The 72,089-nt window shown below is 39.8% G+C and overlaps 1 long non-coding RNA gene across 1 annotated transcript; it reads right to left on the minus strand.

The window, feature by feature from the left end:
- Positions 1-23,660: 23,660 nt before the first annotated feature.
- LOC129374874 (uncharacterized) lies at positions 23,661-41,945 on the minus strand. Its single transcript, XR_008607561.1, has 4 exons — positions 41,843-41,945; positions 41,617-41,737; positions 28,081-28,271; positions 23,661-23,856 (listed from the first exon to the last, which is right to left on the minus strand). It is a non-coding gene; the product is annotated as an uncharacterized LOC129374874 (long non-coding RNA).
- Positions 41,946-72,089: the final 30,144 nt, after the last annotated feature.

A 72,089-nucleotide genomic window follows, 5' to 3' on the forward strand; every position in this document is an offset into this window, starting at 1 on the left:
GTCATCATCAAAAGCCTCATTTCTCTCCGTCTGTTATGCGCTGCCATGTGTTTATGCAGCTCTCTTTAGTTCTGCTAAGAAATGAGTCGGGTTTCTGGAAAGCAAGATGTGGATTTATGGATCATAACCTTTGAAATGAGACTCTTCATATGTGGCTGAGTTCTCCTGACAGAAGGTCTCAGATGTTTACATACACTCATCATCACCAAGGATCCATTTTATTCGTCTGTTTTTCAAGGTGAAAATATGAAACAACAAACCACTTCAGTGATCAAATGTCCAGTCAGAATCAGAAACTGTTGATTTCTGCAAAATTATGTAGTATCTCTGCAACCTTCTGACAGACGTTTACATTTGATTCTGAATGTGTGATTTTAATGCAAACTGTCAACCAAAATTGTATGTTTAGGGTCAATAAAATCAAAGTCGATGTCCTGGCAGTTTTATGGCAGGTGCTACATTTTACCCATTTCACATGATCATATTTTATTAATGATCAAATTACCAGATTGCTTTTTATTTTTTATTTCACCCCTCCGCCCGCCCCAGAGTCACCTCTAGAGAATCTCTCCAGTCCTGTAAAATCCAAGGCTGAAGTTTTTATACTGGGACTTTTATGCTGGTAATTAACATCACCGTGTTTTGTCCTCAGCAGAGATGAACCCCAAACTGGAATATTCCTGCCTCTGCTTTTCACTTGTCTGCATTAAAGCTGCAGTATGTAGCTTTTCTAAAATGTGTTATTTATTTTTACATTGTTGCAACTGTCATTATTTGGGGACAGTTTGGTCTGAGTCAGATATTGGTGCTCCTCTGCCTGCTCCCAGTGCTCCCAGTGCTCCCAGTGCTAAATAGAAACAGAGCCAAGAGCCAAAAAAATCAGTGAATGCTAGGCTAGTTAGCTAGTTCCTGTACATGTAAGTTGTTTCACCTTCATCAGCATGTTGAGCAGTGAGTACATGAGGATGATTGACAGCACTAAGTGCATTAGATTATGTGTGTCATACAGGACTTTCACAGTTTCACCATATTTTTATAAAAGTTAAATACCACAGCTTTAAATGGTCTTTATGTTTCAGCGTCTTCCCTACATAACTGACCTAATGTGTGAAGCATCTTCAGCTCTCTTGAAGCAGCGACGCATCACATCATACCTTTCACACACGTGCTGATGATGAGAGACCGAATGACTCCACTTCCTGCTCTGGGTTGCAGCCGCAGCTCAGGCCCGGTCCTGCATAAGAGCCTCGGAGGTGAAGCATGTGTCAGAGCCGCAGAGCAGGAGATGAGTCAGAAGAACACTTGTCAGGTGATGTCATCTCCAGTGAGCACTGATGACCGGTCCCAGCTGTTTCAGAGCACTGAGGCATACTCTGCAGCACCTGTCTGAGGCAGATTTAACTCACACAACTGCAGCAGGAGACAGGGCCCACTGCTCACACGGCTTTTATTACTCCCCGATGATGAAGCCAACAGAGGTCAAATGGGGAAGACAGTACATCTCCAGCAGAGCGTGGTTCCACTGTGTCAGGTTGGCTGAGAACTTGCTATGGACGGTTTCAGAGTTTCTCAGCGGTTCAGTTTGGATTATGATGATGCAAAAAAAAAAAAAAAAAAAAAACAAGAAACCGTGTCATCGGGGTTAGCACTGAATTATACAAGTGAAAGTCATTTCTGATGACACAGCCACTCATGGCCCATCCAGATGAAGTCACGCAGAGCAACCTTCACCTCAATAAACCTGCTTCTTTCAACAGAAGAAAAACTAGTTTCTCTCTCTGACAGACAGGAAAACAGAACTTCTGGTGGGAGATTTAATTACATGGACACAGTGTAGGAAAATACAGTTTCACAACTTCTATTTTTCAGTCGCTTGAATGAAGAATGATCTGGGCCAGTTGTGATGTCACTTTGGGACATAAACACAAACACATATTTTTATTTCACAGCTTTCATTTGCTCAAAAGCGTCTTTGACAATGTTCTAATCTCCATATTCGTAGAAGTCTGGGTATATTTTTACTAAATATGAACTAAACAATTCATATACACATATATGAATTTTACCTGTAAACAAGTTCAGCAAAAATCTTTTGAGTTCCCTCCTTTGATCCTGTTTTTATCATTTGAGAAATTTGGCCAGTTTTAGCTCCATTGTGTCTCGACCTGAAATGGAAATATTCACACATGTTTAGGTTTCGTCTCGTCTGGAATATTGTAATGCTCTTTACACATGTCTAACCAAAACTACACTAGAGACCGTCTGTACAAAATCTGACTTGATTGTCCAAACCTTCTCATGTGACTCTGGTGCTGCTGTAACTTTATCGGCTCCTAATGTTTTCCAAGGTCCTGGTTTTGACTCTCCACATGGACAGACATCAGTTTACATTGGACTGTTATCCTTCCAGCTCATCAGGTCCATTTCTGCTGCTCATCACACAAACCTGACAGCTAAAGGAGAAATAAAAATTTCTTCTGAGGATCCAACACTAAGTAACAAGACTGAAATAAAATATTGGGAATATTAAATGAATAAAACTGCATCCTTCCACCAAGAAGCTTACAGGGAGCCATTTTGAAATGCTATGCAGTCAAAAATTAAAGGCTCTAATTTTGAGATAAATTGTCAAAAGAAAAGAAAAATGGAAATAAATTTTTCATATTTTCACTATGTTTGTTTATTTAGAAATGCCACAGTATTAAACTAAATTAGTATGAAACTAAATATTTAGTTAGAGATGCTAAATAACCTAAATTATTTCTGCTAATGTTTGACCTTACATGTTGCACATCCTTGTTTCTGCAATACAAAGTAGAGAAACTATGTTGTTCCCTGAAAATGTTCCTGCAGTGGAAAATGCCTCCATATGGTGCATATGTGATATTATGTCTTGTTTTAGTGACCATGACTCAGATGGCAAGTTTTTAATTTACTTCCCTGCATTGAAAATCAATGAAAACCCCCTTTAGGATTTGTTTGTTTCATGTTTTTAGCATTTCAGAAACAGGGTAGCATGTGCATTTCAACAACATGTGGAAAACACACAGTTACAGAGACACGTACTGCAATCAGCAGAGCCTCCCTCACTGCTTATCAAAACCTGTTTCAGTGCAGTGGCTGTTTTTACAAGGCGGGGCAGAGCAACAACTGCTTTAATCTGGAAAACAATCGATGGTTTTAGACTGTTACGATTGATGTGTATCAGACGTGACAATTTGGCAAATAATAAAAAAGTACCTCTAACAGGAAAGCACCAGACGCTGAGATCATTTACAAAAAGTTTAGATGTACAGACACATTTTCTTAATGAATATGTGAATTACTTCATCATTGATTTCTATTGTGTGAGAAAATTGAAAGTGTAGAAAGAAGTGTCTGCAAAGGCGCCTGCAGACACACTTCATTGACATTTTACTTGGACGCTGTGAGAAATATTGCAGATGCTGAAACCAGCAGATTGTGTGTTCAAAGCCTCTGGTGAATCAAGGTTACCACAGCGACCCTTTTAGTGGTGGCCTGTCATACATTCAGCAGCACAGGGATCATTACAAACTGTCCTCCATCACATTATGACATTTCTTAATTGACTACCAATGCAGCTTTGCTGAGTTGACGGAAAAATCGGATTTTAATCTAATCACTGCAATAAACCTGATTGGCTCACATAGCAACACTCCGGCATATTAAAAACGTGCATCACAGAGATCGGTCAGAAGAGGAATACATTTTAATACGCTGTATTAGATTCCCATAGAGATTCATCTTTTCTATAACATAGTAATATAGGCCGTCTGAGCCAAAGGTGTTGTGTTGCAATTATTTTCTACAGATTTCCTCTTTCATTCTGTTTGTGTATCTTTACAAAACATTACAACCACAAACTGCTGCATATTTTATTGGTGCTTCATGCTGAACAAATTAACACTCAAATAAGTGAAGCTTTTCTAACTGGTTTCAAAATATAAATGAGAAATATGTTTCTCTACTTTGATATTTCTGCTTTCCTGAGAAAGTCTTTTTAGACAACAAAAAGCATTTTGCATTTGCAGTTTTTCACAGGAGACAGAAAATGTTGTACAAAGGAAAACAAACACTACACATCAACCTCAACATGTAATCCCAATGGCATAGCAGTGGCTCCATCATGCTGTGGGAATACTGGTTAGAGTTGATGGAAAGATTCATGGAGGTGAATTGAGGATCATCCTGGAAAAATAAACAGAAAAAAATGTCCTTATGATTCAGTATTTATTTGGCAAAATATTTAAAATTCATGAGTCATTTTCCTTCCAATTAGGCTGCAAAGTGACAAAATATTGAAAAATCCAAAATATTTGAACATGTTTAAAGCGCTGGAATGGTTTCTTTCTGCAGATACACAATCTGCCACTTGGGTTTTTCCAGCGAACCTTCAGTCAGTCCGTGTTCTCAGGTTCAATGCTGAAGCACATCATTAAGAAGCGCCCCATGGATTCCTTCTAACCCGGCACGCTGGCTCACTGCCGCTAACTCCCTGGATGAAAAGCCCAAGGCTGCACAGGTTGACACTCTCTTGCACACACGTAAATGATGGCACAGAGGATGGTGGTCCACAATCCCCTCAGTGATTTGGTGGAGGAGACAGGGAAGGAGAGGAATGATAGATTGCCTGGAGAGAGAGGCGAGCAGCAGGAGCAGGCCTCTCGTACCTGAAGAGCACCATCTGCTGTCAGCTTGGTGACTCCTTCAGCTGCAGTGATGAGTGCATGTAAAGCAGCATGCTGAGAAGACATCAGACTGCTGTCAGGCGCGCTGATGACGGCCTGCATTAGAAAGCGGACGAGCAGCCTGCAGAGGGAGGCGGGTGGGAACCTGAAGACACCATCGCTTTTATCTTCACAGAGAAAAAATGGCTCTCACCCCGACGATCATGTGCTTTTTATATTAGGTTTCGCTCCATGCTGCTTGTTTTACCAGAATATGTTCAAAGGAAAAATGCAAATAGATGAAAGCTTTGATATAACAGTTCTGTTAAACTGCAACAATAATACCCAGCGAGAGTTTTCAGGATGAACTCCTGACATTTCCTCTTGTGCTCAATACACATTCCTCTAAAGTAGCATGTGCTGGCCTTACACTGGCAATATTTCATCTGCACAGCCCCATGTGTGCACCCAGAGTGAAATAACAGAGCAGCTAAGGGAAGAAAAGTCAGCATTGTGCCGGTTTCAAATGGCCGTCTCTGGCCCTCTTAAAACAATGAACTGTTTATGGTCAATTTTAACAAGCTGAAATACTCGCTGCGCCGTTTTCCCCGAAAACAAGAGAGCTGAGAGCATCCAAGGGAAGAGAACAAGATCATCAGTCTACGACTGGAAGCAGAAACTCTTTTCAGTGTCTTCCAGTTGTAAATGTCTTGAGTTTGTGAAATTTTAAAAGTGGTTTTCCAAGTTTTTTCAAAGAAGAATCTGAAATGTGTGGTGGGTATGGCTCTCGCAGCTTTTAGATGCTGAAGTTTTGCTGCCTTTTCTGAACTTGAGCTTGGTTGAAGAGCATCTTTTAGCAACAATTTGCAGGTTTTGATTAAAAATCAAGCAGTACTAACCAGATTTTGGAGTGGTGATCCATGTCATCGTGTTTCTGGCTGCATGTTGAGGTTGGACCTCCAATCAGCCTCACATGGTTTTAAGCTTCCAGCAGGTTTTCTTCCAGGAGGCTCCTGTGTTTTCTTCCATTCATCTTTACATCAACTGTAAGCAGCTTCTGTGCCTTTCCCACAGCATGATGCTGCCACCACCACCTTGCATGCTGGGTTTGGTGTGTTCACAGAGCTTTACATTTTGCATGCAAAAGTAACTTTTCAGTATAATTTGGGAGCTTGTTTAAGTCAAAAATTAATGAATATTGATTAAAAGAAACACTGTTTCCACTAGTTCACTTATAACATGGGAAAATATATATTGTTATATTATTTATTATCTTATTTCAAGATATTTCCACTGCAAACCAGACAAACATCCTTGGTAAGACTTATTGTTTTTGCAGTGAAGGGCAGGAGTTCAGATTTTGAATTTCTTTCCTTTTTTGTTTTTGTTTTGATTTATATGAATATAACAATGCTTAAGTATATGACTTTATGAAGTTATGAAAAAATGTTTGGCAAAGAACATGGAGTTATTGTCTAGTGGACACATTCAACTGCTGATAGATGGAACTACCTAATAATGTAAGGTAATTTTCATTTGTAAAATTATTATTATTACTGTGGTAAATCTGAGTGTCTCGCTGCGCCGCTGCCCCCACACGCTTCTCATTTTCTATAACCCTTCTATAAAAACAAAGTCCACACAGACGTTGTCCTTTTTATGTCTCAATAAAAAAATAAAAGCCCTGAAGGGGAAATAATGACATATTTCTGGGATGAGGTGTAGGGTCAGCATCAAAGGCAGGGTCTTGTCATCTCCCATTTCATTCCAGGGGTCCAGAGGAGCCGGATAGTCAATAAGCAGCAGCTGTATCGACACCTGTGACATTGAGCTGGTTCGCCTCCGACTGCCGGCCTCTGGCTCTGCAGCCACCGGAGGGAATCGCACGCACCACTGTCCACCGGCGAGGGAGCATGTCGATACTAAAAAGGTCGCAATTTATGAAAGGCCCTTGCATCACAGCGCTGATCAGCGGCTCTTTTGGGTTGAAAACTCTGCGCTCAGATTGATTCTGTAGGTGACAGTGCTGCCAGAGATCAGCAGTGTCAAAAGAAAAAGGTTTGCATGTTGAAACTGAAGGAGGTAATTCCACAGGATTTGCGTCAGTCGGACTCGGTTGCTGGACAGCGCTGACCCCACAGGGCCACACTAACCTGTCAGCAGGAGACGGCTGCAGATTGTGGAGAGAATATCATATTATGATGAGCAGCCATCATGAATGGATGGACGGATGGTGCAGGGGAGTCTTGCTGCAGGGATCAACTCACACAATCAGAACAAAACCAGAACAAGGTTGCATGAGGGCATTACTGCATAAGTCAGCAGGTAACACTCAGGTGCACACGCCTGGCGTCCAACCAGCAGCAGCGCCTGTGTGTAATCTGGATGTGCAGCAGAGTCAGTGTCACTGTCAAGAAACAGAGAAACAGAAACATTAGAATAATGTGTGGAATGGACAGGTACGCCGCGGGGCATCATGAATAAATGAGCGCTCTCCAAAAGCAGCCTCTCCTTTGTACTGCGTTGTATTTGTCAGTGCTGGCAGCAGCGCAGGGATGTGGGTGCAGGGCCCGGCTCACAAGCAAATAAATAAATAACATGTTGAAAAAGTGCAAGCTGTTGTTAAGTTTGTGAGACATTCCTACTATACAGCCACACACAAGATGTGCAGCTCCACACATTAAGCCTGTTATGCTTTATTTCCTCCATCTGTTTAGATTTAAGCTTGCATAAAGAAGAAAAGATCCTACACAGAAAATACTATGTCTGATTCTACCGACACCTGCGTAATTTTTGATGACGACGGATTGATTAGAAATAGATAAGCAAGACTGATAGTGCTGAATAAATCCAATTACGTTGCAGGAGATAATCAATACATTTACCTGGGATCCCATGCTAAAGCTCTTTTAATCGACAGTACAGTATATGCTTGTTGACTTTAATTGCAAGATTGTGGGCTGCAGAAGCCGCGGGCAAACAATTGATAGTAGCTATTAGCCAATGATTAGTCGGACAGAGATGAACTCTTTTGCATTGATTGGCCTGGCTTACATTTCCGACTTTTGCAGGGGAATAAATAAATTCACCTGTAAATCTATAATGCATGAGTTTGTATTCATTATTTCCAGCAGAGCGTCTCGGCGGCTTTCCATTGTGTTCTGCTCAGACGAGCCGGCAGCTCATTCGGGTCAGCCGGCTGCGATGTCTGTTCTGAACCAAACCGCAAACCCAGCAGGAGAAACTCTGCTGAGAACTTCACTCTGACAGTTAGGTTTTTAAGTAAAACTGCAGGTTTCCTTTCACAACATGCTTGAATCATTGCATAGCTTTGATCATATGACAGCCTTTCTTCAACATTTAATTTTTTTTTAAAAGTTTTTCCCAATAGCTGTGGATCTGCATCTAAAATGAGCTGGACCAAGAATGTGTGAGTGTATGTTTGGTGATCCAGAATGTTGTGCAACTCAAGGAAAATAACTAAATATTAACAAAATGGAAGCTAAAAGCATGAGAACACGTACTGTTCTCCAGTAAAAAGACAAGAGGCTTGAATACCCAAAACATCAAGGAAACACTGATTCAGTCTAACCTACATCCATCAAATGATCCAAAAGTTTCAGAACCGTTTCATCGCTGGTCTATTGAGAGTGAAGAGGCTGCTGGGAGAACTGGGAACTTCCTGTCATCTTAAAGAAAACCAGTTTCAGATGGTTTAAGGGTTGAACGTTGTTCTGCTGGAAGTAGCCATCAGAAAATGGGTCCACTGCGGTTATAAAGGGATTGACATGGAGATTAAACAATGTTCAGCTGGTGAGTTGTTCAAAGTGTGTGAAGAGGATGTGACACACATCAGACCTGCCTGAATATGAGGCATGTTGCTTCGCCAAACCGTGGTCTGAATGTAGGATCTGAAGTCGACGCTCAGCTGATCTGCTGTCGTCTAGTTTTAGTGATTCTCTGGGAATCAGAGCCTCAGTTTCCTGCGATCCGATGCTGCTGTCGGTTCTGTTTCTAGGTTTATATGTGATGGTTGTAGCAGTCATGTGAAATCACACCAAACATGTCTGTCTATGCTGTTACACCACCAGGACATTTTCAGTCACACAGCTAAATATTTCCTGTTTTTCAGACCATCATCTGTAAACTGAGAGACAGTTTGGTGAAAATCCCAGCAGAGCAGTCGCAGCCTGACTACCACTAACAATGACACAACCGGCAAAGTTAATGAGACTCCCTCTCTTTCCTGTTTTCATTCTCTCTTTTAACTTCAGCAAATCTTCTACGTCTTTACTACTGCTGATCCTAGAGGGTTAAATTCATCAAGTTGTTGCCAAGCAATTGAACCGGTATTCCTAATAAAGTGGCCAGAAAGTGCAGAATGAGTGACAGTAACTCACAAGAACACAAAGTTATGAAAAGCTTATCATTCCAGGCACTTGTCCCGTCTGAATCAAATGCTTTTGTTGACTTGAGGCATCTTTAATATTTAAAAGGAGATTCCTTCTTTGCACTTATGGCAGACTCCACAGGAAACATTAAAACAGAAACTGACTGCTGCTCTTTTCCTCCTTTTGAGAGAGAACACAGACCAGTCCTTGACCTCACTATCTCACTGTGGTCTGCATCCATTTCACCCAAGCGAAGCCTGATGGTTCATGCTAACGCTAACGCGGCTGCAGCTCTGAGCTCAGGAAGACTTGTGCTTGTTTGTCCGTGTTTTCACGGCGCACAAGTATCCAGTAATCAGATTCAGAGAAGCTCAGCGCTTGCTGCCCTTAAACTTAATTTGTCTGCTCACAGCCTCTGACCCCGCGACCTTTGACATTCCAACCCGAGTGGTGCGGGTACCGAATCATTTATTTTCTTTTTTGGGACAAAAGCCAGATGAGGTGATTGCAGCCGTATGGCAGGAATGTTTGGAACTCAAAACAAAAATAAAAAGACAGATTAAAATGAAAACATTTAACATTTAACTGGTGTCTGACCCCGGAGTAACGTGTCCAGACCCTTACAGTCATAATCCATATTGATTTCTCACAATTCCCTATTAAAAGATCCATTTAGCTCATTTTGCTCGGGTCTGATCAATTAGATCAATTATTCAGGCAATAATTTCAGGTGGCAGCAAATGCTTGTGGGTAAGTATTCCACAGGCTCATAAAGGCTAATACACACATCGATATGTCAGGGATTTCTTTTGCATGTTCACAATGCAGCAGTTGTGCTCAACAAATGGCATTAAATGAGGATCATTGTGGGGTCAGAGGTCAGAATGAGACAGCAGAGCCCAAACGGGAAATTTTAATGACAGAAAATCAGCAGGCTGCTCACATCCCCCCCACCTCTCTGTCTTTATAGCTTTTCTGCCTTTCATGGCTTCTAACCATGTCTCTAGAGGATTATGCAACGGTGGTTTACCACGTCTTTTTTTCCAGCGCTATACTTGTGTCGCTTCACGTTCACACCAACTCTTAAGGCACACCCAGCATTAAAACTGAGCTGTTGGAGTTAACAGCGACTCCCTACCAGCAATTCATCTTCAGCTCGTGTTCTCCTGCCGAGCCGGAGCCGCGTCTCGTCCAACCAGCCGGCCTGCAGCGTACCCACATGCGCCGCTCAAGTGTTGCTCAGCCAGGCTCGCCTCCAGCTCTCTCCTAAAATAGACACATCTCTGGGCCTCAGAATGTTTGGCTGTTTCCTTCCTCTCATCTTGTCCATGCTTGTTTGAGGGCTACAGCTGCTTTTTCTCTCTGTTTCTCTCTCTCTCTCTCTCTCTCCGACCGCAGTTTCCATTGCTCATCACTGCTTAACTCTCAGACCCCTTCTGGAGTCCATTACCAAGGGTAACTTCCACAGATTTATCACCAGCATGACCTGCAGCAGCCAAAACACCAGCAGCATGAACACGCCGAGTGCTGAATGAGCTGTTCCGACCCTGTTTAGTCCCAGTAAAAGTCCAAACCAGAGACGAAATGAGCTCTGCGTTTATTAAAGATTTTACAGTTACCCTCTGTGTAGTGTTCTGAAATGGGTGTCTGGGTTTAATGCATGTGTTCTGAGAAAGAATGAGTCTGCAACTCTGTGAAGCTGCAGAGAAGATATCTTTGATGCGGGCTTGAAAAGAGCAGATGGGATCTCTGCCACTTGTTTCTTTTAACTCCATCCACGGGTATTTCCATCTACATTTAAGAGCCATACTGTTTGAAAATTACAGCTATCTCACATGGAAAGAAAATGTGTTCCTAACATAACCCCAAACATTCCCATTTTATTTTAAACTTCACAGAGTTCATCTGTCACTGAGAGCTTATTGATTTGACAAGAATTAAAACCACACTGAAAAGAGCCTCATCAGCACTTTAGCTTAGTGCACTGGCTGAGATTTTAATCCTCTGAACACAAAACAGACTAAGCTGGATCCTGCTGGTGCATCTGCTAAAAGTGACCCATGTCACCTTCTCTGCAAAGCAAAACTTATTCTATGTCATCCAAGGTCAAAAGATTTGGAAAAAAAAGAATAGAAGCCAAATACAACTTAATTATGCATCCAGGTCCAATCCTCAGCTGCGACTGTCCTGCAACTTTAGGATGCATCCTTTGCTCCGACACACCTGACTCAGATGATTGTAAGACTTGCCTTTTGATTCAGGAATGTTGCGACAGGAACCAAAAGTTGCAGAACATTGAAGAACCAAACAAAAGTTGCGGTATGATGTTGAAACTTTGTGTCCAGTTTGTTTGCATCTGTTTATTAATTTACTGATTAATGCTGTACTGACACCAAATGTGATTTGAGCGTTAGGAGCATCAGTTTTACATTCAAAGTCTATGTGGACCCGCATGGAGGGTGTGCTGAACAACTGAGGCAAAATAAGCGTGTTTAGAACAATTTTGGCAGTGATAGTGCGTCTACACATTGTCCTTTAACTTTAATTCAATTCTTAGTATCGGCCGCTTTCTTAACTTGGTCTTCTTTTTCAAGCTGGTGATTCTCCATCAGGCTCTTCTTTCTGATTTTCTCATGGATATTTCCTGTTTCATTCTGGACTGTCATGGTTCTCATGCCCACTAGCCTTTTCCACGCTGTTTTTCTTGGCCTAATATTTCAGGTTGCTGGACATTGTGTATTGTTGGGAGCTGATTTGTCTTGACATCAGTTGGCCTCTTTCCCGTTTGTATCAGCCAGGTATGTGTTGACTGACAGAGTGTGCAACCTGAAGGAAGGAACTGTTCTTTAACTCTTCTCTCTGTTTGGAAATGGATTTGCCTTTTTTTTCTTGTCATTTGATTTTGATATGCAGGTAGAATCTCAAAGATTTTACCTGCAAGTTTCAAAGATTTTGAAAGGAAATTCAGTTTTTATTGACGATGGAAAAGCTCCGGCCCTGTTGGTGGCACTTAAGGAAGGCACAGTTATAGCCCTCGCACATCAGAGGAATTATCAGTCTAGGCTGACACCAGAGTGCTAACATTATCTGTTGCTTGTGCTGTCCCACTCCACCTCTGTGCTCCTGTATGTAATTACAGTGGTTAATCTTCTGCTTCTCCCTTGTCTCCTGCCCACTTTGTGCCTCCCTTATTAGCAACTCTTTGCCCACCTGAGATTCTTTTTGTCTTCTTCCCCTTCATTTTCCCTCCCATAGTTGCAGAGTGCAGTAGTCCAATCAGGGTTGCTATTGTTTATTGTGATAAGTTCGGATAATGAACAAATGACCTGCCACCTGGAACACTTAGAGCCTAGTGTTAAACGTGGGTTATAAAAACCTCTTCCAGCTCTATTGATTTACTGGCAGCATTTGATTGTACCCACGGGGCAGGGGGCCTGCAAGGCTGCACAGAGCTCTTACTGTTTTACAGTCCTTATTACACCAAACAAATAAATCTCCTGACCATTAATTCACTCGCTCTCCAGACTGATAGACCAAAAATCGGAGCAGATTCAGGCCACTTGGCAGACCCAGCCAAATAACTAAGTAGTTAGAGGTAATGTTTATTTTCCATGTGCCCCTTTCTATATTGGATTTGCAGACTGCAGACAACTTTGAGTGTTGTAGGAAGACTTTATAGCCACACAGGACAAATACACGAGGAAATCATTTGCTCAGGACATCTTGTCTTTGCGAACAACAGTCATTATTTCAACATCCTGTGGGGCTCTTTTAAAACGCCCCTGCAGTGACTTTTTAAGCTGCTTCTTCTCTGTAACATGGCATCCCCTAGTCCACAACAGTGTTTCTCAAATGGGGCGTCACCGTCAGAGGACAGCAGGGGGCGCTGGCAGAGATTTTTACAAAAGGGGGTCACTGGGATTCCTTTGGGGGGCGTTTGGTCGAAGGTAAACTTTACACCTTATATGCACAACTTTACTAGTTTAGACTTTGTGCAACTTGCTGAAACTGTATTGTGTAACATTAAAACATGCTTGGTTGCAACTGTATTAACACTCTTCTTCTCTTCAGTGTTTGTAGCTTATTGGTGCAGCTCTGCGGTCCTGCTAATGCTAGCTTCTCCTGCTAACCGTAGCTTCTCCTGCTAATGCTAGCTTCTCCTGCTAATTCTATAAAGATATAATCCATGTTTCTGTCCCATATTTATATGCCATTAAAATGATCTGGAACTTTCAATTTTCCGCAGTAAATGCCATATGGGTGAAATTTTATGGATGATACTCTGATGTCCCATTCTCCTGAAGGCAGCACAGAGCTGCAGCACAAGAAACTGACAGAAACAGAAGAGTTATGATTGACCTGATTCCAGTTCTAACCATGTTTTCATGTTGCAGAGCACTGTCTTTTTGCAAATACTTCAAACTGGTGTTGGTCTTTTACCTGGTCATTTTGTGCAATATTTAACAACTATATTATTATACATGGCTCAGAACAAGAATATTTTTCCACTGACTGGCTGCTGATATGCCTGCTGATTTCAGCTCCAATGTTTATTTATTGCATTTTTCTTAGATGCCTATAAAAATCATTTTTATTCGCATTTCCTTCTTGTTCTCTGGGAAATTATTGTTGATGATAAATACAGAAACGCGTATAAAAATCAACAATAGTGATAGTGATATTAACAATAAAATAATATTCAGTGCAAAGTCGCCTACAACATTTTTGATGGGGCGGTGAAGTACCTGGATGCTGGATAGGGGGCGCTGGTCCAAAAAAGGTTATGAAAGAAAAAACTGCAGGAACAGTCAGATATTTTAAAGCTGGAGGTAAACACTGAAAGATAAATATGCAATATATTGAGATGGCATCCAAATAAAAAAATGAACTTCCCAGAGCAAACTTGCCTGCCAGAAAGATTTAACCATGCATTTTGTTGGTGGTGCCCCTTTTAAAGGAAATCAAAAAGCTGTGGGCTCTGACTCTTATTTATGAGAAAAGAAGTTTGTTCATCTTTAAACCCTTTCACCCCGTTCCCCCTTCTTTCCCACATAAACACAAACTCAGGACTCGTACCTCAACAAGTCCCGGCGCTGTGCCAGGATGATGAATAAACTGCCTGCGACGCTGCAAGATGAAAGGCTCCCTGATTAGTTCTTGCCAGAGTGTTTACCGTAGTTTGAATCACTACCATAACCTCTGATTGTAGACTTATGTAACATATGTTCAAATACACTTTCCATCCTGCCCACTGGTTGCTCCGAGCAGTAATTGTCAACACATGCCGTGGGTTCAGTCACATAAAGGAGACACACACGGCACAGGCTTCAGACTGAAGGCCTGAACCTCAGAGACTGATTCAGATTAACCAGCTTGGTCAGTTCACTCAGGTTAACCTGAATAAACATTTTTACCTCATAAACAACCTCAGTCACACAAATTTGCTGCAACAGCTTGCGTTTTCAGGAAGCACAGTTTGATGCAGAACAACTCAGGACTTCAGCAGTTTTATTAATCATTTTACTTCCAGACAAAATTATAGATATGGAGAATAATATTTTCAATATTCTTACAAGTCTGGTTTATATCGCACATTTTAGCAACAAGGCAGTTCAAAGCACTTTACATCATAAAAATCTGACACAATTAATAAACAGATGAAAACTAAAAGTCCAGACTAGAATTTATCAATGTTTGAGTTATTATGAATCAAAGACAGCGCAAACCAAATGGGATTTTAGCTCTGATTTAAAGGAACTGAGTGTTTCAGCTTTTTGGCAGATTTCTGGAAACTTATTGCCTGTCTGATTTATTTCATCTGTAGAACTTAGAAGATATTTTTGCAATAATCCCTCTGATGAAAGATATGCAAATTAATGAGTTTCTGAGGGTATTGTTGGGACATTAGTCCTTTAATGCTGGAAATGTCCTTTGGGTGATAGAAGGCCGACTTTGTAGCTGCCTTTATGTGACTCTAAAGGTCCAGGCCAGAGTCTATCACTACTCCCAGACTTTGTTCTGCATCTGCTCAGTGCCTGAAGGAGTTCATAGTCATCTGCAATGTACAGCTGGGTATCATCTGCATGTGTATAATAATAATTAATCTTAATACTCATTCTTCTTATTACTGAAGAGGGAAGATATGGTAGGGAAGCCATCCATCCAGGGTGATTTAATCCTGAAATAATGATCATATTCTGCTTCGACTTATCGGGCTGCTGCATGGACCGTGTGCTGAGATGTTCTGGTTGTTGTAGTTTTTCTCATAGCTTCAATCAATCAATCAATCAAATTTTATTTGTATAGCACATTTCAGCTACAAGGCATTTCAAAGTGCTTTACATCATAAACACAAAACACAAAGGCATGCAACATAGAATAAAATACCAAGGTTTTTATTTTTTTTTCTTCCCTCTCTTTTCCTTTCTTCCCCCTTCCCTTTGACACGGAATTTAAGCGCCTGTTACCGCCGGATTCCGCCGTCCGTTTAACCACGGGTATTCGCCGGGCCCCGTTGCCCACAACAGGAAAAAAAAAATAAATAAATAAAATTACATACATATCCACAAAATCAAATCCATACATATTACATTTCAAATGCAACTCTAAACAGGTGCGTTTACTTGAGATTTGAAGGAAGTCAGGGTTTCCACTGTTTTACAGTTTTCTGGAAGTTTGTTCCAAATTTTTGGTCCATAGATGCTGAAAGCTGTTTCTCCTCTTTTGGTTCTGGTTCTGGGGATGCAGAGCAGACCAGAACCAGAAGACCTGAGAGGTCTGGAAGGTTGATACAACAACAGCAGATCTTTGATGTATTGTGGTGCTAAACCATTCAGTGATTTGTAAACTAACAACAGTAACAACAGAGACTTACAAAGTGAATAATGCATCACTTTTACCAAGTAGGCAGAAGTACCAAAAAACATTAAGTGCACTCATGTCTATGAAATTTTAGTGTGATGTCATGCTGATAATCTTGCTGTGTGAAAATGTTACAGAAGTTTCTACTGTTATGGGATAAGCCAAACGACTCACTGAACAAAAACAGGCCGGCTGCGTTCAACAGCTATTTCAATCCGACCTTTTATCTCAGCCTCCACCCCTATTGGCCTCTGCATCACTTCACCTCCCTCTGGAAACAAGGCAGTGCTTTACCTTTCTACCACACCGCGCTGCCTGTCACATCAGAAAACACACACACCTAGGAGGCATGTGACATCTGTTCTCCCGACACTGGGTTAGCCGTGTCCTCGACCTCATCCGCACCGTTCAGGAACACCAGGGAAGACTGGAGGACGACCCGGGCGGAGAAACGGAGAGGAAAGATGGATGTAGTGTGTGTGTGTGTGTGATGTGAGTGTGTTACAGAAAGACCCCAAGGCAACCGCAGGATCCGTTATGAGTCAAGGTGTGGTTCACTAACAGTGTGGTTTACCTACTAAACCTTCTGCTGCAGCCGTACCAGCTGTGTATACATGTCCCAAAGATACAGAATGTATGACACCAAAGGTTGAATAACATCCCACGCTTTGCTGTGCAGGAACAATGAGGAGGAATGCCTCAGTGGTAGGGACTGTGTAAAATGTGACAAAACAAATGGCTCTGCTCTGAGGTTACAGAGGTTGGGGTATAAAAAAATCAGGTTCTGGGGTTGGCAGTGGTGGGAAAGCAAATGCACATCCACAAGCAACTGCAGCAGGAGCAACTGTCTGAGTCATACTGCTTGGCAACATGTAGTAACAAGAAGGTAACAGCGATGCTGCTAAAGTCAGTTCAGGATAGTTTGAAGCTGCAGCTCTGCTGCTGAAAGGCAAAGGTAGGTCACAGGAAAACTGCAGACATTCAGTCCCAACACAAAGGTAGCAAACTTTCAACATCAATTCATACTGCAACATGAATGTCTCAGGTTAATAATAGTAAAATTACATAATGCGAGTGTTTCAAATATGCTAGTAGGAACATTTCACCATGTGGTGAATTCAGCTTCATAAAGTCCATTACTATTTTTACTTTTATTACTCTATCACTGGAACAGACCCCTGTGGTCTGTTCTTATAAACCCGACTTGCCAACATTCCCAAATTCATTCAGCAGGGTCTAAATCTGGAGACGGATTTTAAAGAGAAAAAAGATTCTCCAAGAGTTTCTCCAACACGTATTTTTGTCGACAGCTCATCAGATCCTCCAGTTCAATACAAGAGACATTTTGTGACCTTTTAGTCCCATAAACTTCAGGATTTTAAAGGAAATTTAAAACGTCCGTCTTACTGCGTCGATCGTCTCCAGTGACGGAGGCTACTAGAAACCTTGCTTGAGTAGCTCAACGAGAAAATGACAAAACATCCAGATTCGTGAACCGATTTGTTCTCTTTAGAGTTATTAATCTTATTTTTAATTTTTCACTTTGAGTTTAAATGCAGTTCTCCATAATTTCCCCACTCCATCAGATTTGTATTGGGATGTTACTGGTTCTGTTTACAGCCTGATCCACCATCTAAAGTAAATTCTCCTAATGCCTTCCTGGCTCTTGAGATTTTGATCAGGAGTCATTAGTTATATTAATCATTTCCACACTCGGTGTTTTGATCTTGGTTTATTATTCATCTAATTTAGAATAACATTTGCAATGTCATATTTATTCACATCTGAGTGTTTCTCTGTTGTCTAGATTTACTTTTCTCTGTGGAAAAAGGCACTTAAGCCCTGCAACCACCAGCGGGTTCAGATCATGGATGGATTCCTTGGCAGCAGCTGTGATTGTGCTTCTTCCAGCATAGAAACATGTGTTAAATTTATACAAAAAAACTCCTTCAAAAATTAAACCAGGTGTTCTTTTAAAAAGACAAAAAGCCAAACCTATTAGTCAGACATTTCCTTTCTTCCAAATCCAAGGATAGACATCAATATTAATGTATTGTAACCATTTAGCTCATTTCTGTCCTCATTAGGGAAACATTGGCTGTCCTTTTGTTAGGAAATACCCTGCAGCTGCAAACAAGAGCCGCTGTAAACTTTAAAACAATACATTTTTCTCCAATATTTTCTTATTTTCAAACAATTATCATTTGATGAATTGAAAATGAATGCATTCACACTAACAAATTTGGTCAAGCAAATGAGGTTTGCCTCCCTTAATCAGGTTGCCTCATTAAGTTAGAAATCAGGAGTGTTGACCAAATGTTCCTTTTTGGTTTTCGATAATTAATTCAACACCTAAGAATGTGTGTTTTCATAGAGCCTGAGCCAAGCAATTGAGACAATGATCTTCAAAGCAGTTGCAGCCTCTTGCTGGCAGCAGAGACAGCGAGTGCAAGTGAGGAAATAACAACACTCATCTTGACTTGATAATGCTCCTTGTTGTAGAGGCAGTAAAAACTTCCTTTGTCAGTAAAAAGCAAATAATAATCCGTAAATTTGTGGAAACCATCTTTTTTTCTCAGCTCTTTCTTTCATTTTTATTATTTTTCATTCAAATTTTATAAAATCCTTAATGAAATTATTCTGTACCTTCAGTTTGTGCTGAAACGACAAACTTCTCATTGTATTTTGATATATTTATGGGTGTTTTATATAGTAGATACATGTTTCAAGATATTTTAGTATTAGAATCTGAAAAGTGTGGCATGATGCAGAAATGCACGGGCTTACTGTCTGAAGCTGGTAGACAAATTCACATTGTTCTGCAAAGCAAATGCATGCAACACTTTTCAGATTTTTACTTGTAAGTAACTGTACTCTGATCTATCAGATGCAATTCTAACAAAATAGATTCTCTCATTATGATGTTAGAAATGTGAAAACATTTACGTTGTAAAATTGAGCTGCTAATAAGACTAGAGAAAATTCACTCAACGTTTTATTTTACAGATTCATGTCTCTCTGCTTACTGTGAAATGAATGATGTTGTTATTGTTTGCCTTGCTGTGGATCAGGAGAAAGTTTGAGATTTCTTTTCCAGCCCAGCATATTTAAATGTGGTGGAATTGATCTTCCCCAGTTGCAAACTGATGTTGTACTGCTAAGACGTGTGCTGCCTGCAGCGCTGCCTGTTGCTCGCTCCACACATTGACTCAGCAGGTCATGAGTTTGTTGGCTCACACTCAGCTTCCTAACAGCCTTTTCAAATCATTAAGTAATGAACAGGGTGCCATTCAAATATAAATGCATCCACAAGCCAGAATCCTTTCATGTTTTCAGCCATAAATAGTCGTCGTTTTTTTCTCTGAGCTAATATGCCTTTGAAAGCCATTTTCAACATCTGTTTAACACTGGGCCAAATCTCGACGCTCTGCACCAAAGTCAGCTCTTATTCACAGAAAATAAAGCTTCTGAGCTTATTTTTCTATTATTTATAAAACGATTATTTCCTCATCTGTTGGTTGTGATTTAAGCAGGTATAAGGCAAAGCTTTGATGATCATTGTGCCACCGCTGACCTTGGCACCAGCCGACTCCATCCGGGTCCATCCACTCCTCCCCTCCTGATAGAAGAATGGCCCCTGGCCTGCAGCCTATTGGAGGGGCCTGGAGCCAGTTTCCCATCTTAGACAGCTCCTAATCTTGGAGGCAAATGATAAGGCGGAGGTTTACAGGAGAGGCTTTACACACTCTCCAAAATTTGCATTTAAAGACCCTCAAGTAATCTTTAGGCTTATTTAAATCTCAGCAAGACATTAGCAGGAGAAAAAGATTCTGCACATCCACCTCCATCGCTTCTTTCCCATGGCACAACAAATCCCTGCCATAAATGAGCGAGGCTGCCATTCTCACAGCAGCTGGTCTCAACATTATCAATGCTGTTTAATTGACTGAGAATTATTTTTGCTCTGTGCATCCAAATAATGCCGCCACGTGGGACAAAAGCAACAACCATCCCCGCAAAGCTGTTTGGGAAAAGAAAGGTAATTTCTGCCAGGATGGCTGACGTGCAGACGGCTGCTCAAGAAGGAAGGGAAAGAAAAAATCTGTTTGTTTTAAATGAGCAGATTTGACTGAGCAGTTTTGTTGTTTGAGAGATTATAATAAATATGAAAGAGACATCTGCATACGTCTTACAAAGCATTTCTGCTTTCTCACCGATATTATTGTCACGCAGTCTCTTGATTTATGTCTTTTTATTTGAAGCCGCCCACATGCTCAGCATCGGTCCAGATTATGTTTGTTGACCAACAGCCAGAAGTGTTTCACTGAAGAACAGCCAAAAATGGAAACACTAATAATAAAATGAAGAGGAACAGTAGCAAAACGCTGGAAACAAATATTTAAAAACACTAAAACACTTTTTTTCTGTTAGAATAAACATTTCCTTGTTCAGATTTATTAGGATAACCTACATTATTTTTATTGACTATTTCTTCTATAAAATAAACACACAGCAAGATTTCTATGCTTCCAAGCAATTTGGAAAACCTTTGACAAGGGATGTCTGAACGTTTGATATGGCAGCCATAATTCAGAAGTGTTCACAAGCCAAAGCCAAAATGAAGTCCCAACTCCAAAAATACCAAAAAGTCAGAACATATTTTCCACCGAGGAGCGCAGACTTTGATTTAGCAGACATGTTTTATGTTGTGATGAAAATAAAACTGAACTGAGTTTCAGTAACACATCGAGATACAAGCCTGAGACACCGTTCTCTCTGTGAAGCACGGCGGTGGCAGCGTCATGCATGTTTTACTGGAGGAGGGAATGGTGCACTTCTCAACATCTAAAGCCACCAGACATGATGTCAAAGCCTGGACTCACAGGTTTTAAACGTGAACTTTGACCCTTAGCATACAGCCAAATAATTCTAATGTAGTTCAAGGAGAAGCAAAGTAAATATTTTAGAGTTGAAGAACACAAATCCCTGACTTAAACGGTGTGTGAGCAAACCCGAGTCAAGAGGAAAGAGTCAAAACTCCAAAAAATATTGTGAGAAACTCATAAAAAACATTCAAAATGCTCAACAGTAATCTCAATAATCCGGCATTTGGCTAATAGAAACAACTTTACAAATTCCAATCAGATTTTATCAGAGTGTAAATAGTTGTTTTCTTAAAGAGCTTTCTGCACATTCACTGAGATTTGAAAGATTAATCCTTACCTTTCCAGCTGAATGTATGTAATCTGGTCAGACAAACACGACTCCTGCCGGGACATTCTCTTCATTAATACTTGACAACGTGCCTCGCGTCTCAGGCTTCAGGAGATGTAGCGCTGTGATGGAGGAGGCATTAAAGTGACCCAGATTCACCGGTTTCTCGGTTCGCTTCTGAGTCTTTAACACACAGTTTGCACCTGAGATACAAAATTCATCTGAGGAAGCAACAAAGACGAATGTTAATGGTCTGAAAAACAGAGCAGTCAGAAAGTCACGACCTGATCAGCCCTCAACAGTTTATACAGAATATTCAAGACGGCTGAGAGTCACGACTCTAAAACTCTTCAGTGACGATCATTTAAACAGATTTTACTTTCATGTGTCTAAAAGAGACAAGTTTTATTTTGTTAAACCAGCAGTTTGGTTTTCTTTCTGAGACAAAAAGACATTTACAAAGCATATTCAAAGACACATATTGGCATTTCATAATCAATTTTTCTTCCAAGTCTTTAGTTTCTCCTGGGAAACACATCGAACCTAAAGAGAAACTACATCAAAAGTTTTTATATATCATACAAGTTGATTATGAGGATTTTATAATCATTATATGCTCCAATAAATCACTGATTGATTGCTAAATTAGTTGATGATTATTTTAATAATCAATTAATCACTCTCAAGCTAATACGATTAAGGCCTTCTTGGCTCCTCTGCATTACAGAAGGAAGTTCAAACTACTACAATGCAACATGCATATCGAATTTAAACTTCTGTGTAAATCTTAATTCAGAATAAACAAAACAAGATGTTGGTTCTGTTCCAGCACTGAGGAAAGGGATGTGTACACACACACACACACACACACCCCCACACACACCCACACACACACACACACACACACACACACACCCACACACACACACACCCACACACACACACACACACACCCACACGCACACACACACACACACACACACCCCCCCCCCCCCACACACACACACACACACACACACACACACACACACACCCCTCTGTACGTCCCAGAACCCAAACATTAGCCGGGCTCCTCCAGCCACACTGTGCAGACCATGTTCAGTGTTCCATGCCTCAGTCACTTCCTGCTGGCTCTAAACAATGCCGGCTCCATTTGGGCTGCTGTAATGGCTGACTGCTTGACATAACCCTGTCAGTGAGAGCTGAGATAGGTGACACTTGACAGATGTGTAATTGCTGGGAAAGCTCACTGACAGGTGGATGAGCTTACAGACACCTGATATGCTTCTGAGGCTGCTGACGGAAGGAATTACACCTTAAGCAGCAAAGGTGTGCTGGCTTCTCATGCAGCCTGGCTGAAGAAGAAAGAAAAGGCGGTTTGGGATATGCATTCTGAATGAAGGTGGCTTGAGTTGCTTCCTGATGTGCACAACAGCTCACATGCATATTATCTGTGTGGTAAAGTTATTAGCCATGTTTCATCCAGTCATGATGCGAATTTTGAGCAAATTTTTAAAATGTTGCAAAAAAGAAAACGTGAATTATGTGTGTTTCCATCTACAAGCTTGAAGTGAATCAATCAGGCGAAGTTTCATCAGATTGTGACGTTATGCAAGAAAAACCAAGATGTACTAAAAGGTAGAAATGTTTCAGAGTTTTGTTCCTGTAGTAAAAGAAAAAAAGAAACACTGGATTTTAAAATGAAAATAATTCTATTCAACTGCATTTTATTTTCATTTGTATTGTTCAACAAGCTGAACAGAGAATCCACATCAATCATTTTTGTATGTAACTCAGTTAAATTATGAACATGGACATGGATCGACTGTTCATGATTGTGTTCATGATCAGATGGTTTTGATTTCGATCTGGAGGCTGAAACTTGGCTGCAGCTGCACTGGAATCTGGAATCTGGAATTACAAGCAGCAGCTGAAGTTTTGAAATCAGGGAACATCAGAAATTCTAAAATCAAAAACTTTGTTTGGTAGAAAGAACAAGCAAGAGTTAGTGTCTCTTTTAAATCTTTACTTGCCTGCCAGCAAGAAGAAACGTTAGAGTCAGTAGGTCAGAGCATTCTCGGACAAACAGGAAGTGTGTTTTAGCTTAAACACACTTCCTGTGCCCCTTACACACCTGATGTGTGTTTTTGCAGCCCGAGAAACAAACAGCCTCGTCTCACAACAGGAAATAAACTTATAAACTTTATTTTCCTACAATATGTACGTTTCACTTCAACCACCAAAATGTCATATTGTTCAAAACCCAACGAGGTCAAAGGGCAACAAATGAGTGAAATGATAAATCAAATCAATGTAATCAATAAATGCAGTTGATTTTAAACAGATATTATAAAGTGTTTATAACAACCAAACATTTTTACAATACAAATGTAAAATCTTTTTAGCAAAATTTAGGATGTTTTTTATTTTGTATTTTTTGCATTTTCAAAGTTTATTGAACATTATATATTACAAATAAATTGACAGTAATGCACCAAATAATAAACTTTAAAAGAAGTTGGTAGGAGTTAGAGTTTTTTAAAACTCTCCTCTTTTCCAGAAATATTTTTTCAAATGTTGCCGTTTCCATCAGCCTTTTCTATTGCGATACGTTGGTGATTCTTCTGCAGACACGCAGCGGTTTCTCCTCTCAGGTCAGATCAGGTGAGCCGGTACCACAACCTGGAGATAACACTCCACCCCTACAGAAGACAGGAAGCGAGATAAACGCGACTCCTTGATGAATAGGGGGGCCGTCGGAGGGAGGTGGCGCGGTTATACAGGTGGAACAGCTAGACGCGGATGGGTGTGTGTGTGTGTGTGTTTTCTCTAATGCAAATCAATGGTCTCCTTCGGTGCAGAGCAGAACAGCACAATGCCTGCACACCTGTCCATCATTCAGCATCTTCTGTTCTACCTCTTCAAACTGGGTGAGGAAATACATTTTAAAAATCCCTGTAGCTGCCAGTGAAGGGTTTGAAAGCAGGAGAGGAGGTGAAGGAGTGCGCACTGAGGCCCAGACATTCACTTTTCTTTTCATAGCCGGGAAGACCATGTTATTAGAGCTGAGGTTACTGAATAGGGGGGAGAGAGACGGATGCTTTTGGAGCTGACCTCAATTGCACCGGCACACTATCTCAGCCAAAGTCTCATTTCACCAAGAAGGACAGGGGCAGAGAAAAGAGAAATTGACAATATCTTTTGTAGCATTATGCACAGGCAGAGTATAGAGATTTAGGGATGATATAGGGGCTGGTTGCTGTCGCTGTACCCAACAAGCCCCGCTCAGTTCATTGGGGGTATTTTCCCTTCTAACTGGGGTAGCTTTCATCTTGCCTGCCAAAAGGCGCAGCAGTGGAGAAGAGCACCAAAAGGGAGCTATCACTTCCCCTATTTCCTGGCCCCAGACAAAGCCATCCAAGCACGCAGGCAGTCTGCCTAAGATGATGTATTTCTGATCAAAGAGCCTGGAGTTGTCAGCAGCAGAGGCTAGTGAGGCAACCTGATTGCTCCTGGATAGATTTGTCCCTTTGATCAGAGCAGACTCTGACTGCAGGCACTGTTTATGCAAAGAAAAGATGGTGGAGCAAAATATCACCAGTGGTATGTGGAAACAGGCTGGGGGAAGGACTTTAGCTGCAGGATATGTCGGCTCGCACAATAATACACGATGAAATCTGTTGTAATTACAGCTAATGAGATAACACCACATACAGCCTTGTCTACAACTTGTTGCTTTGATGCTTCGCGCTGACAGCAGGAATTTTCTCTTGATTAGCTGGTAAGTCCTAATTATATCTCCTTATATCAGACATATGAGCCAGAAAGTGGAATGTATGTAAACAGCAGGCGTCTCTGCACAGTGATGTCAGATTATGCAAACAACTTTAAATATCCATTAGCAATAAGTTTAGGTGAACTTGAAATAATTCTGCCATAATATATTGATACCATTTATTAAAATTAGTTCTGAGACTCTCGCCCAGATAAAATCGATTTCTTTTGGTGTTAGATGTAACCCAGGCAGCACACACAATCCAAACCCCCATCTGCCTGGAAACGCTTTTGTGGCGATCCAGCTGCACGTTTTCATGACTCCATCCGGGACGTTTCATTTCCTGAAACCAGGTTCGTTAATTCATTTCAGGAACAACTGTGAGTGACATGAGCACTTGCTTCATCGGAGACAGTTGCTGTTTTCTAAGTGAGGTGGAAGTTAAGGGTCAAATCACAGCGCCACCTGGTGGCTGCAGCTTTCCCCAAATGAACATCTGAAAATGTTGGCAGTTTAGATTTTGTGTAAATGTGGCTGAAAACAAGAACTACTTTCCTCCAAATCAATTCAGAAGGAAATATCCAAAACATTTTTATGATTTGAAAAAGTGTTACATTTCCCTGAATACCTTCTGTATGTTTACTAGAAGCAGCTTGGGAAATGCTTTAAGTCTTAGTAGTGTACATTCAACAATATATCAGAAATATTTCTTACAGATTTTATCTTTATCTACATCTTAGCAAACACAGTTGCTGCAGATTTGTCAGCTTAATTTCTTGGATGCTAATTGTTTGATTAGTCAGTGAAATTCTGAACATTAAATTCCTTAAACTTTCTTTTGGTCTGTAAAGTAGAATTAGCACCAGAACCTGAGATGGAACCCAAACTAAATACAGATATTGGTTTGACCCAGACTCAAAATATCAGAATACACACCAATGCTGAGGTGTTATTGTCAACGTCCATTTTTTTCTATTGCACCTTTAAAAAGATTCATAATGAAAATCAGATTGTGAGGCTTTGCATATCCAATAGGAGTAAAGAGACGGATGGAAGATGGAATTGTTTATACTCTTCCAACCCATCTGGACAATATTTACATAAATACATATTTAATTATCACTGTCAAAATGTTTTTTTAAAAGACAGAAAAGTAAAAGGATCTGTCAATGTAACATTATCCTGTTTTCCTATTTATTCTGCATATTGAATGGGTTCAGGTCACTGTTTTCAGGGACATCCACCTTTAATTTAGTTTCTCTGTCTTCTCTGTCATGTTCCACATTAAAACGGTACAGCTCAGCACGCCTCCTGCAGAGAGACGTCAAACTGGAGCTTAATTTATGGATGCAAAATGCATTTCCCAATGTTTTTTCTCCTTCAGTTTGTTGTGTTGATGACAGGTGCTATTTTAAGTGTTTCCAGCCGTGCGTGTGCGCACAGTTCAAGTCAGAGGAAGATAAAGGGTCAAGTAGTTATGTAAGCTGTGATTAACATATCCAACGGCTGTATTTGGGTCAAACAGTGATGGGTAATCCAGGTCATTTCTGACAGCTGATGAAAACAGAAATCATTGTGCCGGGCAGTGGTGTAATTACGTATTTATGAGGGGAAGAGGACCTTGGGGTAGCAGAAAGAGGAGATGCATATTTGCAGTGACTTGCCTTGCTACTGTAATGACAGCCTATTTCCCGGCGTGGATGTTTTCTTCAGGTCTGCGCCAAGCTTTTGTCAGTCCGTCCAGTTTACTGGACCTGCCAGGAAAGCCTTTTATGGACGGTGCAGTGGGGTAAAATAAAGCATTCCTGCAGGATGAATACCCTGCTGAGACATGGGGAGCGTCCGGCAGTTTGAGTTGTGAAAGAGTCTTCCTAGACGTCAGGCAGATTTAAGGATGTGGATGATGTTTCAGGCAGTGGCACAAGTTATGTAGCTTCATGTCGATTGAAAACTCAACTGAAGACATAGAAGTTTCACACTGACTCCAGGAAGTTCCGGAAAACAGTTTGAAGGTACCTAAAGGCTGCATTTCGACCAGCCATGTTTAGCATTCTGGGAAAATACAACCAAACAATGACATGCATCGTTTCAGCAGGAGAAATGGCTCATTTTCTTTTACCAAAAACAAATGGGAAATATAGCAGCTGCTAAAATCTGTTTGCTTATGGAGAAATGTCTTCTTCAGAAGTTTTCATGTTGTTTCCTTCAGTGGTTCTTGGATCAGCGCCCCCACAGGCGAGGGGGGGAACTGGTTTCTCAAAGGGTTTGGTTGGTTTGACAGTGGGAAGGAGAACCAATGTTGGACCCAAATCAAACCAAGTGTACCAGATGATGAAGAACTTCATCTGCAACATATGGTTTATGAAGTTCTTGCTCACAGCAAGACAAACTCTCAAATAAACAGAAAATAAAAAGTATAACAAATTAAAAAAGAGACCAAACAAGCAGGTTATAAACCATCTTAAAGGAGGAAAGTCAGCGTCTGTCGCTGAGTAAAATGAGCTTAAGCTGAGTCTGTGAGGAACAGAAATTAAATTTTTTCAACTTCTTGCTGACTCACCACATGGGAATCATTTTCCTTTAAATTGTACAGTTCAATGATTTTACAGGCATTAAAAAAAAAGAAAAAATATAATAAAAGTAATATTGTTTCATCAATAAATGTGTTTCTGTTCAAAGCCTCTGTATTTTTCCTCCTACATGCCTTTAAGGTGCTTGTCCTTAGTCCTTGACAGCAAACAAAGCTGCAAGCAAATGGCTCTGAAATTAAATCAAAACCAGTTTAAATCAAACTCCATTCAGGACTCTGTCAATCCACTGTGACATTTGTGATATGGACAACACTTTCAATCTATTCCTGCCTCCTCCACTGGTCATGTAAAGTTTAATGAGCACCTTTTGTGGAGAGATATGAATAATGTATACATTACAGAGCTTTAAAGCGCCTATGGTGCATCTGTCTGCAGGATGAACTGAGACTACGAGAAGGAGCAATGAAAATTAAAAAAGCCCGAGGGTAAAGAAGGAACAGAGATTGAAAAAAGGGGATGAGTTGAAAGGCAGACACATTAATTTGAATGCATCAATGTGCCACTTCCAATGCAGAGCAGAAGTCATCAGCACGAGCAGAGAGCTCATCACCCATACTCACTTATCTCCCCTCTGTTGCTCATCTGTGTCAACCTGCTCTTCACAATAGGAAGTGAAACACAGAGTGACACACTGACTGTGGGGAGGATGTTTTCCAGGAAACTCTGGAGAGTAAAGCAGGTGACAAAAGGGAAATATAGGCGGAGATAAAACAGGCGGTGATGATCCTGGAGTCCGGAGGACAGGTTTCATCTGCAGGACAGAGGGAGGAGGAGGAGAAGCATCTTAATGTGACTGAGATGAGCTGCATTTGCAGGAAAAAAGCTCCCCGAAACATAAAATATTTAAAAAGCCAGATGAAAGTGTATGCAAATGACAGAAAAATCATTTGGTTTAAGAGATGTTTCTTGTTAAATCAAATTACATCAAAATTAAAATGTTATAGATGCTACAAGCTATTTTAGCTCAAACTAAAAAAAGCATTTCTTAGTCAAGAGAGAATTTAAAATGAATGAATAACAATTGACCTTTTCTTTGGTTGGAAAGCAGAAAACTAATTTTAAAACACTTTTATTTTGCAAAAAAACAACAACACATTTTTAATAATAACATGTCAAATGAATGCTGGCAAAATGAAAAACATAGAGATCACTTTTGCTGCAAAAATGCAGAAAATTTGGTTGAGATCAGAGGGAGTGAAGATTTATGGATCGACTGCAACCCCGAATTTAATATAATGCCTGACGTATCATATCTGAGATATGAGTACATGAATTTTCAGTCAGTCATTTCATGGTGTGGGGTTTAAAGGGTTAAAGGAAGGAGCAAATCAAAGATTAAACAATGATTAGAAATTAGCTGAAACTGTAACTTTCCCCCTTAGTGCTGCCAGAATATTTGTCTTTTAAATTATTATTTTTTACTAGTTTTCACTCCACTCTGATGAATTAAAGTCTGGACTCTTAATTTCCTCCTCAAGGTGCCGGTATGTTAGGTTTCCTGCCTAACAGTTCTGGTCCTCCTCCTCAACAGATAAATCTGTATATTTGATGAAATATACAGACTTTGTCTTGATTGGTGATAGTGTTATTCACAGAGTTTTCTGACGTTAAGTTTTAAACGTCCACTTTTGTCAGCGTTCTTCTCTTTTTCTCTTTTCACACATTGAAATGAATTCTCCAAATGGAACCTTAACACCAAACTGTAAAGGAAGCAGCAACAGCGCCTCCTCCGTGCCTCACAGCCCTCAGTCCAGACCTCAGCAGTGTAATTAGAAATCTTTTTTAAAGTTCCTCCGACCCCCACCAACGCGTCGCTCAAACGGTTGGTGGGCCTCTATCTCTTCCCTGTTGAATAAGCAATGGAGCTTCACCTCTCTTGCCCACGCCAGGCTGGCCGGACCCCCGTCTACAGATTGAGCGCCTCTCCTCCCTCCGCCCGGCTCCTGCTCTTAGCCGCATGGATACACAAAAGAAGGTTTCGGCTTAGTGGCCCTGTGATGGATGCATTTTCATAGGCCGATCTCTGTTATCTTCCAGAAACAGGACTCTCTCTTTCTATTCTCTGAGGGATTCCTGATTTTCTCTGACACCCACACCTATTTCCTCATATTTTATTTTTTTAGTCTGCACGGTTCCACCATTTTCCTGAGGTCAATCATTAATACTCGTAAGCATCGATGCTGACCTTGGCTGACCCTGAGCTTAAAACTGGGATTTTTCCCTGCATTGAGCATCCAAGCTCTTGTCCCAGCATTGTCACTCAGGCACAAAATGTGAAGGCCTGGACGGCCCCAAGGTCAAGTACCGACTAAAACCATGCCTCTGAACAATGGGAGGCCCTTCCTCTGCAGAAGCCCCCCGGGTTGTCCCTCTTCAGATTGATTGGCTATGCAGCAACATCTCCAAGTCAATCAATTTAATTAATTTAAAGCAGATGGGTCAAACGTGAATCCCAATTTGTGCTAGGAATGGAAACGTACACATCTAATGGTTTTGTCGATCTTAATTCAGATGCAAACAAGGATTGTTGTTTTTGTATGTTAATGTTACATCCAGCTAGCTTTAAAATGAGTTTGGATGATTTAGGGCAGAAGTTTAATGGACTTCAGTCTTATCCATATATTTATTTATAAACAAAAACATTGGAGATTGCTTTTTGCATGCAAAGGTTGTTTTCCTTTAAACTAGGGGTGGGAGTTTTAATTTAGATTAATTAATCACATAGAACTCAAGAAAATGGATTTTTCTTTTTTGTTTTTTGTTTCTGGTCCGTCTGTAAATCTGGCACACAAGCATCATTTGCAAACAACACAACAGCTTTGTTTTCATTACAAATGTGTGCAAAATCTTGTCAATATCTTCTAATGTTGAAAAAATTCATTTGCACTTTCCATTAAATAAGAAGCTTTATTAAAATCATGTGGATAAGTCATTCAAAAACATCGCGCCATCATCCTTCTCCTTTTCTTCTGTGTCGTTTCCACCAGTAGAAACATCCGTTTGTTCATCATGTGACACGTGAAGCACAAAGTGTTTCCATTGCAGTTTTTAAGAAATACACAAATTTTTATTTAGCTGAAAAAAAAAAGTCACTCGATCGTACCGGAAAAAACTTTTCATCAAAAAATATGAGTTTTTTTCAAATTTGTCATTAAGCAAATGTGGTTTTGTAATCCAAATTTGCATAATTGTATCATCAGTAGAAACACAGTTAGTGATAAATGACAAAGTAATTCCTCTTGGACCAATGGAAGTTAATTTCTGCTTCAAAAACTGATCTGAAGCGACTCTAAAAGCAGCGCAGACGTCCCAATGCTAATATCATCATCCATGAATGATCAGGCCTTCCTGAAACTCTGGAAAACTCAACTTTGCAACAATTTGATGGTAAAAAAAAATAAAAATAGCAGATTAAAAACAATAAATGTATTTGTTTTTGAGCTCATATGTCTATGTAACCAACGCTTTAGCAGCAAAAATGGTTTTCGAGTTAAAAATGTTGCTTGTGTTTTAATACTTTTTGATGAAAATGTGATAAATTACAGAAACTGCAATTAACTTGCTTAAAAATGTAATCATGTCCCACCATCCACTGATAAATGTGTTGCATTAAAATGATTATGAAAATACTCCCCTTCAAGCCTCCAGTGTCACCAAGCAGCACCTTGATTTGCCTCACCTAACACGAAAAAAAACTCCCTCTACAAAAAGCTCCTTTATTTTCTGCTCAGTCTGCAGTTTGCAGGTCCCTCATTTCCCAGCCACAGACTTCCACTTGGTCTTGATGTATCATATATCTCTGTTTTTCCTGAGTGGCTCTTTTTGGGCCTCAGGTCAGGGGGTGAAATAAAGCAGACCCCGTTTTTGAGGCAAAAGGGTCTCCAAAGCCTGAACCTGAGGGCAGTCCCCCCAGCCCCGGCCTGACAGGAGCTGCGTTCGACAAAGGCGCAGTTTGTTACAAAGTAGTAAGAGAAAAAAAAACAGGGAGGGTTATTTGGTGTTCCTTTGACCCCTCAAGCCCTTTGAGATGAAAAGCCTTTCAATTTTTTACCAAGGAAGACCAGTTCAGCAGAGAACTCCAGTCTGGGCTTCAAAGCTCAGCAGAAATTTTAATCAGAGACAAATCACTGTATATTGTGGGGAGCAGAGAACACTGCTGCTGTACTTTACCGGGGCAAAGGGGAAAATAGTGCAGGTAACATATGATGTGGCATTGCATGTAGATTTCTGTGTTTCTCCATGGAACAAAAATCTACATTTTGATGCTTGAATCAGAGAGTAAAAATAACAGCTGATAATTAACATGATCAGATAAAAGAGTATCATAAATAGAAGGAGAACGTTCAGTTGTTAGCAGTAAGACCAATATGTCAACTTAGCCTCAGCTGTAGTAGCTACGCTGGGCCAATCGGTGGCGCTGTAACACGGTTATAAAACAATACAAGATTATGTTTTAATTTGTTTAAAGAAAAGACATGGACCGCATGTTTTGAAATTTATTCCTGTCTGGAATCCAAATTCAAAATGAATCATTTCTGGTCTCCCAAGAATCTGTCTGGACGCACAACTAAACTAAACTAAACTAAACTAAACTAAACTAAACTAAACTAACTAAACTAAACTAAACTAAACTAAACTAAACACTTTGCAGACACTCCTGAAATTCTCTCTATTTAGTTTTATTTAAAATTGGTCACTGCCAATAATTAATATTTAAATACACATTTAATTCTGAATTATTCTAAGGTTTTCTGGCTTTCTATTTAATAAAATATGATTATCAATTCTAATGAAATTCTTTCATTTTTCTAAATTTTTCTCAAACTTTCTTGTGCAAAAGTAGGAAGATTGTAGATGTCTGGTGTTTTGTATAAAGTGGCGTCAGAGAGGAGAAAAAGGCCAGTTTCTGTTTAAGCAGTGGAAACTCTAACTATAATTTAAAGTGCAGTTAAACTCAGGCTGTGTTTTGTTGTAGCAGAAAGGAAGAAAAGGCTTGAGGGGTTCATGTAGGTAATTCTCCTTACAGTAAATCATATCAACACAAGACAAGAACTTTAACCACAATACCGCTTCAAGCATTTTTTTACCTAATAAAAAGATATTTATTTAAACAACACATGCATAGAGCCCATGAGTGCCTTCTGGCATTCACTGAACAGTTTTAAAAAGCCTAATTAATATTTAAAGTCTTGGTCATCCAGCCTAATGGTGCAGGCAAGGAATAGGCAATTCAGGGGTCAATTGTTTTATTAAGATTAATGAAGGGGGAGCAAAAGGGTACATCATATCTGCACTGCCTTCCCTCTTCCTTTGAGCTCCACTGAGGCATATTAAAAGCAGAGAGTAAGGCTTGCCACTTAGCTTATCTAAATGGCTTATAGATGTTTTTGTCCAGGACACTCGAGGTACGTTTCATCAATTCATTTTTCATCAGCTGAGGAACTTACCCACTCTGGAAAAAATGAGGAAAGAATGCTGCAGCTCTATAGTCACATGAATGTTTAAGTGTTTTTGAATGGAACCAGGGTCAAAAGGTCACATTATGCTGTCTAACATCATGTAGAGTCACGTACCTCTCTATGAATATGAAATTTACCAAATCAATACCAAATATTCTGATTATAATTGTTGTTTCGCATTAATTTTGTCTAGCTAGCGTCGAGAATAAATAATTCAGTGTTTTTCTTCCATCTCTGTTAGCTGGTTGCTAAGCTAAACCTAAAGGAAATGGCATGTTGGAGGGAACGGCCTCCTTGGGGCGTAGCTTAGCGAGAGGCTAACGAAGGAGCTTCTGGGACGCCATTTTGTCTGTTACCTCTTAACGCTGGCGGCTCATAATGGACCAGCAGCATTTACATATTAATAAATGGAATCCATGAATTCAACTCACTGACTCTTCATACATCAAGAACTCAGCATGGAGAACGGATGATTCGCTATGCTAGCTAGCTAGCTAGCTGAGACTAGCATGCTAGCTAGTCAGCTAAATTCATTTCTTTATTTTCTTGTATCCTGTTTGGTTAACAGTCTGTTCGGGCTTTATATTTTTATTTTGAAGGGACAACTTCCTGTTTAACTGTTAACACAAAGGCAGCTTAATGGCCAGAAAAGACAGAAGATTAGTAACGGAGCTGATCAAATGCTGTTAGCTACACACAGTATGATGTAAATAAATAGATGTTTTGTGTCACTAAAACTGTATTACTGCATCCCTAAAAATTATGAATATTTTTTATTTCCAAGCCCTAGAAAAAATACAACAGAAAAATATTTTATTTATAGATGAGAGCTCACTGAACATCACTTAAAATACACTGTTGACCATCTGCAGAGCTTATAGAAGACCATGTGCCGCTGTTGCAGAGTAAAAAACTTTTTAATGTAGATGGTACATTAAAGAAACTAATTTTATGACTCTCTCCGGACACTAAAAACTATGTTACACATTTTATTATGTTGCATCTATTGGAATATTCAAGAAATAACCAAGAAAGCTGGTGGAGAGGTTGAATTCTGAAATGTTAGTTCATGATTATTAAATTAAAAAAAAAAATATATATATATATAATATATATATATATATATATATATATATATATATATATATATATATATATTATATATATATATAATAACAATTTTAACGATCAAAAAGATTTTATCTGTACTTGAGTTCAGAATTATCCATACCATTGGCAGATTTTGTTTGAAAGTAATCCCAAATTTTACCAACATATTTCTGCAAAAAGTCTTGTGATTGCTGATTTATTCTTTTTGTTTCAGAGATCTGAATAAATTTGAGTCTCACTGTTTGTACTGAAAATAAAACAAACAGTGTACACTACATTATGTCAGCGTTGTGAAAATAAGGAAAGAACAGTAGGATAAATGTTTTGTTTCCTGCATTAAATGAGGCAGATTATGAAAATTAAAGCAGCAGGATGAAATCACTTCAAATTATCCATCAAATTATCTTGATTATCCAAGTAAAGGGAAGCTGCATTTTCATTCTTAAAAGAGCAGAAGATTTTTAAAACCACAGTCACAAAACTTGTCTGGAAACCACTGAGAAAATATGACCTCATGAAGGTAAAGGACATTTTTGGATTGATTATTCAAAAATGAGTTTGCACACAACATCAAGAGAAACATTTATAACACCAATCCAAATAAATTTAGATGAAAACACAACATTGTTCTCATTTAAACAGTGTGAAATCTGCCTTTTTGAAGATGTTTAATGATGAATAAATGTGATTAAATAAGGGACATAATTTCTTTTATACAAATTTGAACTGCACAGATGGGCAAAAAAGGACAGATGTTCATCATGTCCATATTTTCTGAGTTGAAAACAATGGACTATATTTCAACTTCAATGCTCTCATGTCAACAAACAAAAGTTTCACCAAACTGCAGATTCTCTCTCTCTTTGATAGATGAAATGCTGCATAATAAGTATTTACTGAGTGAGAAAAGGTTAAATTCATACGACAGAAACAATACAAACATAACTCAGGATTGCAGCTTCGTATCAAAAGGCAGAAGTTGCACCAGTAACGATTGCAGCTCTTTACAAACAGGTGTTGTTGCTGTGTTTTCACTTTGTTGCTCATTGCTGATCACATTGCTGCTAAACTTCCATGACACATGGAGTGCCACAAATTCAAAACTTAGCTCAGAATTTTAGGGCCAGTCTGTTGAAAAACTCTTAATAAACTCCTTTATGTCCAGCAGAAAACTCTTCCTAAATGAACAGGATTCATGTCTGCCTCAGAGAATAAACTCTGTAATCTGGAGTTATCTCTGCCTGGGATTAGAGACTACAGAGGCTGACTAAACAGAATTTACTCAGCAGTCATAATTTTTGTAAAGACAGACTGCAAAGCCCAGCCTTTCATTTTCTTGTTTCATTGTATTTTTTTTTTAAATGATTACATTTAATTTTATAAATAATGTAAAAGTTTATACTGAAATCAAAGTAAGAAGAGCACTATGAGGAGTGAACTGTGATATGGATACATTATTCTCTATTCAGTTAGCTATAGATTATTGTGTTTTTGAAGCAGAATAACTTTAATTTCTCTGCAGACTCACACTAAGACCATGAAGAAACCATTAAGTCATTGCTTTTAAGACAAGTGGAGGTTTTGATTGCACAGTAAATCACCCTGACGCTTTATTTAATAACTCAAAGCTTCCTTTAAAACCCTCATAACGCATCTTTCTTATGACAGTTTTTATGTTTGAATGTGATATCGCTTAGCAGTCAGAGACTCGAGAGGATTTTTGGGACGTTTCCCATTTAAGTGAAAATAGATGAGATGAGTGTCAAACTTCCCAATGAAACCAAACCACCGGTGGAAACTTACACACTGTTAATAACCAACATGCTGCATTAAATCATGCAACAATAACATGATTAATGGAGGTAACTCTTCAAACAAATGGAGTAATGACCTTTCATGCTGAACCAGATTTAATTTAAACTTTATCTTAGACATTCTACCAGATTTTCTTAACTTTTCCAACAGAAATCGATTCTTCATGCAATCTCAAATGTTTTGTGAAACATCAGAGAGAAGAAAATATGTTCAACCATAAGTTTACGATAATATGTAAATGATCAATATTACTAATTGCAGAGAGGAATGATTGCTATAATTATGTTGACTCTCTGATGAGTCCACCTGTTGGCTTCATGCTGAAAACAATTTTCCACTCCACGAAACATGGCGTATGTAAACTCTGGTGAAATGAAGAACCAGGGGAAGGTCTGCCACGCTCTGTCAGCTGCAGCCTACAATTAGGCAGCCATAGCTTGAATATTCATCTGGGGAAAAACATATTTACTCCTGTAAAAACCGATTATGCATGTTTATCGCTGTGGACTTTTTGACATTTTGTGCTGAAGCCTGAATTGAAGACCCAGAGCAGTTGTTTGAGCTTCAAGGGTGAAGAAAAAATATAAAAGTAAAATATCTGTGAAGCACCAGCTTCAGGAAAAGATAAGATACAGTTTTCTGCATCTACTGTACTCCTCACTTCAAAGGCATGCCCTGAATTTCAGGTGAAACTTATTGATCCCCTTCAATGCAGTGGGAATTGATAACTGGACACTTGAGAATGCCCTTTTATATTTCCCTTCCACTTTGAAGCGCTCCATCTTTTATTCCACACAAGACACTCTAACTTCAAACCTTTTCCTCCCACAGCTAATGCAAGCGCCATCCAAAAGGCTTCTCCAGAATCCCACTTGTAAATATAAATGTAAATTAGTGTTGGACATGACAAAGGGCACCTTCCATTCACTGCGGATGAAGCTGAACAGGTTTCAGGCCCGGATCGGGTCAGGTGCCCTCGCCGTCTCCTCCTTTCATTGTCCTTCGCTGCTTGCCAAACCATCTCTGTGGATGCCCCAGAGGGGCCCCACTAACCCCCAACATCTGTCCCCCTTTACCACTCTGTTGGTGGAGAGCCGGCAGCATGACAGCCCCGCTGCACAAACTGCTTCCAGACATCTCAAAGTGCTGTCATCTGTAATTTCTGCTTTCGCTTGTTCAATTTATTTGCCTGCAATTTTCTTCAACTAATCACAGGTGTGTTTGCAACGACTCACCCAGATGAAAACACACATGCAAAAGGAACTAAAAGCAGGATTTTCTTAAAGAGAAATATTTTGAATTTTAAATTCGGGCTGTTGTGAAGAAGCAGTTATTTTTGAAGCACTGTTTTGTAGTTTTTAATGCTTGTAGAAAGGAAATTGCAGGTCTACCTAAATTGCTCTGTTGCTCTGCCACGCAAAATGAATCAGCCGAGAAGAGACGCAAAGAGAAACACTGAAGTGCCACATCATCAACAGGATGCTGCGTTTCGAACCCATCTCTGGAGCAGTTAGACATTATAACTGCTCTTTGTGTTGGGAAACTATCCCACTGCAAAAACTCTGAATCTTACCAAAAGTTCTTATTTCACTTAAATAAGACATTTTTCCCATAATTGCAACAATCTACAAATGAAATAAGTACTTTTTCATCAACATTTCAGAATTATTAGCTCCTATATCTTGCTTAAAATCATTTTTATGACTCTTGTGTTGTTATGTACAACATTCAGTCCAAAAACACAAAATCTTATATTTGCATTAGAAACTAGACCAAAATTACCAGGTAAGATTTTGCGTTTTGCAGCAAGTTCCTGCTGTCTGAAGAGAACGATACATCTGCTGTGTAACTTGACAAGAGGGAGCCGTAAAAGAAAAGAGAGAAACCCCAAAGTTTAGAGGCCAGGAGAGACAGATGGAAAAAGAGAGTGTGCAGAAGGATTAGAGGGAAACCAAACCACTGCCGCCTAGTTAGTGGCTCTGGGGTGATTGCATGAGGAGAAGGCTGGGAGCTCCATTTACATTGTAGCTGCAGAATAAAAAGCAGCTTTGGCTTGTCAGTTTTCTGACTAGCATCATAAACCAGGAGATGCCCATGACTGCATGTTCTACTCCAACGCAGCTCACTACCTGCCATCCTCAGGCTTCTCTTACCCAGAGACAGAAACACACGCATACACACACAGCATCCCGCTGGTGTTTGTGTTTCTGTTTGTGAGCATTTGTTTGAATCAGGCACCTGAAGTCTTTCAGGGGAGCAGAGTTGGCCAGCGAGGCCCCCTGGACTGTCGTACGTCTGGATGCAGACCAATCCCCATCACGCCAAACTGATCAAAAGCAAAAAGAAGTAGGAACTTTGAACTTCGCAGTTCCCTGTTGCATATTACGCTCAGAAATCACAGCAAGTCGCCGTATGAATATCCCTCCGCTGATCAAATCTTCAAGAGAACAAATTTTCTCTCCTTTTTAGTTGAAATTGAAATTCAGCGGCGGTTAAATTGGACCTGCTCTCCACGCTGCTGTCACATCCCGTAGTAGGTGTAATCAAAGTAATTATAACAACACACAGGTGTTCCTCGCTGCACAAGCATCACAGGAGGGGGAAATCTCCATCTTCCAAATCATTACAGCGTCGAAAAAAAGGAAACTAATCCAAATCCAATGTCATTACAGCGTCTTTATGAGCAGGCATGGATGAACAAACGGCCATGTTGACATCTGGTGCTGAATGCATATCTGCTTCACTCTGTGTGTTGCTTCCATTTTCTCTCATTGCCATCTATAGCCAGGCCAAGACCAAGTACTGCTTCACTGTAAAGGGAAACACAAAACACTTCCTTTCTTTTCAGCTAGTAAAAATCTGAAAAGTGTGGTGTGTCTGCTGACAATAAAAAAAAAAAATACCTCAGATTTTTTTTGCATACAATCTCATTTGTTTTTGTACAATTACTGAAGCCATAAGTTAAATTATTTCTTAAAATATTAAATTCGTATTTGAACATTAATAAAAATGACTAGTTTCATTTTCTTTGTTAGAAATTAGTCTTGTTTGAAAGCTTTTAGACCAATAATTTTCTTTTTTAAAATACTGATTGATTACACTTAAACCAGTGGGTCTTCTGAGAAAATTGGAAAGAAGATAAGAAAAAACAAAAAGAAAAGAAAATCTTCTTGTTCCTGTCCAATACATTTTTATTATAATCTTTTAATTGTAAATTCTAATCTTTTTCAATCATTATTGTAAATTCGGAGTTTAAATAATTTATTGAAATATTTGCAGTGCTCAACTTTCTGATAGGACGAGAGGCAGCATTTATGCCACAGCAATGTAACAATTACTGAGTAATGGACAGTATTAGTTAGAGAAGTAACCAAGAAGATTGGAAAAATATTTTTGTTTCCAGGACAACACAAATGCAACCCTAACCCACACTTTTCAGATTTTTATGTCATATTTTTCTTCTGAAAGCCACGCATCATTTTTCTTCCATTTCACAACAATTCATTTCATGGTGTTGTTGTATCACATGCAAACCCAATCAAATACATTTGGTTTGAGGCTGTAATGAAATGTGACGAAATATAAACAGTTTTAGCTACTAAGTTGTTCCAGCTGTTGTTTCATTCATGTTATTTTTCTATATCAGACCAAATATGACAAAGCATACAGTCAAACAAACAAAACAAAAAAAATCCCCATCTGCATCTTTTAAGATCTCATCTGGTGAAACAGAAAATGAAACAAAAACACACACACAAAGCAAGAAGGTAATAGGACCGGGTCAAAGAGGACAGAGCGCAGGAGAAGAAAGACGGCACAATTATCAAGAGTGTAGTCTGAGGGATCAACTTGACTTCAAAGAGACTGGGCCCCGCTGCCATGTTTAGCAGCACAGCCCCGAGTCGCAGAGCTGTGAGAGTAGGTAAACATGAGCAGATCACAAGACTGTTAATAGCAGCCAGATCTGAAGAGGTCTCCACCTTGTGCCTTCCTGCTACTGAGATTCTCAGACAAGCTCTTGCCTGGAAGCCAGAGACTTACCCTGCACTCTGCGCTGCTTACAAAGCCAGGATTTGTGTGTTTGTGCATGAGCTCACAAGCATTATCCCAACAACTGCTTTTTAGTAGAAATCAAAGGCCCACAGCTGTACCGAGACCAGCAGCTGCCATGCAAACCGCTCAGATATGTTCATGTTTATTAGACAGAATATACAATAAAAGTCATAATGTAGCTTTTTTCTTTTTTGCTTGTCTTAATGCTTCACAGGCCCCGAAACAGAGAAAATACACTTTTGTGTTAAAGCCAAGACATCTAATATTCCTGCATGCAGCCAAATAAGAGATTAATGTTCATTCTTTTTTCTTTTTACAACAAAACATATCAGCCCAAAAAACCTTGGTTCTGAAAACATGCTGCACAAATCCAGAAAATGTCAGCAGTATGTGACGTGCATTTAACGCCCCCTGATCTGTCACTGCTGGATAAACACGATAACGATGGCCATGATTAGCAGGAGTTATCACAGGCCCTGCAGCTAAACAGGATTAAGCCTTTGGCATTATGCAATGCAAAGAGTGAATAGTTCTTTTTATGAGTAGAACAGTCATCTCACCCTGAGGAAAGACTCACCACCAGCATTTCCAGGCACTGCTGCAGCCTTCTAAAGTATTCACACCCTGAGTGAATTCACTTTTTGTCACATTACAACCTTCTATAGATTTTATTGGGATGTTATGCGGTCTTATAACACAAAACAGTGTGGGGTATTCATCCTGCATGAGTTTAATTTGACCTCTTATGCTTCCCTGACCAGGTTAGGATGATCTATCATCTGAACAAAATCACTAAATCATTCTGAGAATTTAATGTGCTCCATTGTTTTAGGGTGTCTTCTCACTTTAAATCTAAATAAGGTGCTGCTGTCCACACTCAATAACAAAACACTTGTCTTTTCCAGCAGCCATTGTACAGCGCACACAGCAGTAAAACCAGCTGATCAAATATGCTGAAGCTCTGCTAAGGTTGCTAGGTAGTGGTGCTGGCAGTGACTGGAGTTGCTCAGTAAAATGTGACTTCAGTCAATGAGGGGATTTTTGAAATGGCTCATTTTCCAAACACCAAAACCATTAACTTATTGCAAAACAAAACTTCTGGGTGGTTTTTTAAAGTGCTTGGTCTGTTTTTAGAAGCAATAGAAACCCAAATGGAAGTACAAAAATATATAAAAAGTGATTATTTGTGCTTTTGAGATGCTGGTCAGCTGCTCCCAGTTGTAAAAAAACAACTTTGTTGTCTCAGTTACACATCATAACTACTGAAAATAAAAACATAGCAGTAAAAATTCTTCCAGAAAAACAGCATTAAGGAGCAGAGAGAAACATGCTCAACCAAAACTATTCAAATAAAATTAAAGAAACAAAGAAGTTAGAACCAGCATGCAATCATGACCTTTTAAATTTTGGTTGTAATAATGTTGAAAAACAGGGATTTGCATTTGGTGGAAGAGTTGCCAGCGCTGTTGCCCTTACTGTACAATATTTTTATTATCTACTTTGTTTTTATATTTTAGAATCTATATTTGTGTATTTGATGTTATTCACTGTGGTGCAATACAGAATATTTCTAATATTTTGCACTGTAATACAAAACATTGAAGTGTGTTAGTAATATAAAAAACATTATTTTGGGGTAAAGTGAGGCGCTGTACTTACCTACTTTCAGCCACATGACCAGGGCTTCAGCCCAGAAGTTGGGGTAACAGAACCAGCCAGCCAGGCCCCTCTCACATGCTCTGACCTCCCCAGAGGGTGCTGACCTACAAAAAGCTTTCCCCTGGGGGATCAATAAAGAATCACATTAACATACATGATGTGTATCAAAGTAAATCTTGGATCAGCATGTCTTTTGCATTGCTAATTGTGTCTCAGAGCAGACTACCGAGGCAAAGGACCTGCTGCTTTCTTTCCACCGCTCCAGAGACTATCATCTGGAAAGGCTGACATCTGTTGGCAGGGAATTGGAACTGCAGCAGCAGGACCAGCAGGCAGACCAGCAGCATTACTGCCAAGAAGAAAACACTTAAAGCAACTCGAGGGCAACAACTGCCAAGTCAAGAGCTGAGATTTAAAAAAAAGAAAAAAGCTTCATAGTGTGACTTGGTGTGATTTGCAGCTCAGATGTCATCTGTTAAAAGAAAGTACACCCCTTCATGCTTGTGTTAACTCTGTTCTTGAGCGCTAAACTCTCACCTCCTCCTCAGCAGCTGAGTTTGACCCCTCAGTTAAAAGAAACAAAGAATTGCTCCACTCTTCTCCTCCAGCGCCAGATGTTGCTTTTCAACCGAGATTCATCACAAAGTTTAGATCAGGGTAAACAAATGGTGATTATGGTTATAACAGCAAACACAGTTTTTCCGTCTGGCTTATCACAGGTTGGAGCAAACAGAGCCGGTGATGGTGAAGGGGGGAACCAAAACGAGCGGTGGAACCGTTAAGAGTGTAAACACACGCTAAGTCCTTCTGCACACTTACACACACAAACACCCTGCTAACCCTGAGCCCTGACCTGCAGGAATGTGTGGAGGAGCATTCGGTGGCCGGCCTCCACTCAGAAACCTGGTGGTGATAAAGCCCCGTCAGTGTTTGCTGACACACGTTATCTCCAGTCCGCTACCTTCCCTCCGGTCACAACGAGCTGCAGCTACTCTCCAAACTCAGGAACCCGTTTGCTTTTTTCCTCCAATGTTTTCATCAGAAACGGCTCTGCTTTATATCGTCGCACGAAACGATGGGAGCTAACAAGGTTTTCCAACAGCTGCTAATGCATGTAGCTAGAGGGAGGGGTTCTTATCTCGTTGTGTAATGTATGTGCATTTTGAGGAGGGGAGGTGATAAAAAAAGAATATTCCCCAGAAGGGATCAATAGTTGTTATTCACACACACACACACACACACACACACACACACACACACACACACACACACACACACACAAACACACACACACACCCACACACACACACACACACACACACACACACACACACACGCACACACACACACACGCAGAGAAAACACCAGTCATGTCCTACGAGTCTACCAGATGTATTGATTTTAATTTAATTTTAACTTAGTGATGGATATGGGACATGTCATGGGAGAGAGGTATTAGTCAAATAATTACCCACATCTATTCATTAATTGGAAGGCAAAAGAGACGGAGCACTCAATATTCTTTAAAGTCTTTGGGATCGCGATTTCTGACACCAACATGTTGGAGGAAAACGTCCCCTGATCTCACAACCCTCATCTGGGAACCAACGTGAGGCCAGATGATAAAACATGAAATAACAAAGTACAGATAAAATATAAACGCTTCATGGACTTTGCTACTTTTAGTCACATTTTGATAAAATTTTGATGGGATTTTAAAACAGACCAGCAGAAAAGTCTGAAATAACTGTGGACTGCGTTTATATTCAGCCTCATTTACTCTAAAAATAAAACTCTAATAAAAATATTATTTCTTTCACAGAGACCACCTATGTGATGGACACTGTAAAAATACCAAATCTTACCTGGTATTTTTGTTTAGTTTGCACTAGAAATTAGACTAAAATGCTTTGAAGATACCTTAGTATTTTACATTTTTGCAGCAAATGTCCTGCAAAACTTCACAAGATTGATAATAAAAATTTTAAACATGGATCAGTCTATTAAATATCTGTTGCTCATCCATTTTCCTTCATTAATCTTGGGAATGTAGATCAACTGGTACAAATTTGCAACACCAATGCAGCACCAATGCAACACCAGCTCCGTTTTTCCCTCATTTGTGAACAAAACCCTGAAACATTTCACTGCAAGACTTCGTCCCCGACATGGAGAGGGCACTCTACTCCTTTCCAATTCAAAACTAAGACATAAATGAGTATAAATCAGTATATGTATTCATCTCGTTGAGGTGATTTAGCTATAATATGAACTGGCTTGGTCAACACACAACAGAATCACCAGAAAGGATAAAACCTACAAGAGCATTAAAAGCCTAAAATTGCAAACTTTTTTCTTGAATAATCAATTTTTCTCAAATTAAATCAAAATAAATGAGCTGAAGTCAAACTCTCACTGACAGCAGCGCATCAACTGAACCAGTCGAGGGAAAAGTGATCAGATGGCGGTTCTCTGTATTACCCCTGTAGGTTCTGCCCTCCACAGAATATAAATCAGGCGACTCACCAGATGGAAGGTGAAGCAGTTTTTTTTTAAGAATCAGCAGTCTTGTCATACACATGCTGCATGAAAAAAACTTCATCAAAAACCCTTGTAACCTGCAATAATTCGCTTGATTGGCTCAGTGAGTGCAAGTTCCTTTGGTGTGCATCAAGTCAAACTGACCAAAGTGGCCTATGGGCTTTAGCAAACAGGCCTGTGGTTATTGAGTACAATCACAACACTAATTATCCTGCATGTGAGCTACTGCAGGCTCTGCCCTTTGAGAGAAGCAATCAAACAGTCGACAAAAGGCTGAATAATCAGGCTGAGAGTGTGCTGGCCAAGGCCTGGCAGCGACTGGTGTGTGTGTGTGTGTGTGTGTGCTACTTACTTCTGTACAGCTCTAACTTCAGTAAATATCTCGTCATTGATCAGCTGACTGATCAATGGTTGTTTACTTGCAGGTTTTTTTTTTTCATTATTTGTGATTAAATTAGTTTTAAGAGTTAACTTGGTAGTTTTAAAATGTAAAATTATTTCAAATATTTACTGTGGACAAAACAAACATATAGCAGAAAAAAATATGACATAAAAAGTTGCAATAACCTGATTGCATGTCAATCCTCCAAACCAAATGTGTCAAAGTCCAGACATGGGGTCAAACCCGGCCTGCAGCTCGGTTTTATGATCCTCTGACTGACTGCTTTGTGCTTAAATATTATTTAATTGGTCAGTGAAAATCACTTTTTATTGGTATTGTTCCAAATTGCTTTGAAAAAATTCCTTCTGAAACGGAAATGTATGTTAAACATTGTTTAATTTTTAGAACTTAGATAGTTTATGTAATGTTATAAAATCAGCCACAACCGGCCATTTAACGACATTCGTAATCTTGATTAAAACTTTTGTGAAACAACATTTAACTCTTCATTCGAAAAAGTATTCAGAAAATCTAGATTTGTCCCATGGATGGGATAGAGCCAGTTAAGGGGTTAATTCCCTGACCTTTGGCATCACAGGAAGAACAATATAATCAGAGTGAAGCACGGTGGTGGCAGCCTCATCCTCTCTGGCTGCTTTTGTTCAGGTTTTATCAATCTTAGTGAAGTTCTGCTAAGTTCCAAATCAAGTCAAACATCCAGTAGAAAACTGTCAGTATTTCTGAGTCAAAACATAAAACTCACCCAAAGCATGAGAGGAAAGGCCAGAGATAATCTGTGGCGTCGCCTCCACAGAGATAAATACAGCAGATGTCTTCATAATCTGAGATTTCTCCTACACATAGTGGCCAAACATTCTCACAAATTAGTGCAACTATTTTTCTTTTTTTCAGCTTGTAAAATATTTTTTTTCTTTTAAATTGTACCACAACAAATGTCAGATTATTTGTTGAAAACCAGGTTTGAGCTTATTTATTACGTTCTTATTTTTTACACCTCTAAAATCTGGCATTTTAATATATATGTCTAAACTACATGACATTCTTATTGGTGTTATGATATTTATAAACTCTGGTTTTATCACACATGCAGGATTATGATTGGACTCAGACCAGAGAAGGGAACACTTCCTGAGCTCCTGGCTCACTTTGCATCGCATCTGTTTCCCACCCCATGCTGTGTGAAGGTGATGGTTAAGTTATGATGCACTCAGCTCAGACACGCGATGGGGAGGCCTCTGCTGAGCCAGAAAACTGTCAAAATACGTCCTAAACTCTGAGTGTTTCTGTCAGTCGCCATCCTCCTCCCAGCAAGCATCGCATCGTCTTCAACTGGTTTGAATATTGAAGTTAAGTGCACCGAACTCTCAGCCGGCCTGAGTCAGAAGTAAACAAAGTCGCTGCTCAGGGCCCCTAAACTATCAGGGACCTCCCATAAATGATTGAAATGTAACACAGACAATAAATCTATTAATTGAGAATGAAGGGACTGCAAAATGTGCTTTTAACTTGTATCTAAGAAAATAAGAAAGATAAAATTATGAGAATAACGTTGCAATAGTATGAGAATACAGCCACAATGTGTCAACATTAACTTAATTATTTCATGAAATAAGATTTTTTGAGTGAATATTAATGTTCAACAGATTTATAAAGGTGTACACCAGAGTATTTTTTCAAATAGGCATTCAAACATTTTTATTGACCCTTAAACTTCATGCTGCGCATTGTTCAATCAGAGGGAAGAGAGCAGCTTCCCAGGTCTGGAAGACAGAACCACCTAAAGGAAAACATGAAGTACTGCCTTCCAATAAGTGAGTGATGCTTCTTTAAAAAAGCTCTCTGGACATCATCAGAAATTACTGTGACGACGAAGACAGACCGACGTAAAATGGGAGGAAAAGTTTATCAACTGGGATGAAACGAACACTTTCTCACTGCTTGTTAAATACAGATTCAAATTCAAACTTAACACACAGCAAAACCTTATGCTCCCTGGCTGCTGCCATGGTCACATGTCAAGGTTATCAGTGCACTTATCAGATTCATTTTGCTTGAAAAGCATCAGGTTTGAGGAATGTGATTCCTTTTTTCTCCAGGAGCCTGCAGACAGCAAATTTTACGCCATTTCCACACTCGGTTTGAAAGTGCTATTTGGAGATAACGGTAAATCACACTCAGCCACAGGAGCCTTGAAGCAGGCTGCACTTTGGTCCAGTTTTCTAGCCTGACACCCCCCACCCTGCAGCCCCTCTGCTCACTAAAACCCACTGGTCCAATAGAGGCAGGCCGCCTAAATGCTCCATCAGCACTGAGGTTTGGCTGCGCTGCTGCAGCGGTGTCCTGTTCCAAATTCTCTACAGCTGGTGGAAAAATTGGCGCGTCAATCTGAGGTTTTACCATTCCAAAAAACAGCGTTGCCTCCCTTTTTACAATCTATCTTTCCATTTTTGTCTTTCTTCCAGAATAATTTAAAGTTTAAACAATCCTGCTTGAGAGGGAGCCCCTGAAATTTGCAGGGGAACAGGGGGGCATTAAGGAAGGCCACATTGCTGTGGTTGAAAATAAATGCTGAAAGAAAGAGGGGAAAAAATGAGAAGACAGAGAACTGAGGAGAGAGAGCTGTGAGGCAGGTGCAAGCCATCCGCATACAAGGTGGCGATTAGCAGAAAAGTGCTCCTGTGTAAGGCAAGAGGAACATCTGTGCCTATTACTGCATCACACAAAAGACTGTGAGCAGGGGGTGGGAGCAGAGATTGGTAAGAGGGACAAAAACCATGGTCTCCAACACGAACGGGGCCTCACCAAACACCACAGGCTGAATTGCGTGGCCCAATTTGAGGCTTTCAGCGCCGCTTGTCATTAGCATTTGAAAAAGCATGGCAGGAGCCCACTCAGTCAGTAACTCATGGGTCGAAGCAGAAGCCTGACTTAAATCTTGCAAAAGGAGCTTTAAGTCCTTTTGCAATCAGCCTCCTGCTCTAAACTTGCCTCAGACAGAGTTCTGTCTTCTGAACAATCTCTGCTCAGATTAGAGACGATTAAAGACGCTGTAGGTGGAAACAATGATTGCGATGGTTTTACAGATCTGTCGAAAAGTCTTACTGGACAACAGAGGCGCCGTATAGGGGGAAAAGTTATGACAAGTCCAAGGACCCTGACCTCCACAATTATTATTATTTTTTATGTTTTGTTCAAGTTTGTTCCTGTCAATTAATTATAAAAGTAATTATATTGTGTTTTCTAAAAATGTTTTTAGCAGTAAAAATGGCATTTTCTCAGTTTTTCTGAGATATAATCTGTGAAAAATCTTTTCCTCTGCGTTCTCCCAGATCTATCTAGAAACAACCAATCAGTAGCAGGAGAGTTTTACTGCTGTCAATCACAATCTCATGTGGCTGCTCATCCCTATGCTTCAGCTAGCGCAGCGTGTTGTGAATTCTCAGTCTCGTTAGCATAGCTACTAATGACAGTTACTACAGACTGAGTCATACCCACAAAAACAGTTCTGATGCAGGATATGAAAGAATTTGTCACAAAAATGTTTGTGTTTTGTCAGTTTGTTCAAGTTTCAAAAAATGACTAACCTGCTGCTGCAGGAGGCAGTTTGTTAAATGTTTTATGAAATTAAAAAGTCTATTCGTCTAGTTTTTATGTGAAATTGAACTTTTAGAAATTACAGCATCTGCAGTGCATCACAACAAAGCAAAAATAACATTAATATTAAAGGAACAGTTCAAACCCACTCAGATTTGTTTCCTCACTCTCACACACATACGCCCATTGCTATGGGAACCGGCTGACAACAGCTCTGCAACCTGACAGAGTGCAGATTATGCTAAAAAACAAAAAACAACTGATATTTTCCACACAAAGACAACATTTAATGAATTACAATTTTGTTTTTAGGCCTGGTGTTTATTTCTGGAGCATAGAAAACTCTCTCTGGTGAAACTGGTGCTTTTAATATACAGTTCAGAATTTTTATTTTATTTCACCTTCATTTTAGCAGACAAGTTGGCTGATAGCAAATTCTTGCTTTCAGCAATAACCTGGCTACAAAGCAACAAAACATCAATTAGCAGAATCAGAAAAACAACCAAACATTTTTTTTTAAATGCTAACTAGTTTGATATATTCATAGAAGTATTTGGCATGTTCATGATTGTGATAACTCCTTTTCCAGGAAATCTTTCAGTGATCTCTAAATAAAACCATAATAATTACCTCTGTGAGGACAAACAGTGCCTGGGGTCAGTGCCTTCATATGCATTGTTGCAAATCATTTTTCAACATGGCAAATTGGTGTTCCAGCTGACCTAACATTTTGAGGATCTGTATTTCTTCCTGGATCAGATGTGGCTAATGGATGGTAGGAGAATGAAAAATAAAAGGGGTTTTCTAGAGCTGGTGCATCAAACTTGTATACAGGATTGCACTCTGTTTTCTTGTGATTTGAGAACACTTGGGAGTGGGAGGCATCACTTATTTAAGTGCCACTATGCATATATCTGTTTGCTTAAATATTCCAATTTATTCCAAGACAGTAAGTGCTTCAACTGGAGTGAATTATGGATGTTGAGTTGAGAAGCTGATTTATCAGTTATGACACCAACGTTTTCTCCTTGGTCAATATGTCCCTCTTTAAGAGTTATGATTCAAGAGCAGAAAGCTTTGGCTAGCAGAAATATCAACATGAATGGTGCAAAGGAAAACTTAACACCAAATTTTTTTAGGCAACGTGACCCAAAGTGCAACACAAACTCAAAACTGAAATAAAACCTTCCACCTTAAGAGACTGAAGTAACAGCAAAGGAGCACGGTTGACAGCACTGAGACCTGATTGGTTGTTTTTCTGCAGATGGCAGTAGAACCACAGAAAAAACGCAGGGAAGCTTGATTTTTTTCACAAATTATCTCTCAAACCTAATACTGCCAGGAAATGATGATATATAAAAAATTATATATTTAATAAAAGTTACAGATTGCATCTTCAAGACAATAACAAATTATACATGACAGTAAAGTACAGTTTGTCCATCGACAAAATTCTTCATTATTAAATGTAAAAGAAGGCAACTGTGGTGGATCATTTGATTGTTTTTATCCAAAATGATTCTAAGCTCATTTATTGTGTTCTTAGAATCATTATATGCTCAATATGCTGGTTAAATTAGTGATACGGCTGTTAAGACGGATCCTTTTGGTCTCATTAGTTCAAGCGTGGCTTTCACATGTCACACGTCGCTTCATGCTGCAAGAATGAGAAAGTGTAAAGCATATTTATTTAACGCAGAACAAAAATATAAGCAGACACACTGTTTGTTTAAATCCATTCAGGCAAAATCTTCATGCAAATTTATGTGAGGGACAAATTAGAAGCTGTAACTAACGATAAGGGCCAATTAGTCATAGTCATTTAAGTTTTTAATATGAATAAAATCACAAACAAACTTCTTAAGTTCTGAAGCATAATTGACTTTCTGAATGCACATGCCCCAGTCCTGCAAGAAACATGACTTATTATTTTCTTACACTGTTCAGTTATAATTGTTTGTCCTATCAGAGGAACAACAGTAATTCACTTCCTCCCAAAGAGCAAAACGCGCTGATATCCTGTGACCTCTCTGCTTTAACGACAAAGCAGACGTTGGTTCGATATTTAACAACACATAATTTATATGCTTGGTGGAGCACTTTAATACGATCTAATTGTACTATTGACAGCGTCAGATGAGCAGCAGAGGAGGCTGATTTTTTTAATATTTAGCTGAGAGAATTCTATCGACTTTTGTTTTTGTTCATCTTCTGACAAGATCAAAACATATCTTCCTATCCAGAAGCTCTGACTTAGTGATGCCTGCTAATGTTTTTCAGAAGGACTTGATATATATCTGTCAGTGTGTGTGCGTGTGGGTGTGTGTGTGGTTGTGTTTATGTGCATTCAGGACTTATGTCGATATACGAGGCAGGTTTAATCCTTTCCCTCTGATGGCTTTAGTGACAGTGGCACAGCATCAGATAAGAGGTCATTGAACTGCAGCAGCCACCTCTTCATTCAGAATAAATGGGGTGCAGCAGGAGTGCACCTCACAATCACCGGCATCGCTCCAGTTATAATAAAAATGTGATGCATTTTGTTCCCTATCTTTCACTGCTGCTCTGCGCTGAACTGGTCTGTTAATTACACATTTACTCTCCCAGGTTCAACAGAAATGGGGTAGAAATAAACCAGATAGTGGATGTAAATTTGGTGCGATGCATTCATCTAAAAGTTAATATAAACACTGCAGGTTTTCACAAACCACATTGATAATAATGTTTTTACACATCTCTCTGAGTCTTTTCTGGTGAATGAAGGAATTTATGACCCTGATGTATTTTCCCTAAAGTAGTGAATATGCATTAAAACACATATTATATAAATTATTTTATGTTTGATCATTTAGAAAATCAAAACACTCTTTGAAAAGCTAGAATTAATCTGTAACTCTTCATGATGAATAATCCTCCTGATAGTGAAGAATTCCAGAAGTCCAACCTTGGAGTAAAAAATGCAGGGATTTGTTTTTAACTTTTAGAGAGGATACATTTAATTTTGCCAAATTTCCAGACGTTAATCCCAGAAAGCCATTTAAACGTTTCCAAAACAATAATTTACTTCATCACCAGAGGTCAATGTAATGCCATTCAGACTGACTAAGCAGCTTATTTTCATTGTTGTAAAGACAATAACTTCTATCTTGACAAAATTCAAAAGCAGAAAAACTATAAATTAATTTCTGTGTTTGCAAGACAGAATGTGCCAACAATGAGTGGAATCATTCAGGAGATGAAGGATTTTCATCTTTCAGAACAATTTTTTCATATTCCACCACAAACATTAGTTTTTCTCTAATTTATCCTTCTATTATGAGTTCTGTATGTAATTTTAATCTGAAATAAAACATGATTGTATCTAAATGTCCATCAGCTTTGAGGAAAACAGAGAAACCTTGCATCTGTCAAATCTGCTGTGAGCCTGATGCTCCTTCCTGTCTCAGCATGACCGTATGGACAGTCTGTTTGCTTGACTGAATCATAATATTAAAAAGAAGCAAAACGAGGTGAGGAGTGAATCATTTCTAAAAAAAATATGAAATAAAATTCTAATATCTACACAGGGGTTGCTTTTTTGCTCCATCTGTCTCCAAACCACAGAGGGATGTGAAAACCAGAGATGCTGGAAAACACTGATTGAGGCGCAGCTGAAACATGCTAATGCCCTGATTTTGTTTTCATTGGAAGTGCTCCCTGGCTGCGGCATATCATTTAATTTCTGCATGCATTGAATTGCTCCGTCTGAACTGTCACAAGACTTGTTTCTATCTGTAGATGCCTCAGTGAACACCTATCTTTGAGCAAATAACCTGGGGACAAGGCGGGATGTTTACTTTTGCAGAAATCCCATCATGCACTCATCCTTATTTCCTTTGGTCCAAAAAGTGGCCCTGAAAATCACTGGAAATTCACTGAAAATGCAACATACAAAAGCTGGAGTCAGACGAGGAATTAATTAATAATCCGAGCACATTTTCTTAACAACAGGAGAAATTTGCTATAAAGTAATCATAATTTTGTAATACCCTGTTTTATACTTCCCTTTTGGTTGTCTCTGTTGTAGTTGAAAGCCTGGGCCATTAAAATAACCAAGTCTTTAAATGAACAGATGCTAACAAAATCCTAAAAATAACATTCCTCGTTTTCCTTTTCTTCATTTAAATTCAATTATTACCAAGAACAGTTCGACAGCAAGGGAATAATAATGATAATAATGAGGGCTGTGCGCAGAACAAAGGTGTGCAACAGCCGCATGGTGACATCTTTTATTGTTTTTGGATTGGCAAGATAATAGCAAGGACTGCCGCGAGTGGGGGGGGGGCAGGAAAAGTGGAGCTCAGCGCAGGTTATCTTTCATGCTGCACGGGATAATCAGGCAGCAGTGAAAGCTGGGGAGCAGCAGAGAGATATCTTCTTGGAGATCAAGGTCAAAACAACTCAAAGGAAGGTGGAAATTCAGTTTCAAAAACACTCACAGCTGCCTGAAACATATTGATCTAGAGGCTCTTTCCTCCTGTTACCTACAAAGTCATTTCTCTGATAGACTGTGCTAGAAATACATTATTTTCTTGTCATTGGGAGCGCAATGGATCTCCGTTAAGAGTCCACTGCACTAGCAGAGAGAAGGTAGACGGGAATTTCAAGAGCTTGCTAGAAACAACAATCCTCTGAGTGACTTTTGCTTTCTTTCTGTTCAGAAAAAAATGCCCTGTTTCATGAATTTACAGAGCAAAGCAACAAAATTAAGAGAACAATTTAGCTTAGGTTCTATTTTAGCTATGGTTTTTAGCTAACCAAAATGTTAGGTGTCCAGCCTGGTTTCCAGGAATGCTTTAAATCCTGCAACCATCCTTTAAAACTTTATTCCCGCAGATCAATAACATTGCCGAGCGCTGAGACTTCTAAGACACTACAGTGAGCACCGACAGTGATGAATCTGAGCCAAGTGGCCTTTGCAACAAAGCAGCAGCAACTCCCTCTTATTTCTTTGATTTATGCCCTTGGAAGTTGGTACATATTCCCACCAAAGAGAAACTCCATGACTCAAGTGCTTGATGTTGAGCACAATTGTTATCTTAATTCACAGAGTTTATTGATCAAAGCATATAAGGCAGGCTTAAGTGAATAATTATTTTTCATTTGATTGTAGTTTCTACGGATTGTAGAAACAGATTTTTGGTGTTTACAGACAGACTACGCACATGATGCTCCACTGTGGATCAGGACTCAGGCCAGTTCTTCTGTTTCTGGCGCAGTCACTATGTTTTTCAGATGTTGTCACTGCAAAGTCTCAGATCCTCCTTTTATTGTCCAGGCAGCAACATAAGGTCCGGACCTGGCATCCTGATTGGACTTCTCTCTTCCTTTGATGGATGCTTCCCATTTCTGGGATTGTTGTTGTACTCCATGCGCTGGCTTTGATATGTGTAACCTGGAGCCAGAGTGACACTTGAGGGTTTCAGTGACCTCATGATGAGAGACCATTATAAACAGCTTGTATCTAATGGATCAAAGGTTTTATTTCCAAAGCTTTGTCATGCTTATTGCTGCAGTGCAACAAAGCAGGATATTGAATTTATAATCAAATAAAAACAGAAGCATAGATCAAGAAGTAGGAGTGAAATTATTTACAAGTGCACAGTGATGGTGGCGCGGGAATGTTATAAAGGCTCATTGCACCAGAAATGAACGACTTCTTGATCCTCAATCTTCAAGAGGATGAGAAATAGGATGAGTTGTTTTTTTATAGCTTCAGTTTATAAAATGTGGCCACTCACTTTCATCAGCGTTTCAATGAGTCCCAGTTTTCCCTTGTCACATGTGAACCAGTGATTTTTTAAAAATTAACTGCTTTTACCATGCTATTGCTGCTATTAGTGTGTTAGCTAATCATAGCATATGTGCAGCATTTAGCACTGTATTTATTTAATATTAGCCAATGTGCTAATAATACCAGGAATAAAAATGTCTTCATAAATTTTCTAGATCTTTAGTTTACAAGTTGGAGAAATGAGTCACCAAATCATGCTGAATAGATTTTATGTACATATTTCAATAGAATACTTCATTCTTTTCCAAAAATTATTACAGAATTTACAATTTAGTTGAAATTTGGAACAAATCTTCAAGATAATATCACTTAACTAAATGTGGCAAAAGGATTTCAGCTTCCTTTTACTAATTTAAAAGGAAACAAATTGCTTTTGAAACATAATGGCAAAATCAACGACATTTAAAAATTTTCAAGTCTTTATGAAAAAGGATATGAGAAAAAAAACTAGACTGAACTGAAGGAAAGGCTTTCAAAGTGCTGAGAAAGTTTATGAGCAAATTCACCTGTTTAAATCTGTGGTGACTGATGTGACCTCTCAGAGGTCGCATCAATCATTAATGTGGGGAGGCGTTGTTGACCGCACAAGAACCTGCAGGAGACGGTGACACATGTTTGACTCTTTGAATGTTTCACACTGGCTTCCCAGACATTCACTCACTTACAGATACTGACAAGTTGCCTTTTCCCCCAAAATAATTGCAGGCCACCCCTGGCTGTCAGGACATGTCAGCGTCTCGTTAGCGCCTGCGCTGGTTCTGTCTTAGCTAGTAGCATCAGGAAAGGTCAGACTGGCGTTGTCGGCACTGTTGCTCTGCATGGAGACTCCAGAGACGTGGCATGCTTTGCCCTGTCTGTCTGGCCAAACCTCAGGACGATTTTTCTTCTTCTCTGTTTTTGAAACAAACTCTTCTAGAGTCAAAAGGAGATTAATGTCAGTGTAATTGATCTTAAACTGTTTAAAATCAATGAATGTTGTTAAAATAAAAATAAAAAAAATGTGCACCATAGCTAAAACACAGTCAATGTCTTTGCCTCAAGTCTTTTCCCAGTTTCGCATTCCAGTGGAGATGTGAACTTTGACTGGTCCATTCTGACACATGCCGCTTTAATGCAAACTATTCTGAATGTTCAGGGCCAGTTTTCAGTATCAAAGGCTTGATACTGCAAGGTGAACCTTCCCCTCAGCCTTTTGCAGATGAGCGCTAGAAAGAGAATCTTTCCCACATCATGATGCTGCCACCACCGTGTGTAACATTTGAGATGTTGTGTTGAATGATGTGTATTTTATCATCATCTGACCAGAGAAACTTCTTCCTTACATGTTTATGGCAAACTGTAAACAAGGTTTCTGTTTCTTTCACCAACAACTTTTATGTTATCGAAGGCCAGATCTTTAAAGTGCATGATTGTTAGTTTATGATGCTTCACAGTTCCTCCAAAGCCACCATGAACGTGTCAGATGGATTACAGTGAGTGTTCTTTTTGCCGTCTCTGTCAGTTTAAGTGAACATCCATGTCCTGGTAGGTCTGAACTTCTCCAGAACTTTCTCCCTGACCTGTCTGCAGTGTCATCCGTCTTCATGTTGCTGTTTGTTCACTAATTTTCTCTTGCAAACCTTTGGATTTATGTTGAGATCATATTACACTCCTACAATACACTCTCTTTGGTCTATTTGCAGAGGACTTCTTTAGTGATTTGATTCCACAGGATTTTGTTTTGTGGTGAAATGCTTTTATTTTGGTATTTATAAAAAAACCCATATATTATTTTCCTTGTAGTTCATAGTTACAATATGTTGTACATGAAATCCTGTTAAAATACATTGAACTTTGTAGCAGTGATGTGACAAAAAGTGAAGCTGAATACATTTTCAAAGCTTGTGTTCATACTGGTGGATGTGAACGGCGCTGATCCCCCAGAACAGCCAGAGTGAATCCCAATTTGAGACCCGGCCGCATTTCTCAACCTGCCACGCTCCCCCGTCTCGATTCCCCCCTTCAAAGAGCTGACTGTTGCTCTGATGAGCAGCCTCGGAAAGTGTTTGAGGTTTTCAAATCCTATTCAGATTGGAGAGAGGATGAAGGATGACAGGTGGAGAGGCACAAACAGGAAGCCGTGCTGATGCCCTGTCTGCCAAACTCCTCTGATACATCTCCAAACTCTGATCTGAATGAGACAAAAAAAAAAAAAAAAAGAAGCTAGACCCAATTTATTGCACTCTGCTGCCAGGCTTTCATTTTTGTGACTGGCGCCAGGGCGCTTATCAACTGCAGAACTATTAGCCGTATCGAATCAATGTGTTCATTGCTCTCTCTTGCCTCCATTGCTTGCATTTTTTCTCTCTCTCTCTCTCCCACCTCCCATCACTCCTTCTCCCTCCCCTCCTCTCTGCCAGACAGGTCAGATATTAGAAACCTGTATTATCAGGTCCTCCCAGGATGCTGGTGGAAAAGTTGATTTGCAACGCCCGATTGAATCTAGTTATCCTTCATCCCTTCCCAGGCCCCCAGCCAGCTGCCCCAGCGCACAGGAGCCCAACGGCCTATCTCCACCAAGGTGCCACCGAATAAAAAATATCCATTTACAGAAGAAGGGGGGAGGGAAAGAGGAACAGAGAGGAGTGAAACTGAAAAGCAAACAGTGACAAAGTGTCACCCAGACGTCACAGGTTTGCAGAGCTCAGGGGAGGGGCCCCGGCTCCAGCCCCCACACCCTTTGTAAACCGTTATCCACCAGCATTATACAGCCATTTATCAGTCCGCAAACAAAACATGCCACACCAGCACACACATCCACAGGAGCGCGAACCATTCACACCAGCAAAACAGTTAGATCCTTAAAGGGAGGCGAGCAGAGCAGAGGCCACACAGGACATTCATTAAACTACTGGAACCTGCACTAATTGAACCCAGCTGGCGATAAAAGAAAATGGGCTTAAGGAATATTTATCTGTTGACTGAGCTTCTATGACTGAGTGGCCAGCAGCAGCACAAAGGGAGCCATTATGGCTTTATCTTCTCAAATAGAAGGGAAAGTGAGTCTTGGCTGCAGACCGGAGCGACAACAGTAGCTGCAGAAGAGCCAAAGAGAAGGGGATGAAAAGAGCCAGGCGACTGATAAGGAGAGTTGGAGCTGGTGGACGAGTAAAGGGAGTGAGGGACAGGTGGAGCGGGTGGAGCGGGTGGAGCGGGGGAGTAGCAAACAGGAACACCTTCATCAGAAGGTAAAGGCTGGATGTGTCTGTCACATTCTGGCAGTTTGGCTCCTCCATAATGTAATTACTGAACACTGAATCGGCTCTGATGGCAACTCAAGAGGCTAATTTCATTCTGAATTCAAGAGACAAACAGCATGTCTGTGGCAGGTGTCCTCACCATCCAACCAATGCTGGCTGTGAAAGTGACTGTGGGGGAAACAAGATCTTCCGGCATTAAGACGCCATGATGTTCATCATCAAGAGAGTCTCGCTTGGAAAATACTTGTTGCTGTTTCAATTTTGAGTTTCAGGCGATTGATGCTCTTATTTGGCATCAGAGAGGAAGAAGTTATTGGTTGTCATCTTGTAAAGACTGCATGTTGGGATTACTGCCAACCTTCAGTCCAGTCCAGTTTGTTTATGTAGCACATTTCAACAACAAGGCAGTTCAAAGTGCTTCACTCCATAAAAACATAACAGTTTCTAATTATGAAACAAGCTATAAATATTTTGCAACGTCATCATCAAAATCATCAAACAAATATGCATCAAATATGTTGATCAAGGTTCCAGTTACTATCAATCAAAGGCAACTCTAAAACAAGTGGGTTTATCCTTAATTGAAATGAACTCAGTGTTTCAGCAGTTTTGCAGTTTTAGAGTTGGTTCCAGATTTGTGGGGCATAGAAACTGAATGCTGCGTCTCTTCAAAAGCCTGGAAAAGTATGAAAAACATCAAAATCCAGTTTGGAATCCATTTCTTATTACATCGTCTAAAGAATAAAAATCTGAATTTCTGAAAAATAAGTGACAAAAGGCCATTTTACCCCTGGATTCTTCTGCTTCTGGGTTTTAATTTGAGTTCTTGAGGTGTGTCAGGTTTTGATGCCATGCATATTGTAGCATTGAAATTCTGTAGTTTTTTTAAATTTATTTTAAATTAATATATTGTTGATCTAAAACCTTTGACTTAGAAGATCTGTACACAATCCAACCAAAGAGGAACAGATTTTAGTTGATCTAAGTTTCAGTTGACGCAAAATAAACAAATACACAGTAAAACAGAAAAATAGATGATAATATTAATTAAGGCAGTGAATTTTTACCCAGTAATGAAAAAGCAAATAAACCTTTCTTTAATCCACACAGAAATATTTCTGTGAAAGAACTGAAGAGCTTCCAGAGTCGTTTTCTTTTCTCAGGTCCAGACAGGCAGCTGTGAACACTAAAGTAGATTTCATCCTGCCACACATTTGTTTGTCAGACAGCCTTCGGTTTGGTTTTGTGCTTTGAATTGAATCTCAAACGTAGCTGCTGCCTTTAACAAATTGCTCCTATATCGGATTTGAATTATTGGCACGGCTGAAGCTGCAATTAAAACCCCCTAAAACAAACTGCGTCTCTCCCAGCGTGTCTGGGGGGTTCTGGCAGATGCTTTCTGACATCCGAGCCAAATAACGTTTGACTGTTTGGCTTTGGAAACTTTTAATGGAGTTCATTCTGCAATGCGCCTGGCAGGGGGAGCCGGCTGAACTCTGGCTTCGGCGTATCGATCTGCCCCAATGTGTTTAAGGGTTGAGGTCACCAGAATCGCCTCAGCAGCTGTAAGGAGGTCAATAAAGTCAATAAAGTAAATGAGGTAATTCTGCTGTAAAACATCAGACGATGGTCAATTTCCATTTTAGTAAGCTTTATATATGTGAGAGACATATGTCAGCCTGTCACATGCTGCTGTTGGACAAAAGGAAAGATTGAATTTGGTCGCGGTGACAAAATGTTTACCCACAGAGGCATTTCTGTGTGAACAAATCAGCTTTTGTCACATCCAAAGATAAATTACTCCTCTGTCCAGATAGAAGATTAATGGAAGCTAACCATAAACTAAACCAGCTCTGGAGAGATAAGGGTCAGAAAGATTGATATAACTCTGGTTTGTTTTCCTAAAACTAAAGATTTAGATGGACAAATATCAGTATATACATAAGATAAGAGTATTTGCATGAGATATATGTGATTCCAAGCACTTTGCATGTCTGGGGGCTTCCATTATTGGCTCATCTTCTTTCCAAAATAACTCAAACTCACTGAGTTCGGATGGACAGCAAGTCCTGCCACAGATTCCCAACTGAGCTGAGGTGAGAAGTTTGACGAGGCCATTCTAATACATATGAATCTGCTTTAGTCAATCAATGAATCACATTTCATTTGCAAAATACTTTTCATATTGATAAAGGTTGAAAACAGTTGGAGCTCCACACAAAACCAACTGGGAAACCTTATTAAACCGAAGAAACATTTTCAAACAGAAAGAAAATAAAATAGGTGGATAAATCCAATGTGTTGGAGACAATTATCAAAAATAGAAATGAACCATTTTTAGTACAAATAAAGATAATCTATGTTACAAATGTTTGTGATAAAACTTGAATGAGATGGAAAAGGAACACAAACTCACACAATGCTGTGAAATGTAATGCTTATTCATTTTTTTCTAGAATTGCTTTATTGCCTGGTCACAAATAAACTGAGATTATTCAGTTTATTTACTAAAGAGATGAGTTTAGATTTTGTCACAGAGGCAGAAGAAGAAAATAAAACTTAAATAGAACATTTTTGACAGCATGAAGTTGGCTAAAAAAACCTGCCTTCACTAGAGAACGATGGTGATACGCAGCGAAACAATTCTCCAAAACACATCGGCAAGTCCACTGCTAAATGGCTCAGGTAGACAGAATTAAGATTATGGATTGGCCCAGTCAAAGCCTGGACTTGAGTCCAGTTAGGTTGTCGTGAAAGGATGTTAAAAAGAATTGTACTTAAAACAAGATGGCTGAATTAAAACAAGTATGCAAATAAGATATAAAAAGATTAATTGCCAGTCATCATTTTTGCATCAGATTACATGTTTTTTAATTACATATAATCTTTCGATATTTAAGATTTGTTTGATTATCTAAAACATTTAAGTGTGACAAACCCAATAAAGAAAGCTGAATTTAAAAAAAAAGATTGACAGTTTGGCAATCATTACAGTGATTAGCATTGCTTGATTGTGTCTAAATAAGTGGGATTGATTGATTGTAATGTGAAAGTTATTCTGTGTTTTATTAACTAATTCAGGGAACCAGAGTAAAGAAGAATGAAGACGTTGGTAAAAAATTGCAGAAACCACATCTGATTTCCTTTTTATTTCATAACTGGTACCACTTTCTATTATAACCTGATAATCCAATGAAATACGTGAAAGTTTGTTGTAATGTGACAACATTACCAGCAGAATGGGTCTGATCCATTTGCAGGGCTCTGTAGGTAGTAACTAATGGATCCTCTGCTGCAGATCTGTAGGGACATGAGAATATAACTGCATTTACATGAATTAGCCACAAGTGCTCACTTTTTCAGACTCTCCATCTTAACTTTCTAATATATCTTCTTTGTTTAATATTATACATCTCAAGCCTTCAACAGAGCCCTCTTACGACCACAGAGGTAATTATGAGGCTGTTATTTTTTTCCACTTGCTTGTGTGAGCGAATTGAACCAGTGTAAAATCAGTAGAGTGTCGCTGGGCCATCTGATTCCCTGAATAAAATGAATGAATGCTTAAACAGGAAGCTTTTATTGTGCAGCTCGTCCTGTAGAGAGCTGAAAGTTGATTGTGTTGTACTCCATATAGCAGTTTAAAGCTTAAAACTGCCTACAGTGAAGAATCAACACTCCGTGTAACAACATTCAATTATTTATTTTTCCAGAAGCCCAAAAGTCTCAGTTTTACCCTGTAGAAAAAAAAAACATCTGACTGCATCATCAATTCTCCGCTCTGAGGTAATTCTCAAAATATAATTTGTTCTTCATACGACGACGTTGGAAATAAAGGGCAAGAGTTCGCTAGAGGGAATCGAATACAGACACTAGAACTAACAGGAAGCTAAAGGCAATAAAAATAACTGAAGACACATCAAAGCAAATTATTACTCAAGGTATAAAGTGTGAATTTTTTATAAACCTTAGCATATAATGGTTTTAATAGAGAAGACCATTACTACTGTTGACTTTTTTTAAAATATAAGATGATACTTTTGTATGTGGCTGCACTTCCAGGATGAAGTGATCTGTTTTATATCTGCCACCGCTCACTCTCTGAAGACAGTTTTAGACTGAAATTAAAAATAAATGACTTTCAGTGGAGCTCAGTTTTCTCAAAGCTAAACTCAACACTTAGTTTTTCGAGAAAGAGCAACGGAGGGCTTGATCGATGCGTGGGGATGGTCAGAGGGGCAAACAGAAATATCAAGCTCTGAAACGCACCCAAGACAGACAGACGGACATCAAACCAGGCATTCTGAGAGGGAGAGCTTGGTAGAACCTATTGCTTGATACCACAGGGGAAATAAAGGGTCTAAAATAGGCATGTGGGCAGGAAATGGATTTTATAGGAGAACTAATCAAGGGGGCAGTTTTAGTGGGGCACAATTTAGATTTTGATTGGATTCCTACTGACTGTGGGGTTATCAATGTGTCTCTAACCAGGAGGTGTAATTTGATCTTTGATGTCCACATGGTGGTCTTGATGTATGTCTTGCAGGATGGGTAGTGACTCCTGTAGTGTGTTTCGTTACAGTGTGTGTACGGATTGGTGTGTGTGCTCCCTGCGTTTGGTTAAATGTCAAGCAGGGATGTTTACATTATTAGCGCCTGTTGTGTTTCAAGCTGCTGTCGTCTCAGCAGGCTGAATATCTCCAATGATCATTAGAGTTAAACGAGCGAAACAATTAAACTGTGGAAAACTGGAAACCAACTGCTGGCATTTCAAACTTCATCCTCAACTTCAACTCTGCTGTGGTTTGGATCTGAAGATTTTTGCAAGCTTGTTCAGACTGGATGGAAAGCTTCAGTAAGAAATAGTTTTACAGCTACCAATTCAGACCAGTATAAGGAATGAGAGTGCAATTACAAAACAATGTAAAGCACATCTGTGAACGGTGTGCACCGCGTGGATTTCCATTTGAATGTTGGCCTCCATCTTTCACTTCTCTGTTCAGTCCATTCTGCCAGGTGACATGGAAAGAGTTTTTTTAATCAAATAGGACATCTGGTGCGCTGACTGGCAATGTCTGGACACAATTTAGTTTGTAATGAGGTTGGCATGCGAACAGCATTAAGTGAGACTCTGTCCAAAGAAGTGCTCTTAACTAGAAAGTCAGTGAATTCATCTGTTTAAAAGTGAGTATAGATTTAAATCTGATGCAAGTGTCACAAATAATAACAGCTGGAAGGGCTAAGACTAAAGAGGAAGTGATGCCCGTTGACATCTTTGTGGCCTGTTTGCGCTAACATTTTTCTTTGACACTGAAAAATACTTTTAATATCCTGTTTTGGTGAGATGAAGAGCAGAGCCCCCTTTTGAACATGTAACTCTAATCCCGTTTATGTAGCAGCGAACACAAAGCAGAGCCAAAACATCATCAAAACCAGGCAGCTTTGATGCCTGGGCCAAGACTTTAAAGACGGAGGAATGTGGAAGTGTTTGCTAGTGCCAGGTGAACACCACAGAGTAATTAGGCCTGACTCAACTTATAATACGGCATATAAAATATGAGGTTGTTTATTAACAGCATTTTCTAAGTCTGATGGGCTGAGAATCAGGATTCCTGTGCTGCTTTCCAGAGAATTAAAAAGGGTTTGGATTAAGAGTTTTTTTCCTCTCACATTTACAAAAATTCTGCCCATCCATCCATCCATCCATCCATCCATCCATCCATCATCCATCCATCCATCCATCCATCCATCCATCCATCCATCCATCCATCCATCCATCCATCCATCCATCCATCCATCCATCCATCATCCATCCATCCATCCATCCATCCATCCATCCATCCATCCATCCATCCATCCAACCAAAAAGTTACACAGACGATGACAAATCAAATAAACTGCATTACATTTTCATGGTGAGTGTTACATTTTGCACCGACTGACCTAAGATGTTGTTTTTTAAGGTTTGACAGCTCATTCAGCGTCTACACACTACTGTGCAACTATTATCACATGTTGGGTGTTTGTGAGATTAAAGGCACTTCAACGCAACATGGGATGTTTGCATGTGAATGGAAGCCATGCAGGGACTGTCACATCACTTATCTTTTGTGTGAAACTGTAGAGTTCCTCTTGTCAGCTGCAAATAAGCCCATTGTATCCTGCTGATAAAAGGCAATCAAACAAAGTATATAATTGTGAAGTCAAGCATTAATTGCCTGCATAACTACCGCCTAATGCCAGAATAATTAAGAATGTCTCTTACTGGGGACTGGCAATGCAATTATCACCTTGATAGCGGCACCATACAAAGACATTCAAAGGAGGGAGACAGAAAACGAGGGAGAAGCAAATAACTAAAAGGGAAGAGGATAAGGCAATTAGAATATGGCTGAGAGGGGAACGAAGCAAGCCTCGGGCTTTTTCCAGCAAGGTTGCCATGCCTACACTTAATTTGCATCCGTATAATGTCAAAAAATTAGAGCAGTACAATATACTGAATTGTTAAGACCACTGGAAAATCAGATTTGCAGAATTTTGTGGCGTAATGTTTCAGGTTTCTGATCAAGCTGCTGATGTTCAGGGAGAGTGGAAGAAACATTTTTATCACAAGTTAAAAAGAGACACAAGAGGAAAAACAATTGCAGTCACAATATTTAACAATAATGTTTTCCTATAATCAAGCAGTTTGCTTCTAGATAAGCAATGTATAAAACCTGTGCAGACCTTACATAACAATCATGCGGTTAATAGCAGCAGGAATCTGCTGTTTCTGCCCCGAGCCGCCGCTGATTTAATGCCAACTCCGACAAATATTCAGACTAAGCAGGTGTCAAAGAATGCCATGCTTCATTTGCCTTCACTTTAGACTTCCCCTTTAACCTTCATCACTCTGACACGCGGCATTGCAATGACAGCCAAAGTGCCTGAAGCTGTAGCATAATCTGATTTGCAGAAAGTCCCATTTTTAACTGTTACATTACATTATTATGCAGTTTGTAATGCAAAGTGCAATGCACACAATAGTGGACAAAGTCATCTTGGAAAAGAGGCCAATGTTCAATTCTCTTTTTGCATTATTAAATGTGCAGATCAGATGAAATATTCAACAGATGATATGCTGCTTTAATATTCATAGAAATGAACTTTAGATCAGAGAACACATTTTTATGGGAAGTAGACCGGGGGCCACTGATTAAATTTCATTGTTTGATCACTATGCAAGGACATTATTGGCCAGCCGCTGCCTGGCTTTTAGCAAACATTTAGGGAATGTCTCCGAGGCCAGGTCTGCTCTGCAGGACACGCCACAAGTTTATGCTACTAAGATCTGCTTCAGAAATGGAAATGGTAATTTCATAATTCCGCTCCTTCAACTTTTTACATGAATATAAAAGTGTGTAACAAATGTATAACAGTATATCTAAAAAAACCCTGATAAATATTTATGTATTTACAGGCAGACATCACCTAAGGCAATTATGATTCTGTAAATATGAATAAATCAGATAGGTCCCTGTAGTGCAGTTTCTATACTTATGCATGCTAAACCTGCTCCTGTGTTGTTTCACTTTACTTTGTTGCTTCGTGTTTACTTAAGAGTGTTAAAGAGTTAATGAAGTTTAAACAAGAAACAAACACAAGTTCCATCATGCAACTGTCTGGAGAGACCCTTCAAACGAAGGCGGTGCTCACAGCTGCACATCTGAGTCACTGTTAACCTGAAGACTTTTTAATATTTTGTAGAAAATCAGTTTTTGACATTGACGACTTCAGGAGGAACTGGCTGCAGGAGTTTATTTTATGGACTCTAATCTTTAGTTCATTCAATACATTTTCAATGAGATTCTCTGATTGGCCAGGCGGTTCCAGCAGCTTTGTTTTCTTGTCATCTAAATACATTCATTACAGTTTGGTCTCATCTGACTGTATTATATATAGCATAATGTTTTGTCACACTGAAGTGGCAAAGGTCTTGAGAGAGCTCTTGGTTTTCATTCATAAGATGTTGGCAATGAGAAACTTTTCAGAGGCCATCAGTCTTTATAAATTACTGAGGGGAAGGATTTTGTTCTAAACATTGAATAATTTCAGCTGTTAAACTTTTCAGCTTCTTTTCTTTACATGTTCAAAGCTTAGTGCAGATGTTTATTTTATTTTATAGTTTTGTTTGGTTTTTCTTTGAACGGCTTTATTGCTTTAATGTCAATACAATTAAAAATATATTTAGGATGTTTAATGCTTATTTTCCCTCCTGCATATCTTCCTGTTAACACATTTGAATAGTTTCCCATTCTTCCTGATGAAAGAGGCAGGATGTGAGTTCATGGTGTGATTCTTAATCAGGTGGTATTATCAAGGGTCACAGAGACGGCCAGAGTTCATGTCTGCTTTGAAGGGATGTGAAACTCTACTCACAGCTTTCCAGAAGTTAATTGGATTATGTCTCAAAGAGAAGCCGTCTTTGACCATCGGTTGTGGCCTGGACGCAGCACAGCTCAGATGGAGTAAGATGAGGCCAGGTGTCGTGGTGGTTGCAGAAAAATTGAGACGTTGGCTGATTTATGTCTAATTCCCAACTCACTGTGCCTCAACCACTCATTTACTTTTCAACCACAGACTCCTCTGATCTTTCCCCTCCCCTTTTAACTTCCTTTCTCTTAAGCAAAGGTAACCCGAGCTGCCTTCCCTTGACCCCTCTCTTCCATGCAGAGCTAATCAGGCCCACCTGCAGCTCCCCAGTGTTCGGTTAGCTTCGGGCTCAGCTAGCGATAGCTGATCCTAAAGCGAACCCCACGGGGCAAGCACTGGGGGCCAGCCACCCAATGCACTCAGACTGAAAATCAGGCAGGGAGATTTTCCTCCCGATGGTTCACTGAACCCTGAGCAGAATCACCAAGGAGCCGTATGTAGGGGAAAGAGACGATGGTGCATGTGTGTGCATGTGCAACTGGAAATAAACTGGTCTTTGCTCCATTGAAGAGTTCATTGTGAAAAAGCATTATGAAGCCCTCGTTCACTTAAAAAAATTACACAATCCTCAAATGATTTCATTAAATATGAAAAGGTTCAACTCCATCAGAAGTTTCTGGCAGATCTGAAAAGGCGAGTGACAGTAAACATGGTCCACTGGATCTGTCAGGAGGAATGGATCAGTTATTGTTCCAGTTTACAGTTTAATGGCAAAGTTACCAAATGCTGAGGAAATGAATGTAATCTTCTGGTTTTCAAGGCATTTTTTCTCTCATTATTGTGCAAGTAGAAATAATTTTGGTGTCTCTCTGACCTAAAATAAGAAAAGTTCAGTTTGATTTAACTTCTCACGAGGAGTATGCGAGCTTCTGCTTTCAACTGTAGCACAGACTTCTTTAATAATTTGTCAGAAAAGCAACAAATATTTTTTTGCTCAATAACTTGCAGCATTAAATCGTTTCATTACACCCAAAGGCCAGCTGAAATGAAAACATCAGCATGCAGATTCAGTCCATTATGTGGTGCTAAGCATTGATATATGGTTTAATATTTCTATGCATAACAATGGCGAGATATTATTACCTCGAAAGAGGGCAAATGTGTAGTGACATGTGAATGATTATATAAATGAACATAGTGAATAAATACAGCCTTGAATTTGAGCCACAGAGAAAATGTGTAAACTAACCAGGATCTGCAGGATCTTTATGTTGATCCTTCTCTTTTCTTATCTTCTTATTTTCTCTTTGTTTTTCCCTTTCTTTCCCATCGCTGTATACATAAACACAAAGTTATGTCCAATAAAATTTTATGTAGCATTTCAGCAAAAGCCGCAACACTCCACTGGTGAAAGTAAATCTGTTGTGCTTCTTCTTGGAACTCAGAAAACATCTGGTTACTTTACTGCCAGAAAATGTTCAAATAAAAAATACCTGCAGGATGACATACATGATGTTGTAGATGCAAGAACAAACCTCAGTTCAGGAAAGTGAATGAGGGTCGTTTGATTTTTTTTAGATGACTGCAGAAATGAAATCATCCTGTTTTATATGTGTAAGGCTTGAAAAGTTTGGGTGATTGGTAAAGCTGCTGTCTTCCTGCCGAACCTCACAAATGTGATGAAGTGCTTCCTGCACAGAAATCTGTTGCAAGCTGGTGCAGAACTTGAAATGAAACTCAGATTATTGCTGAACGTTTCAAAAGAAGGGATGTCTGTCGGTCGTGTCTTGGGGCAGTTTGTTACTGAATCTACAAGGGAAAATTGTTTCGGTTGGACTGAGAATCAGAAAGTGTTTTGTTGTAACAAACGCATGGAGAATCAGCAAAATCAACTTGAAAGCTGCCGACCAAACACCAACTGGGATGAAAGGCAGCAGATAGTGAACATACTGGGATCCACAGCAATTAGAGGAGAAGATTAGTGGGGGTCTCTGCCTGTCCCCGACTCACGCCTGATCGCAGACCCGTTTCTCCTTCCCATCCAAACTGAACCGGGAGAGAGAGAAATGAAAAGCAGGGCTGCTTTCTGTGCCGTGCCATTGCTTTCCCAACATCATCTAATGAGATTAGATGACTCACTAATGAGCTCTGCGGTGGGGAAAGTCAACTGCGACGTGAAGGTCAGAAGTTTCATCACTCCAAGGTGTTGTTGGACCCAGCAGTGAGTCACTGATAAAGAAATGGTTTAAACGGAGCTGAAGTGGTACCTTGTTGGCCAAATGAGACCAAACCAGCTTGAGCATAAAAGATCGCATGTGAGCAAGAGGCAAACTTCTTGGTTCTGTGTTCACTGTGGTTCGAAGGAGGCATCAAGAGGTCCTGACTGGCCAATCAGAAGGAGACTTAGGACTGTGTGTGACTGTTTGACACAGTCAAACAATATGCATGTATTTCTTAGACCACAGACCTTAAACTAGAGTCAAATAACTTTGTGGATAAAAAAATATCTGGAAGCTGAAGCTTTCAATCTGCCAAAAGAAAAAAATAAACACTTTAGAACAAATTGGTATGTATGCAGACAAACTCATTTTTGAGATTTCACAGACACAATAAGGCGATAAAAACTCAATATTCTGAACATTTAGGAAAGGCATAACGGTGAGATAAGAGGCTGTTGTGACTCTGGAAGGAAAGCAGTTCTGAAAGGTCAAACCTGGTGTGTTCTCTGCATTGTAAAAGTATACACACATAATGATTTATGACATACATTTTCTGCAGACTCAGATCAAATGTAAGCACATTGTGTTCATTATAGTTCTCTAACAGGGTGCACAATCTGCTGAGAGAGACCTCAACCTTTTCCAATAATTCCTTCTCTCCGTGCGATCTTTACCCGATGCCCCTTCGGGAGGTAGGCATGGAGCTTTTTTTTTGCTGGCACTTTAAATAATGTGCTGACATGAAGTCATGCATGTTTAACAAGAAGGCTGTAAAATAATGAGTTATATTTGCTTTTAAGATCAAGTATTAATCTCCTGCATCCTTTTTTGCCCGTTTTCTCCCCCATGTCATCTAACACAGGTGAAATCCAACTGATTTCCCTTCCAACAAAACAAATTGATGCTGAGAGTAATTTTATTAGCAACAGAGGAAAGCTGCAATGATATGGAGGCATTTTTTCATATGTCAGCATTTCTTTTCATTTTATTTATTTTACTCTAAAAGGACTTCGTATTAGCTGTAATACCCAGTTAACCGGTGATAAAATTAATTTCACTTCAGCAATATCAGGCATATAATCAACATGCAATCTGCTTAAGTGCACAAAACTATCCTTTTTTGTTAGCGCTGCATATTTGCAGAAGAAATATTGCATGTCAGAATGTATTAGCACATAGAGGAAGACCTGAGAGCACCTTGTCACCACTATCTCCTGTAATCTGTCTAATACTGTTTATGTCCATCCAAATTGAAGATGTGGTATGAAATGACGGATGTCGGTCTCATAATTCAGTCATAACAGTCTGAACCCTAAAGGGAACTTCGATGGATGTTGGAGTCCATGATTACTCTGCATGAATAGTGGATCCATTCACCCCTCACCTTTAAAAGCCTCGAAGGCAAGCGCCGTCCTGATGCAAACCCTCTATCAAGCCCTAACCATCCTTCAGAGAAAACAATAAAGATCAATTGTGCACAAGTGTGTGTATATATATGTGTGTGTTAAGCCAGCTCCTGAGCAAGGATGATCTCACTGACCCACATGCTGAAGGAGAAAGAAAAAGAGAGCGCTTGAGGTGATGACACCTCCACTCACTTAGGGATCTTTGACTTATGAGGTACACTGCATTTAGCCAAGCTAATGCAAGAGAGGTTGGTGCCATTAACCTCAGGAAGAGAGGCAGGTCCAGGCAGTATGATGCATTCAGATTGGCACAGGACAATATTTCACCATGACAGGCATTTACCGATGAATAATTAAGTGTTTAATATAATGATCTTGAGCGAGAGAAAGAGAGAGTAAAGAAAGAGAGAAATAAAGAGGAAGGAGAAAATGGTAATTCCACAATTCATTGCCCTTAAAACCTATCTGGCATTATTACCCGGCAGCATTGCATGGGGGAGAGCGCCTTTGTTGAAACAAATAGGTTTTTGATGGCTCTGCCAGAGAAGTAACGGTTATTAGGTTTGAGAACTCTTTCATGATGGAAGTGGTATCCTGCCGAGCGGAGATCATGAAATTTTAAGTGGGGAATTTACAGCAGAGAGAGTGCAGGACGGTGAGGCCGTCTGGGCCATGCCCGGGGACACATGTGTTTTGGTGAAGCTTAATGCTAGCTAATGTCACCGCAAATAAATAGTTAACAAGCCCGAGATAGTTGGGCTTGTTGGAGCTGCTGCCTGGCACGCGTCCTTTTCTTCTGCTGATTTAATTTCTTTCACTCAAATAATGTGGGTTTTGAAACGAGGTGGCGAGTCAGATGGGAGATGATGCTGAATCCTGCTTTAACAAAACCGTGTCAATTAGCAAAGCCTGGGAGAGAGGCTACCAGATTCCAGTAACAGGAAGCCAAAAAAGGAGGCTGAGCTGAAGAGAGCCACTCAGAGTCTCACAACTATTAACTGGGAAATGGAAGTGTTAGGGTTTAGGGTTATGCTTGAACATTTCAGGGGCAGATATAATTTGAATTGGACTTAGCGCTTTAGTATTAGCTTCCACTAAATACTATGTTGGTGTAAACTAATGTTTCTAATTAGCACATTTCCTTAAAGTTAGCAGAACTAACTTTTTACACCACTTCTTTTGAAGGATGTTATAATTTATTGAAAAGCACCATGAAAACATCCGAGCAGGTGGCTCGTTCTGCCAATCAGCGTTATCTTGACGTGAGCCAGGAACTGCACTCAAACATCATCATTTCACAGTCAGACCACGTTTTCTGAATATAGTCTTCATGTCCAACAGAGACCCAGTCTCTCTCCTCACACCCATGACCTTTGACATCATATATGTGTTGTGTTTGTTGCTTGTATGACAGATTCCCATGCATATTCATACCCGCATATGGCCCAGCAGAATGAAGTCTGTCTACTTGCTGCAGACTCTGCAGAGCGCACCAGGCAGTTCATTACTGCTCTTCTCTGCCGAGTCGAGTGAAATCCCAGGGAAATTGTCCGTGTGTCTGGGAAGGCCTGATGTTGGTGGAATCGTTTTCAGTAGCGTACGTGTCTGCGTGGGAGGACGACGCATCAGCTCAGGTTTTGTTGTGGGTTGCAGAAAAGGAATAGAGTTGTGTTGAGGACTGTGAGCGTTTGTAGTGGAAAGGATGGCGGCTTTGGGCCATGTGCCCGTAAACTGTTGGGGGGTGTCTGCATTTGTGCACACAGCCGTGTTGTTGAGTGGTGTGTGGGAGTGTGTTTGTGCATGTTGTGTGGCACACTCACAGGCTTCTGTTGTTTGTGAGGTGAGAAGAGAGAAAAGTCCCTTAGCATGCCTCCACCTCCTCTTGCTCCATCTGCCCATTTTGCTCGGTTCTCCATAAATTAAAAACGCTCTACATCTGCTTTGGGGTACATTGTTAGTTGTGTGCATTTGGTGGTTCCTCTGTTTATGAAAAATTAAACACTTTTCTGCATGTGATTATCCCCGCCTCCTTCTCCCAAATCCCCTCTGCTGCATGACAGAGGCCAATGCTTCACCCCTCCATGTTGGGAGGAAAACCTGCAGAAGAAAACTGTTGAAATGTAAAAAAAAAAAAAAAAAAAAAACATATGTTCATGGTTATAGTGAACCAACATGTAAAGGCTGGAAATGTCACTCAATACTGGAAAGATGGTTTGCTTTTTCCGCAGCAAATAAACCAAAACAAAACATGGTTTGATAAACAAACTAAATGATAAAATATGATAATCAGATGTCTGTTTTCACATCTTATCCTTACAGATCTTTCTAAATCTCTTCAGACATCCACACAGAATTTGTTTATTGGCAAAAACTTATTCACACACTACTATTAGATATTTAACTGAACACCACAAACTGGGCCAAAACGAAGCTCTGAGCGCCACCGGCCTCTGGTTGGAGTAACGAGTGTAATCAGAGGTTCTGGTCACAGTGTTGTGCAGCACAGAGCAGCCGGGTCACTGGGGAGGCCCGGTGTTTGTCTTTGACGTTAGCATGCAGGGCTTCGGGGCAGTCGTATCTGGCCGAGGCTTGGTCACCGAGGGCCTTATAGCAGAACAGGTGCTGTGGGCCGACGGCGCCATCAATCTCACGCCGGCCTGTCTCTGTAGGATTCAGGGTTAATTATCATCAAATAAGTCATTAAGGAGAGGGATGGAGGCAGAGCGTGTGAGGGGCTGCTAACCTTGTCAGGAGGGACACATGTGGTTGGCTGTCTTAACTTTCTGTTTGGTTGTGATGCTACGGTAACTGATAAACGGTGACAGC

This window comes from Poeciliopsis prolifica, unplaced genomic scaffold (genome assembly GCF_027474105.1).
Source record: "Poeciliopsis prolifica strain line A6 unplaced genomic scaffold, Auburn_PproV2 SCAFFOLD037, whole genome shotgun sequence".
In the NCBI taxonomy this organism is placed as follows: domain Eukaryota; kingdom Metazoa; phylum Chordata; class Actinopteri; order Cyprinodontiformes; family Poeciliidae; genus Poeciliopsis; species Poeciliopsis prolifica.